The sequence below is a fragment of the Pseudonaja textilis genome, chromosome 15 (assembly GCF_049901715.1).
Source record: "Pseudonaja textilis isolate UNSWEBS1 chromosome 15, rPseTex1.2, whole genome shotgun sequence".
Taxonomy (NCBI): domain Eukaryota; kingdom Metazoa; phylum Chordata; class Lepidosauria; order Squamata; family Elapidae; genus Pseudonaja; species Pseudonaja textilis.
The window spans coordinates 10,391,715-10,461,551 of NC_142004.1; the positions used below are offsets into that span (position 1 = coordinate 10,391,715).

The 69,837-nt window shown below is 45.0% G+C and overlaps 2 protein-coding genes across 3 annotated transcripts; one reads left to right on the plus strand and one right to left on the minus strand.

Annotated features, from left to right (window-relative positions):
• Positions 1-8,874: 8,874 nt before the first annotated feature.
• AACS (acetoacetyl-CoA synthetase) lies at positions 8,875-55,212 on the minus strand. Of its 2 annotated transcripts, XM_026716200.2 has the most exons (19): positions 54,993-55,212; positions 49,546-49,649; positions 47,395-47,515; positions 44,389-44,502; positions 40,602-40,699; positions 37,892-38,006; positions 36,751-36,832; positions 32,768-32,915; positions 31,501-31,581; positions 26,622-26,746; positions 25,615-25,679; positions 24,143-24,265; positions 22,468-22,581; positions 21,416-21,541; positions 19,299-19,368; positions 16,458-16,516; positions 13,253-13,455; positions 11,271-11,435; positions 8,875-10,134 (listed from the first exon to the last, which is right to left on the minus strand). In XM_026716200.2, exons 1-18 carry the CDS (start codon positions 55,108-55,110, stop codon positions 11,298-11,300), a joined length of 2,004 nt encoding a protein of 667 aa, XP_026571985.1. In that variant the 5' UTR covers positions 55,111-55,212; the 3' UTR covers positions 8,875-10,134; positions 11,271-11,297. The 2 variants fall into 2 exon arrangements, with proteins under 2 accessions (XP_026571985.1, XP_087769603.1); XM_087913477.1 differs by having other exon boundaries at positions 8,875-11,435; positions 54,993-55,211.
• A 5,631-nt stretch (positions 55,213-60,843) lies between these two features.
• Positions 60,844-67,640, plus strand: BRI3BP (BRI3 binding protein). Its single transcript, XM_026716191.2, has 3 exons — positions 60,844-61,106; positions 63,828-63,930; positions 66,203-67,640. The coding sequence occupies exons 1-3, from the start codon at positions 60,903-60,905 to the stop codon at positions 66,616-66,618; spliced, it is 723 nt and encodes a 240-aa protein (XP_026571976.1). The 5' UTR covers positions 60,844-60,902; the 3' UTR covers positions 66,619-67,640.
• The last annotated feature ends 2,197 nt before the right edge of the window (positions 67,641-69,837 follow it).

The following is a 69,837-nucleotide window of genomic DNA, read 5'->3' on the forward strand; positions in this document are numbered from 1 at the left end:
ATCTTGATCCCATGACCATTTTGGCTCCACGGGGTCGTAAGTAGAGGACAACCTGGAACCCATTCTCTTCCATCGGGATTCCTTCAGCTCGCCCTATGGATGTTCCCTCAACTGCTCTTTACGTTCTTCTTCTTCTTCTTCTTCTTCTTCTTCTTCTTCCTCTTCTTCTTCTTCTTCTTCTCCTTCTCCTTCTCCTTCTCCTTCTCCTTCTCCTTCTTCTTCTTCTTCCTCTTCCTCTTCCTCTTCCTCTTCCCCCTCCCCTCCTCCTCCTTCCTTCTTCTTCTTCTTCTTCCCCCTCCTCCTTCCTGCTTCCTCCTCCTCCTCCTCCTCCTCCTCTTCTTCTTCTTCTTCTTCTTCTTCTTCTTCTTTGAATAAAAGAAATGGGAATAGCAGTGTTTAATTTTTAATGAAGGGGTGGGAGATTTCCCTCAAGGGAGTCTATTTTTATATTCAGCTGGGAAATTAGTAAAATAAGGGTGTTCAGTTCTTCTCAGGGAGACATTCTCCAGGCATTTCCATTGTTGATTCTATTGTTCTCTGTTCTCTGCTTTCCTTGGAGGGATTTTTTTATTATTTTTATTATTATTTAAAAAAATAACTGGAAGAGCTACAATGGGTTATTTCTGGGATTCCACTGTCAGAGGTTCATCGCCCTAAGAGCGAGCTAACAGTCAGTCTGGTTTTCTGCTTGACAATTTATTAAACTAATTGAACAATCGCAGAATGGAAGGAACACTAATAATGAAGTTTATAATTACCTCTCCGGAAAGGTGCCCGAGAACAGGAGGAAAGAAAGAAAGAAATCCTAAGAATGGAGTCCATAGTGGTTTGAAATCAAATCCCTTTTCAACTTCGCCACGTAGGCCTAGATGGTGTTTGGCAGGGTGAATTCGACACGCATCTTGCTTAACGTCCAACTTTGAAATCAGTAACACTGAAACGCTGTCACTTTACCAGGTGATGCAGTTCCAGCCTATATTACACCGGCACAATTACAGGTGTTCTGGTTCGCTGGCAGCCTGTGCAGGTGGCGGTGGAATCGGACAGTGGGGAAGAACGGGGACCAGTCAGGGAGTCTGGAGAAGACTTGGACGAGGGTCCTGCATCCGATGCAGAGATGGGGCCAGGACCATCAGGCAGCAGCGAGGCAGAGGAACAAGGGGAACCTGTTCCCAGTGCGCATGTGTACAGTGGCCTTGCTTAGCTGCGTAAACTTTGAGCTCAATTGTGGTCATAAGTCGAGGAGAATGCCATTGTAACTTTGAATGGTCACTCCACACAAGCAAAGTACCAGCAAAGAAGGGAAAAAAACTCCAGAGAGGAAGTCTAGTCCTGCCAAGAATGTAATAAGGGTTAATGGAGAGGCAGTTTCTATAAGCAACACCAGAATGTTTCCTTCCTGCCTTCCTTACAGGATTAGGCCAGTAATTTCCTCTCACAACCGGTTCTCCGAACTGCTTAGAATGTTAATAACCAGTTCTAGCAAATAGGTGCAAACTGGTAGAATCCCACCCCAGTCAGAAATATTCCCTCAACTCCCAGCCATTTCCAATTTTTGCACTCACTCCAGCTGTTCAGCAATTCAAGCATCCACCATCCACAAATGTTCCCAGAGGGTGATCACTGAACATTGTCCATGCTGATGGAATCACTCACAAAGTTTTGACAAGCCAATTTATCAGTTGTGTAGCTGCTATCACATTTTTGCCTCCAGGACCAAGAGATAGGAGGCACCTGCTTGGCTGGGTTTTAAATGCAACACTGTACCATTGGTTGATTCTCAAAATAGAAGAGCAACTGAAAAGTGGTTGGGACGGAACAGAACAGAATAACAAGAGTTGGAAGGGACCTTGTGGGTCATCTAGTCCAACCCCCCCCATCCAAGCAGGAGACCCTACATCATTTCTGACAGATAGCAGTCCAGTCTCTCCGGGGATGAAGCTCCCACAACTTCTGAAGGCAACTTCTTTTCCATTGTTGATTGTTCTCGCTGTCAGGAAATTCCTCCTTATTTCCAGGTTGAATCTCTCCTTGTTCAGTTTCCATCCATTGTTCCTTGTCTGGCCTTCTGGTGCTTTGGGAAATAGCCTGACCCCCCTCTGTGGCACCCCTCAAATATTGGAAGACTGTTCTCTTGTCTCCCTTGGTCCTTCTCATACCTAGACTAGCCATGCCCAGTTCCTGCAATGTTTTAATCTCCAAGCCTTTGATCATCTTAGATAGATACAGATTAACAGAGTGGGAAGGGACCTTATAGGTCATCTAGCCAAACACCCCCTCTCAAGCAGGAGACCCCACACCATTTCTGACAGATGGCAGTCCAGTCTCTTCTTGAAAGCTTCCAGGGATGAAGCTCCCACAACTTCCAAAGGCAACTTCTGTTCCATCGGTTGATTGTTCTGTCAGATAATGAGCTGATGGCTCATGAAGGGTGAGGGTCCCTCCATAGATCTGTTTGATCCAGCGCAAAGCACTGTGGATCCTCATTCATTTCAACTCCTGGGATTTCCATGTTACGACTGTTGGGGAGCAACTATCCCAGTCAGGAGGAGGGATCAAGCAGGGAATTAGTCTGGAGTCATTACGTGAACACAAGAGGTAAAAGGCCTGACCTAACAGAATAACAGAGCTAAGGGACCTTGGAGGACTGCTAGTCCAAACTCTATGGCCCTCTATGGCCAGCAGGAAACCTTATAGTTACAGTTTTTGTTAACCATGTTTTGGACTTGATTCTCTGCAGCCAAAGGCTGATCCTAAATTCCAAGCAAATGGTTGTCCAACCCTTTCTTAAAAAGTTCCAGCGTTGGAACATTTACAACTTCTGGAGGCAAGTTGCTCCACTGATTAATTGTTTCAACTGTCAGGAAATTCCTCCTTAGTTCTAAGTTGCTTCTCTCCTTGATTAGTTTCCATCCGTTGCTTCTTGTCCTGCCCTTGAGTGCTTTGGAGAATAGCTTGACCACCGTCTTCTCGAGGGCAGCGCCTGAGGTTCACCTCCCCTGAACGCCTCTTAGCCTGATCCATTCTTTCCCAGGCGAGTCCTGGGGTGATTCCTGTAACATAGACATGAAGCAATAAAGTAGCTAGTCGTTCCAGACAAGCTACCCACTTGTCTGGAATGGTATAGGGTCTCCTGCTTGGGCTAGAAGACCTCCAAGGTCCCTTCCAGCTCTATTCTGATTATAACCCCACCTGCGTGGGCCTGGTTGTTCGTGCCTGACCCGTATCAAAACAGGCAGTCCACTCCTAATCTTTTCTTCCATGGACTCTCCCACTCCTTTCTATATTGCCATCTCCGGTCTCAGTGAGATCATGTCAACGGGCCATCACTCCCTCCCAGGTTTATAAATTAAAGCTTAACCAGGCAGGCCCTGTGGAAATTTCAATTAAGACCCTCCGCTCCCCCAAGCTTAGCCATTCCATGCACTGAGTGCGAATCGATTCTTCTCCCCTTAAACCTAATCACAGGCTACCAGCCTGCAGAGATGAGAAAGACCCTCCATCAATACAGATTTCAAGACCACAGGTGGCAATCAATACAGGCCATCATCTGGCAGGCCGGGGGAGAGCGGGGGTCTCCTTTGTCCTCTCTGGGCTCCCCCCGCCTCTTCTCCTGCTCTTAAATCAACCTGCCATCGCAAGAGTTGTGTCTTTAAAAGCAGGGAGAGCCGTTTAGGAAGGGTTGTGGGTTGTGTGCAGTTGTGGGTGTCCCTGGGGGGGGGGGCTCGACAACCCCAAGAACAGAGCTATTGCCAACAGCCGCGGTGGTGCAGTGGTTAGAGTGCAGTACTGCAGGCTACTTCTGCTGACTGCCGGCTGCCTGCAATTTGGCAGCTCGGATCTCACCAGGTTGACTCAGCCTTCCATCCTTCCAAGGTGGGTGAAATGAGGACCCAGATTGTTGGGGGCCAGAAGCTGACTCTGTAAACCGCTTAGAAAGGGCTGTAAAAGCACTGTGAAGCAGTTTATAAGTCTAAGTGCTATTGCCCTTCCTTCCTTCCTTCCTTCCTTCCTTCCTCCTTTTCCTTCCATGCTGCACAGTGGTTAGAATCCAGTATTGCAGACTAATTCTGCCCACTGCCAACAGTTTGAATCTCACCAGGCTCAAGGTTTTGACTCAGCCTTCTGTCCTTCCGAGGTGGGTAAAATGAGGATCCAGATTGTTAGGGGAAATAGGCTGACTGTGTAAACTGCTTAGAGAGAGCTATAAAACACCGTGAAGTGGTATATATGTTTAAGTGTTATTATCCTTCCTTCCTCCTTTTCCTTCCATGTTGCAGTGGTTAGAAGTCAGCATTGCAGGCTAATTCTGCCCACTACCAACAGTTCAATCCTGACCAGCTCAAGTTGACTCAGCCTTCCATCCTTCCGAGTAAAATGGGGACCCAGATTGTTGGGGGCAACAGGCTGACTCTGTAAACTGCTTAGAGAGGGCTGTAAACCACTGTAAAGTAGTATTCTATTCTAAACCTAATCTTATTCTATTCTATTAATTCTAATCTTATTCTATTCTAATTCTAATCTTATTCTAGTCTTCTATTCTTATTTTAAGTCTTCTGTGACAATGTGGTTTATTCAGTAAAATTTCATACTATTGGGGAAAAAATAATGTCCCGGGAGTTTCTTTTTCTGGATTTGCCAACTGGACAGTAGAGTTCACTGCTGAATTTTGTTCCATTTTCCCCAATCTGAACCACACCTTAAATATGTAAAGAACATTTCTTCTAGCTCAGCCCTGCCTTTTAAAGACATGCAACCACCGTGAGATGCTGCCTGCTCTGTCCACGTTGGCTTGCCCACACGTGACCCCCCCCATGCCAGATAATTGTGAAGTCTCTCCTGCCCACATAGTTAAGCATCTGTAATCCGTCCATAGTATCTTAACACCTCCCTTGCACCCCCGGGACAGGACAGTGACACCCTCCTGGGAGCGCAAAGCATGAAATAAGACTTGGAAGATCTCTGACAAATAGGTCCTGGGTTTGCATTGATGGATTAGCCTCCTCTAAGCAGCTCTCTCTGGGTAGTTTCGTCTTCTACATTAATTCACGAAATGTCAGCTTTCAAAATACATCTTGCTTGGCACAAAAAAAGTTAAAAACACGAAGAGAGACGGCTGCGCAGCTTTTCAAGTGGCTGTGTTTAAAAAACTGGCACAGAAAAAGCAAAACCCACATTTTAAAAATAAAATAAAATGCTTTTGTGTTAAAAAAAAAAAAAAAACCAAACAATTGCGTGGCCCGTTCAGTTTCCCTGTTTAGGTAAAGAAATATCTCAAACAGAAGGAGATACAGGTTGCCTAGGAGTTTTTCAAAGTGATTTTAACACCGCAAGCAGAAGGGTTGAAGGTGACCTTGAGGTGATAAAATAGGGAGGTATTTATGGCAGGCGATCTGCAATGCTTCAGATGGTCACTTCTTTTCAAGTGTGGATGCTTTGAGGACTTCTCTTTCCAAGGAAAAAAGTTGGCAAGTATAACTTAAAGATGTTTTATGATGCTTCTCCTCCTCTTTCGATCCAATTGTGGGATTTTTTTTTTTTGTTTCAGCCCAAATTTGTAGGGCTAGAAAGAACGGCGGCCCAGAACTTCAGGCAAACTCTTTTCAAGCCTGAGTAGGAATCCCAGTAGTCCTCGACTTACAACAGTTCATTTAGTGACCGTTTGAAGTTACAATGGCACTGGGAAAAGGGACTTAGGAACGGTGTTTGAGTCACTTAACCGTCGTGGCAAGGAAGTTTGTAAACTGGGTCAAAACACGTTTCGCTTAGCGACTGAAATTTGGGGCTCAATTGTGGTCATAAGATGAGGACTACCTGTAGTGGATCTGGATTTAGTTCCATCTGTACACTAAGCCAACAACAGCCGGCTTCCATGTTTCACGTTTCCTTCACAAAACCCGGACAGCAGGAACCTCAGATAACTGGAAAAGAATATTCTTGCGTGCAATCAACATACAGACAGCCTGGGTCATATCGCATATGGTGGAAACGTAGAAAAACCCAGGAGTTTTGGCACATAATCCAGAGGTGGCTTAAAGGGATGGTAAAGCCATGATGGAGAACCTGTGGCACGCAAAGCCATTTGTGTGGGCACACAAGCCCCAGTCAAACTTAACCTGCACTACTCATGCTTGCGCCTCCCAGCTGATTTTTAGCCCGTTTGAGGCTGTTTCATCCTCCCGGAAACTCAAGGGAAGCCTCTGTAGCCTCCAGAGGCTGGAAAAATGGCCTTCTGGAAATACCAGAAGTGCCAAAACGGGCCCATTTTCAGCCTCCCAAGGCTGCAAAGGCTTCCCTCGAGCCCCCGGAGGGAGAAAACAGCCTCAAACAGACCGGAAATCAGTTGGGAGGTGCAGGCCTGCACAGTGCAGGTAAGGGGGAGGGGCGGGCGCATGTGCAGGGGCGCATTGCATTGTGGGTATACCCGTACGCACATGCGCTTTTGAGACACAACAAAAAGGTTTGCTATCACTGTGGTAGGGCATAAAGTGGAATATAAACTGGGATTTTTCTTACTCGGAATTATAACAGAAAAATATAATAAAGAGGTGATTTATTTAATAATATATGCGATCACAACAGCAAGGTTGGCCTTTGCTCAAAAGTGGAAAGATAAAGAAATTCCCAATGAAAGCGAAGTAACGAAAAAAAAGAAAGAAATGGACTTGCGCTGAGATGGATATATTAACTTTGGAAATGAAAAATAAAGACGAGACAGAATATTAGAAAGTATGGGATAAATTTTATCAATTGTGGGGGGAGGAAAAAGGAAGGATCCAGAAACAAGCCAGCAGGGTTGGCAGAACAAATGATTAGAAATAGAAAATAATGTATAAATGTATATAAAACATGTATTCCGGTGGTAGGATTCAAAATTTTTTACTACCGGTTCTTTGGGTGTGGCTTTGTGGGCGTGGCTTTTTTGTGTGGCAGGGGAAGGATACTGCAAAATCCCGCCCCCATCCCACTAACCTGCTTTCCAGCTCTGTTCTCCTCTGCAGGGCAACCAAATAAGACCCAGACGATCAGCTGGGACTCAGGAGGCAGAGAAGAGATGGGGTTGGCAGGGCCAGCCACAGAGGTATTTGCTGGTTCTCCAAACTACTCAGAATATCCGCTACCGGTTCTCTAGAACTAGTCAGAACCGGCTGAATACCACTTCTGAGATCTTCTATGGCATATATCTGACAAACAGGGTTGTCGGGAGGATTACACCACGTCCAATGTTTTTAACAACTTATTCAATAAAAATATATTTTTTTAAAAAAAAAAAACATACAGGCAGCCCGGCAGCGGTGGAATTCAAAATATTTCACCACCAGTTCTGTGGGCACGCGCACGCACCTAACACACAGTTTGCGTGTGCGTGGACCATTCTAAAACAGGCAGTTTTAAGCAGGAAAACTTAACGTCAGCGCTGGTGAGTAAGACAGCTGAGGTACGGCAATCCGCGCCTATCAGCTGAGCTACAAATATAGGGCAGGAAAGGGCGGGCATGGGTGTGTAGGGCCAAGTGTTGATTAGCGCTACCGGACAGCTAGAACCGGTGCGAACCAGCAGCATACCCCACTTGCAGCCCCGGTTCCACACCTTCAATCATGGCCAAAATTCATAGCTCCTGGGTAGGCGAAGGTCCTTTCTGAACCCGCAAAGTCAGGGATGAGTATTTGCACAAGCAGCTTGGGACTTCACGCCATCCCTGAGGTGGGCCACCGACAAATGTTCTGAAAGACTCACCTAGGGGCTAGCCGAGGGAAATTTGCTAGAGGCTGTTTTGCATAGCTGATGCTTTCCATTTGCTCCCTGATCACGTCCAGCAAGATGTTGATTAGCTCCTGACTGGAATTTAAACAAGGTCTCCGAGCCCCAAACTATGCCAAAATCAGTGCGCTCTCCAAATCTCAACGGCTGCCATGTTGTTCTCAGCCATGTCTTCAGTGCATGGGGAGGGCGGCGGGGGGGACGAATCTTATTTCTATAAACGTGCTAACTGCTCATTTACAGCCCACCCTGCTGAGAAAAAGGGGAAGGGAGAGAGAGGCAGTAGCAATGTTGTGCTTGTCACTGTTTGCCCTTGTTCTGTAAAAAGAAAGAAAGAAAGAAAGAAAGAAGAGAGAGAGAGAGAGAGAGAGAGAGAGAGAGAGAGAGAGAGAGAGAGAAAGAAAGAAAGAAAGAAAGAAAGAAAGAAAGAAAAGAAGAAGAAGAAGAAGAAAAGAAAGAAAGAAAGAAAGAAAGAAAGAAAGAAAGAAAGAAAGAAAGGGAGAAGGAGAAGGAAAGAAGGAGAAGGAGGGAGAAAAGGAAGGGAGGGAGGAGGAGGAGGAGGAGGAGAGGAGGAGGAGAAAAAGGGGAAGGGAAGAACAGAAAGAACAGAGAAAGAAAGACAGAGAATTTTGATCACATAATTATGGGAACGCTGCAACAGTTATTAAGCGTGAGAAACTGTTTTAAGTCACTTTCTTTCAGTGCCATTGTAACTTCAGTCACTAAATGAACTGCTGTACGTCAAGGACTCCCTATAAAAAATCTACAACGGCACTAAATCCATAGCGTTCATAAAAATATTCAGACAAACAAGTTCCTTGCATTACGTTTTCTGCACCGTTTCTCACCAACCATCCATCTATTAAGCCGAGGCACCGTTTGATAGGATGTTCTTGTAATTCTATGATCTTGGTACCTGAATGCAGAGTCCAGGTACCGACGCAAAAAAACAAAACAGGTGAGAATTTAGTGTTTTATTAAGTTTCAATCCAGTAAAACATTAGACAGCATCCTCAATATCTTGATTTTTTTTTCTTAAAAAAAGGAAATAAAATTTGCCCGCCATTCATTCAATTCCCCTCCCCCATTTTCCCCCATTCCTTTTTTTTTAAATATACCTAGAACTTCCTTTAGAAATGTGTAATTAATTGGCCTATTTCCATAGGCTTGTAACCATTTTTTAGGGGAAGAAAACGCTTGTTGACAAACCAAGTCAGCTATAGAGCACCCCGACCACATTTTTAGTCCTTTTTATGCCCTTAAAAAATTCATTTAAAAATAATAATAATAATAATAATAAAGGAATAAACAGTTTTTATATATATATATATATATATATATTAGCCACAAGCCTCAAACCACGAGGCTTCCTTTTCAGGTAAGTCAGAACTCACCTTCTAGAATTCTCCCTCCACCCAATATTTGTGTTTACACCCACTTTTAAACAAGCCCATTGCACAATCGCTTTCTCACACTTGGACGAGAAAGGATAGGGCCTCCCTTATCCAAGAACTGCTGGACTCCAAACTCCTACCTGGCAGGTGTGGAGGCTGGGTCTGCTCCATCTCACTGCACCATATGGATCAGAGTCCTTATTCCTGACCTCAAAGTGAATTCTTCTGGATTTTTTTCCTCCAGGCGGTTTAAGTGCAATTGTTGTATTGGTTCCATAGGACATCAACAAGCAACATGTTGTTTTTGTCAGTGCCTTTGGAACTCCTGGCCACATAGAGGAAACCGTTTTAAAGGATCCTTGGCTAATGAAGTATCCTCAATTAGAAGCAAAATAAACTGAGCTCAAAATTCCTACCTGTTGAAAAGATGTGACTCTAAAAACAAGGATCTCAGTCATGGAAGATCTACAATTGCCTTGTAAATACCTAAGCATTTGTGTCTTTCAACCTTTGCAACTGCCTGGACTCCAGTTCCCAGAATTCCCCAGCCAGCAGGAGTGCAGACACTTTAATGTTGCCACAGGCTTCCTCAAACTTTAAAAACTTAAAAACTTTTGCTTTTAATTCTATGCTTGGGGGTGTTTTTTCCTCCCTCCTCTGACCCTTCACCAAAACCTAAAACCTGCACCAAAAGTGCCATTGGATTGGATTTAAAAACATCCCACAGACCCATGAAAGTCCAAGGATCTCCAACCTTAGCCAACATTTAAGACTTCTGGACTTCAACTCCCAGAATTCCCCAGCCAGCTTTGGCTGAGGAATTTCTGGGAGTTGAAGTTGCACAAGTCTTAAAGTTGCCAAGGTTGGAAATCCCTGGATTAGATGGTCCCATGAAAAGGAACACCAGCCCAGGATCACCAACCCAAAAAAACTTCTTTTCATCTTTCTGCAAAATTGGAGTCCTTTTTACAACGGTGACCTGAAAAATAAAGATTTGGGTTTTTGTTTTGTTTTTTAAAAAAGTTAAATAAAAAGTGCATCTATCTCTTCTCTCTCTCTCTCTCTCTTTCTTTTAACAAAAAAAAAAGTAAAACGAATGTTCCCTCGCACTAGCAAACTTTTCTCAAGTGGAAAAGTTGGTTGGCAGGGTTAAGGATTCCGGGCGGGAACGACACATTATTTAAAAGCTTGTTTTTCCCAAGATGGCGGTGTACTCTGATCTTCCTACCAATGTTCTATCTCAGTGTTGGCGAACCTTTTGGGCACTGAGTACCGAAATGGGAGTGTGCGTGACACACAGGGGAGCACCAAAAACCAGAAGAGCAGCTCCCCGGCACGCACGCATGGGAGCACTGAGCTTCTGGTTTCCGGCATGCGCCTGAGTACCAGCCACCTGGTCTTCCTATTTAGCTTCCCGGTGCGCGCATGTGCGCCGGAGAGCTGCTCTTCCGGTTTCCAGCACTCCCGCGTTCCTGGCATACATGCACCCACAAAGACCAGCTGACCAGCGTGCATGCCTGTGCTGGAACCCAGAAAAACAACAGGTGGCAGCTGGCGTGCCCAGAGAGATGGTTCTGCATGCCAATTCTGGCACACAGGCCATAGGTTCACCATCACGTCTCTACCTCAACCGAGAAGGTAACTCTTCAAGCTTCCTGCAACCCCACAAAAGTGAGAGAAAGCAACTAAATGGCTCTTCCAGAGGTTCCTTCTCACCACTGAGAAACATCTGCCCAACTCATCTTTGCTTTTCAAACAATAACGACATTTCAACCATCCTTTAGCACCTAAGTTGGGAAGATTTCTGCCCCAAAGAGTTCAGATTCCTATCTGTTTTTTTCTGAGCTGGAAGAAAAGCAAGAGGGAGATCCCTCCCAATCCATGCCAATTAAATTGAAGCCCTTGTCGCTTCCCGAAAGCACTCGGATAAATCAGATTATTATTTTTTGTTTCCTTATCCCCCGTCTGGAAAGAAGGTCGCTCGAGTCGGTTTCTTTTATGGATATCATCCATATACGTATTATATACACCGGATATAATCTGACACGCACACACGCACGCACACGCGCACGCACACAGAGGCACGCAAACACACATAGAGACACACTCACACACCAAGAGACGGGAAGAGACGAGGTGCCTTCAAAAATCCTGCAGCTCAGGAATATTACGGTAGAGATCGAGCGCCTCCGGGTTCGAAAATATATCCCGCTTGGCCACTTCCTTGCCAGCGATGACCTGTTTAACGGCCACTTCCACCTTCTTCCCATTCATGGTGTACTGAGGGAGGAGGAAGACGTGGGGAAGAAAGCAGAAGGAAGAAGGTCACCGAAAGGGTCCGTGGCACGGTTGGGTTTCAGGTTGGCCTGGAAAGGCCGCCTGTAAAAAATGCCCTGTAGCTTGATCAGGTTAGTGATCTACATCCCCTTCATTCATCTCCCCCTTCCTATTTCTCTTCTTTTCTTCTTTCCTCTTTTCCTTCCTTCTTTCATTCCCCTTCCCTTCTCTCCTTTCCTTCCTTTTCTCTCATTTCTCCTTCTTCCTTCCTTCCTCTCACCTCCCTCCCTTCTTCCTTCAACATATTTTTCCTGCAGCTTATGATGGCGTTTCACGAGTGATCCACTTAAGCTTGAAGAAAAAAACATAATGAACACCTAGGAAGGATGCGGAGAAAAATAGTCTGCAACTGTACAGTTTCAGTTATAAAACTGGCCTTTTTGTTCAAGACTACTTTGTGCATTTTATTCCTCTTTTGATTCAGCGAAACAGAGCCAACTTGAAAGGCAGCTGCATTTGGATGTATCCAAAGGCTAAAATCATTCACCCCGAAGTCCCTTCATTTGGCACCGCTAAGAACTATCCAAGAGTTTCCCCGAGAATGGTTTATAAAACTGCTACTGTTGTATTTATCAGGGATTTACTATTCTTTCCTTACAGGAGGAACAAGTAAGTCTTATTGAACATGAAAGGCCCATATGGATGTTGCTAAGCAACATGGATAAACTATTTATAGCTTTCCAATCTGAGTTTACAAAAATAAAAAGATGCCTAAGCATGTGTGGGCACCGGAAAAATAATTGCTTTAGTTGACTGTCATTCCAAAGTGGTTCTTTCTTTTTTCTTTCTTTCTTTCTTTCTTCTTTCTTTCTTTCTTTCTTTCTTTCTTTCTTTCTTTCTTTTCTTTCTCTTTCTCCCTTCCTTTTCTTTCTTCCATCTTTCTTTTTCCTATTCCGTGTGGGCATTGGAAAAATAATTGCTTTAGTTGATTGTCTTCAAAGTGGTGTCTTTCTTTCTTTCTTTCTTTCTTTCTTTCTTTCTTTCTTTCTTTCTTTTTCTTTCCTTTCTTCCATTCTTTCTCTTTCTCCCTTCCTTTCTCTCCTTCCTTCCATCCTTTCTTTTTTCCTATTCCGTGTGGGCATTGGAAAAATAATTGCTTTAGTTGATTGTCATTCCAAAGTGGTGTCTTTCTTTCTTTCTTTCTTTCTTTCTTTCTTTCTTTCTTTCTTTCTTTCTTTCTTTCTTTCTTTCCCTTTCTTCTCTTCTTCTCTTTCTCCCTTTCCTTTTTCTTCCTTCCATCCTTTCTTTTTCCATTCTTGTGGGCATTGGAAAATAATTGTAGTTGATTGTCATTCCAAAGTGGTGTCTTCTTTCTTTCTTTCTTTCTCCTTCCTTCCATCCTTCTTCTCTCCTTCCTTCCATCCTTTCTTTTTCCTATTCCGTGTGGGCATTGGAAAAATAATTGCTTTAGTTGATTGTCATTCCAAAGTGGTGTCTTTCTTTCTTTCTTTCTTTCTTTCTTTCTTTCTTTCTTTCTTTCTTTTTCTTTCTTTCTTTCTTTCCCTTTCTTTTTTCTTTCCTTTCTTCCATTCTTTCTCTTTCTCCCTTCCTTCCTCTCCTTCCTTCCATCCTTTCTTTTTTCCTATTCCTTCCTTCCTTCCAGCCATCCTTTTTGCCTATTCCTTCCTTCCTTCCTCTATTCCTTCCTTCCATCCATTCTTTCGTTTTTCCTATTCCTTCCATCCATCCATCCTTTCTTTTTTTCCCCCTTCCTTCCTTCCTTCCTTCTGAGGAGAGAACAGAAAAAGTTAAGAACATACCGGAATCCCTCCCGTTTCCAGAATAAGACTGGGCACGTGACGAGCCGAAAGGGCCGCCCGAATCGCTTCCCTGATGCGCTTCACCAAATCGGGACTGAACTCGTGGTTGGTGCCCATCTTCAAGAAGAGGACCACTCTTTCCTCACCGTGCTTGTTGTACTGTGGGACACAGAGGCTGTCAGAGACTTCCTCGAACGCTTCCACTGAAGGAGAAACGAGATGGTGGGTGAAGCATCTGAAACCCAGGAACCCTGGCAAATAATTCTGAAAACTTTCGAGCCCAGAGGTTCTGACCCAGCTCCCCAAACATAACAAACCCTCTAAAGTAAACTCAGATTCCTTTATTGAGAATGCCGACAGCCCTGGCAAAAAGTTTATCTCTCACCGCAGGCTAACAAATCCAACTGGCAGGGAGATGAATAGTTGTTTACCACATCTATTCATCTCCTCCCCCTGCCTTTTATCCCCAGAGCTAGGGTGGGTCTTCGCTAGCAATGGTGGAGCTTCCGTCCCAAGGACCAGCCCATAGATTTCCACTGCTCTCCTCTCCTCTGCCTTCTGCGCATCCGTGCGTCAGGCACTGGACCCGGCTGTTCCTCCTCTTTCCTCCTCAGCCACCTCCAGATCTGAGGGCTGTTGACTCTCCATCTGAGGGCTGACGGACGGCCCAGGCTCCACCTCTGCCTCTCTCTGACAGCTCCATTCCCTCTTCCCCCATGGGAGCTCTCACGTTGCCTTGATGCTGACTCCTGACTCCCACGCCTCCTCCTTTTCTAATTCGGCTGCTGGAGGAGCTAGCGGACAACAGGTTGTAAGTATGGTGTTCCTCAACTTGGTGTTCTGAAGACCTCGTCACACTGGAGAAGCCCATCTGTTTTGTGCACGAAGGTTGAAAAAGTCCACCTCGCGGTGTATCATGAATGGTCTTCTCCAACATGATGTTCTCTAGAATTTAGGGAATTGCATGCCAAATGAACACTGAAATTGAGGAAACCCATCCATCTTGGGAGCATCCAATGGAGTCTCTTTTCCAATCTGCTGTTTTCCAAAATCTTAGGGATTGGATGCTCTCAGCCGTGGTTGTAAAATCGGATCTGGTCATTTGCCAACTCAATTTATGACCGCAATGACTTAGAAATAGAAATTTCATTCACAATTGTGGTCGTTAAGTCAAGGACTACTTTTAAAAAATTAGAGTGGATAGGGAAAAAAAGAAGCACTATTTTCCTTGGAAAAATGCTGGAATATTTGGAGAAGGTTCACAGGACTGAGCCAATATATAAGAGAGCTGGAAGAGGGGAGGAGGTTAAGCTATACCATGTTGGTTCAGATTTCCTTGAAAAGCCAGTTTCCATGAGTATCTTCATTTGGATAGATAAGAAAGAAAGAGAGAGAGAGAGAGAGAAAGAAAGAGAGAGAGAGAGAGAAAGAAAGAGAGAGAGAGAGAGAGAAAGAGAGAGAGAGAGGAAGGAAGGAAGGAAGGAAGGAAGGAAGGAAGGAAGGAAGGAAGGAAGGAAGGAAGGAAGGAAGGTAGATATAAGTTAAGATAAAATAGATAGATAGACAGACAGACAGATAAGATAGGTAGTTAGATATAAGTTACGATTAGATAGATAGATAGATAAGGTAGGTAGGTAGATATAAGATAAGATAAGATAAGATAAAATAAGATAAGATAAGATAGGTAATTAGATATAAGTTAAGATAAGATAGATAAGATAGGTAGGTAGATATAAGATAGGATAGGATAGGATAGGATAAGATAAGATAAGATAGATAGATGGATAAAATAGATTAGATAGATATCAGAATCAATGTGGTACAGCTTAACCTCCTCTCCTCAGGGGGAGTCTTTTTTTTGGGGGAGACAAAAGGCTGCTTTAGGAAAATAAAAAGAGGGGAAAATAACCCAGAAGAGTGGGTTTGGGAGTGGGGAGAAAGGCCTTTGAAATCGCTCCCACAGAGGGGGGAATTCAAGCCAAACAGTGCTTCGATTCACTTGCCCGCGATCCATCCCAGCGTGCTGACAACCTCTTTGTGCCCACCCAAGAGTTATGGCTGCCATGCGCTGCGAAAGGATGATGCCCAGAGGACAGTGGTCCTGTGTGGCTCCCTCTTCCCTGGGGACAGCTCAGTACCGCTGGGGGGAGGGGGGAGGCTTCCCCCAGATATTTGGAGGGCCTTGAAAATGGAGGATGCAGCAGCCATTGCAATGACGCCGTTCAGACAAGGAAACCTGCAGGGCTCTCCAGCGCGGTTAAAAGCCGTGGCAGCGTCCATAAAAGCTTGTAAGAGCCATGGTGGCGCAGTGGTTAGAATGCAGTACTGCAGGCTATGTCTGCTGACTGCCTGCAATTTGGCAGTTTGAATCTCACCAGGTTCAAGGTTGACTTAGCCTTCCATCCTTCCAAGGTGGGTAAAACGAGGACCCAGATTACTGAGAGAAATATGTTGACTCTGCAAACTGCTTAGAGAAGGCTGTAAAGCACTGTAAAGCGGTATATTAAGTCTGAGGGCTATTGCTACTGTCCTTCCCTTCCCTTCCCTTCCTTCCTTGTGCCAACTGTTCAATCCTGACTGTCTCAAGGTTGATTCAGCCTTCCATCCTTCTGAGGTGGGTAAAATGAGGACCCAGATTGTTGGGGGCTGATTCTGTAAACTGCTTAGAGAGGGCTGTAAAGTGGTATATTAAGTCTTAAAGGCTATTGCTATTGCCCTTCCTTCCTTCCTTCCTTCCTTCCTTCCTTCCTTCCTTCCTTCCTTCCTTCCTTCCTTCCTTCCTCCCTTCCCTTCCCTTCCCTTCCCTTCCCTTCCCTTCTCCTTTCCTTCTATGGGGTGCAGTAGTTAGAATGCATCGGGCAAACTCTGCCCGCTGCCAACAATTCAATCCTGACCGGCTCAAGGTTGACTCAGCCTTCCAACCTTCCGAGGTGGGTAAAATGGGGACCTAGATTATTGGGGTGACTCTGTAAACCGCTTAGAGAGGGCTGCAAAGTACTGTGAAGCAGTTTATAAGTCTAAGTGCTATTGCTATTTTAAGTCCATGCCCACAGCACCCTCAGCCAAGACCTAACATGACTGGAGGAGGAATTCTGGGAGTTGAAGTCCACAAGTCTTCAAGCTGTCAAGTTGGAAGACCCCGGATATAAATAAATAATCCTGTTTCCTAACCTTGAAGGGCTGACAGAAACCAAATTCCGCTTACCAATGTTATAGATCTCTGAACTGCCAAACCGCACTCCGCTCGGATTCAGCGTGCCGTCACTGGAAAAACAGAGATGAGCAGAAAAGAAATCATTAAAGTATCTCAAAATGGCAATGCTGGATACCATCCTTCTTGCTTTGCCAACATGCTCATCGGGTTAAATGTGCCCCCACCCCAAGCCCCCAATCCTTAGGGAAGGATTTCATCGAAATGTCTTTGGAATATCAGTAGCTCGGGTTCGTAGTTATATTCTCGGTTTTGAGCTCCGAGCTTCAGCAATATGGTTGCAAACGTGTCGCCCCGTACGAGATGTCATCTGTGCGGCTTGAGTTGTGCTCATCTGTCAGAGCACAGTCCTTTAAATCCCTGTGGTGACCCAAAGAGGCGTGGCACAAAGGCAACACAGTCAGATAATCAGTAGGAGTCATTTTATTAGCTCCAATTTTACTCCCAATGTCCTGATTACCTTCTGGCTGGAGAAAAACTCTCCTAGGATCAGCCTTTGGCTGCAGAGAATCAAGTCCAAAACATGGTCAACAAAAACTGTAACTATAAGTCCAATCAAGGCAAAATGAGGTAATCAGGCTGGCAGGGCAGGAGCAAGAATTCTAGACATGAAGGCACGGCAATAACTCAACATGCTTGGGAAGACGCCAGGAACACAGATAAGCAAAGTCAACACAAGATAAACTCATGTTTGTTCCCAGCAGCTGCCGCACTCAGCATTCAGTTTTGATAAACTTTCATTCCCAGCTGGCTAATGAAGGGAATCAGGGCCCTTTCCTCCCCCGTAAGCCATGCAACCCACGTTGCTCTCTCCTCTGTTCCTCCCTGCATGCCCTAGGATGAAGAGGGAGCGGGCCTGGGTCTTCCTCTGGACTTCCTCTCCCTTGTTCTACCTCTTCCCTGCTCTGCCCAGCTGGACTTTGCCCTTCCCCCGTTTCCTCCACAGCCAACGGAGCCACGCTCCCACTCCCTGTCAGCTATTCGTCTTTCTCCTTGGATTCAGACTCCGACAGGGCATGACAATCCCTTTTTATGAGACGCAAACTAGCTTGCATGTTCTTTGGGTATTTCTGAGTCATGGTTTGATTTTGGACTGTTTTGGACCGATAGCGTCTCCTTGAATGGGGAGGACACGTTTGCAACCGAATCACCAAGCTCGGAGCTCAAACCCACAATATAAAGATTTCATTGCCTTTTGACTTACGACCACAATTGGGGCCAAAGTCGAAATCCATTATCCTGGGGGGTGGGGAAAATATATCACAAACCAGTCATGGGGTCACAGGACTTTGCCACCGGTCATAAATGTGAGCCTTTTGCCAAAGGGCCAAAAACGTGATCGTGTGACCAGGGGAGGTGACATTTTACGATGGTCAGAAGGGCTTTAGGGCAGGAGGCTCCAACACCTTAGCAACTTTAAACTGGCTGGGGAATTCTGGGAGTTGAAGTTCTCCAGACTTAAAGTTGCCAAGCTTGGAGACCCCTGCTTTACGGGCCACAAGGCAGCCTTTCTGAGGTCTACATAACTCCAAAAGGTCATTAAGCAGCCGTTTGTAAGTCGAGGAATACCTGTATTTTTTTCAGGTTGACCACCCTTAGACCTCTGGTTTATACAGGCACTCCTCGACGTCCGACCACAACTGAGCCCAAAATGTGTGGTTTGTTAAGTGAGGCATTTGTTAAATGAGTTTTGCCCCCATTTTATGACCTTTCTTGCCATCGTGGTTAAGCGAATCCCTGCAGTGGTTAGTTAACACGTTTGTTAAGTGAATCTGGCAACCCCGTTTGTTGGGTCACAAAAAGTAATCGCAGGACCCTGGGACTCTGCAAACCGTCGCAAATATGAGTCAGTTTTCAAGCATCCGAATTTTGATATAAATTGTGACCATAGGGTTGTTAACTGTGAAAATGTATCCTAAGTCTGTTTTTTCAATGCCATTGTAAATTCAAACAAACTGTTGTAAGTCGAAGGCTACCTGTACAGGTTTCCACCAGAAGCAAGCTCCTAGTCAGCAGCCTTCTCTAGATATTCTCTTGATCAGTGGTGGCTAACCTTTTTGGGCTCCTGTGCCAAAAATTGTGCATGCTTGCACGCTCGCACTCGTATGCCAGCACCCAGAAGACAATGCGTGCCCCTCATGCCCCGACACATGTGGGTGCAATCCCCACCCACCCACTCACCTACCGCCGCCCCTTTACCTGCACTATGCCTCACAGCTGATTTTTGGCTGATTTGAGGCCTTTTTCGGCCTCATAAAGGCTTGAGGAAGGCTTCTGCAGGTTTCTGCAGGCCGAAAACTAGCCTCGTTTCATCACTTCCCGTTTTTCCGAAAATACCGGAAGTGATGAAACGGGGTTAGTTTTCGGCCTGCAGAAGCCTGCAGAAGCCTTCCTCAAGCCTCTGGGAGGCCGAAAAGGCCTCAAACCTGCCAAAAATCAGCTGTGAGGCATAGTGCACATGTGCAGTGAGGTAAGCTTGCCTGCACTTGCGTGCCAGCACAAATGCCTCTGCGTGCCACCTGTGGCACATGTGCCATAGGTTCGCCACCACGGCTCTAGATATTCCGAGTTTCATTACAAAAACGGAAAGCTGATCAAAGAAAGAGAAGGATCGATAGATCTCCTCTGGCCACAATGTCCCAAATTGCAAATCAGACTCCCCCCGCCAACCCCAAACTGCCAGGAATTAAACCTGGAACTTTCTGCGGGTAAAGAAGGACTCCCGTCTCTGCTCTACAACGGATCCCTTGATCCTTTTCATCCTTCCTTCAGCCAATCGGGACCCAGACAGGCGTTTTTCCAATGGGTGACCACACCTCTTAGTAACAAGCTCACCTGCGGCCTAACATGACGATCCCACCCGTCTGGGGGTTAATCTTGCAGTAGTCTCCGTGGGCCCAAACACCTGTCCAGGAAAAACCCACAAAGAGGTCATTCAAATCTTCACAAAAAAAAACCATTATTTGTTTTTTAAAGCGCCACCGTGTCGCAATCTTGCAGCCTTTGGAAGAATTGCACAACTCGGGTTGTGCATTGTCTAGTCTAGATTAAAAGAAGGACTGGGGGAGACATGATAGCAGTCTTCCGGTATCTCAGGGGCCGCCCCGAAGATGAGGGAGTGTAGCTATCCTCCAAAGCCCCTGATGGCAGGACAAGAAGCAATGGGTGGAAACTAATCCAGGAGAGAAGCAACCTGGAATTTCCTGGCGGTGAGAAGAATTAATCGGTGGAACAACATCCCTCCAGAGGCCGTGAATGCTTCAACGTTGGACGTTTTTAAGAAGAGATTGGATAACTATTTGTCTGAAATGACATAGGATCTCCTGCTTGAGCAGGGGGCTGGACTAGAAGACCTCCAAGGTCCCTTCCAACTCCTTCCTTCCTTCCTTCCTTCCTTTCCTTCCTTCCTTCCTTCCTTCCTTCCTTCCTTCCTTCCTTCCTTCCTTCCTTCCTTCCTTCCTTCCTTCCTTTCTTCCTTCCTTCCTTCCTTCCTTTTCTTTCTTCCTTCCTTCCTTCCTTCCTTCCTTCCTTCCTTCCTTCCTTCCTTCCTTCTTTCTTCCTTCCTTCCTTCCTTCCTTTTCTTTCTTCCTTCCTGTCTTAAATGGTATAGGGTTTCCTTCCTAAGCAGGGGCTGGACTAGAAGACCTCCAATGTCCCTTCCAACTCTGTTATTCTATTCTATTCTTATGTCGGAAGAGACTAAAGAAGACGATGCTGACAATGTTGTCAGAAAAATCTGCCTTCCCCAGACACACACACACACACACACACACACACACGAGACTTCCCCACCTTTGCCCTTTAGAGGTTTGCGAACGGGGGCGACACCGTCGCAGCTCAGGTTGTGCGTGTCGGAAGAGACTAACGAGGAGAGTTGTGATATCTGACGGGCGGCACCACCGGAGCCTCGGCAGCTGCCGGCCTCTCTTTCTCTCTCTCTTTTTTTTTTTGCATTGCAAACTAAAACCCAGTTGGAAACCAGAAGCCAGGAAAGGTGTTGAAAGAGGGGAAAGAATGACACCCAAAATACTGTCCTCTTTTGCTGGCAGAGCAAAAGGAAATCAGAAAGTCAAATCGAGGCAAGGATCCAGAGGCCGGACCTATTAGATTGGCAAATCCCTAAGCAAATATTGGTCCTCACGGCAATTCTGGGTGCGTGTGTTCAAATATTAGTTTACTGTAAAGGCGCTAGGAAGGCTGGAAAGCGAACACACACATATATATATACACACACACACACACACACAGTCCCAGTTTGAAGGTCTTGTCGAGATTCTCCGTCATCCAAGTCATGGTTCTCCTGAAGTTCCTTTTTTTCAGGAGACAACTGGACTTCTTTTTGTCTTCTTTTGAAGATGTTTCGCTTCACATCCAAGAAGCTTCTTCGGCTCTAACAGGATGGTGGAAGAAAATGGAAGGATTTATTTGCTGGTCATTTGCATCCTTTTTAGAGGGTTGTTGAGGCCACTTGGAGGTTTATCTGTGTCCTCTGGGTCACCGGAGTGGTGCTCCTGGTTCCTGTAGTCTGCAATATTTTTGTTGTTGTTGTTTTTCTCTGGAAATCTATTCCTACTAGCGCTAAACCTCTGAGTGGCCTCAACGACCCTTAAAAGGATGCAAATGACTAGCTGTCTGCAAGGAGTATCAATCCTTCCGTTCCTCACCATCCAGTCAGAAGGCTCCACACTCATTTGCACCACTCAGGTGACTCTGAGGACCCAGACACACCTCCAAGTGGCCTCAACGTCTCTCTAGAAGGATGCAAATGACCAGCTGTCTGCAAGGAGCATCAATCCTTCCGTTCCCCACCATCCTGTCAGAGCTGAAGAAGCTTCTTGGAGGAGAAGCGAAACGTCTTTCAAGAAAAACAAGAAAATCCAGGTGCCCCCTGGGGAAAAAAAAAGCACCTCTGGGAGTCTCAGTTTGAAGGGTACAGGTGTCTCACCACATACCTGAAAATCTGGAAAAATACGCCTTTCGGTATTTGTTGCCGTTTTCATCGTTCCAAAAATGTGTGGGTTGGCAAGGCATAGGTTTGGTGCAAACCAGCTCACCGCTTTCTCCCCAAACAGGTTCCCCTGGTTGAAAAAAAAAATACAATCAAATAAAAGGGTTATTGCCCCCTCCTCCTGGTTCAAGTATTGTTTCACTGTTTACACAGTGAAAGCTTAGTGTCAGCTCTGCTGATTGGACACCTGATTCCGTTTCTCGGCTGACAATGGGCAGAGGTTACTTCCTCGACGTGGGTAGTCCTGCCCCTCCTCAATCCAATTTACCAATTTAGGTGACCAATAGAAGGGAATATTTGTAGCTCAGGGTTGAACTGTGGGGTCTTTGGTGCTCTCTGAGTTTGGTGGTTTTCTTGCAGACGTTTCATGACCCAACTACGTAACATCATCAGTGCTAGAAGGAAATAGGGTTTCTGGAATGGAGAAAAGGGAGGAGGAGGAGGAGGAGGAGGAGGAGGAGGAGGAGGAGGAGGAGGAGGAGGAGGAGGAGGAGGAGGACTGTTGGATCCTGAGTTTGGTGTTTTTCTTGCCGATGTTTCATGACCCAAGTACATAACATCATCAGTGCTAGAAAGGTTTGCTCTCTATTTATATATAGACAACTGGCTTGTCCTGTTAGTATTGATGGGGCTGTTGTTTTCTACTTGGTGGTCACTTGATTACGCTTTGGTTGACCGAGTTGGTAGTTGCTTGATTGGCGGTATTGTACTGGGGTATAAAGCAGAGAGCAAATCCCACTCCCTTCTAGCACTGATGATGTCGCCTGCCTGGGTCATGAAACGTCTGCAAGAAAACAGAGGAAGAGAAGAAGTGAAGGCCACCAAACAGGTCCCGCTCCTGTGGACAAACCTTCTCCATCAGGACAGGAGAAAATTCCCAGTTTGAGAAACGACCTTCAGATGTTCCAAATAATTTGTTCCACTTTTCACTGCTCCGATTTGGAAGAAACCATCCGAGAGAAGTCCAGGAAGGTGAGTTGGGTCTAACAGACCTACCTTGTTCATTCCATGCTTCTACCGCCATTGCAAGATTCCGTGCCTGGATCTCGCCTTTGTAAACTGGGATGGTCACATTATGACCCATAAAACACGAAATTATATCGGTGCCTCCTAAAATGAGAGGGGTCAGAGAGAGAAAGAGAGAGGGAGAAATAAAGAAAAAGAGGGAGAAAGAGAAAGAGGGAGAGAAAGAGAGGGATAGAAAGAGGGAGAGGGAGAGGGAGAGGGAGAGGGAGAGAGAGAGAGAGAGAGAGAGAGAGAGAAAATTTTGTCAGGACAGTTCACCAAAAGATCAAGATTCCTACGTCCAATAAGCAAATTTTGTGTATAATTAGAAAAAAAATTAGACTGTGAGGACTTTTTTTATCCAATGTATTTTATTAAAATGCTTATGGAGTAAAAAAAATCTATTTTTTAGTTTTCTATTTAAGATACACTCGTAATTTAGTTTATTCAGCATGAAAGGGAGCTTAGTTATGTGAGTGCATGTATTCTGCAATATTTACTTTTAAGGGGGGCGGGCGGGTAAACTCATTCCATGAATCCAAGCTCTGCAAGCTGAGATAACATGCCCTGCATGGACGCCTTCACGCCATTTCACAGTAACGCGAGATGAATCATAAAACACCGCTCAGGAATATTCCTTTATCCCCTTGTTTTGCAAATCTGTGCACGCTGAAGAGAAATGCATCTGTGCCACCAGGCTCTAAGCGTGAGGAGGAGAAGCAAGCAGTAAAAAAACGAAAGGGAGGCCTTCTAAGGAACTTATAAATGTAATATTAAAGGGCACCTGTCATTTCAGATCCATCGTGGCAGCGCCTGTTAGTGGGCATCCACTCACCTGCTGCCTGCCACGTCCCTCACCTTGTGTCCCTGGCGCATCACCAGCCATCCCATTAAAAGCAATGGGACTGTCGGTGAGTCAACAGCGGGTCAGAGGAGGAGCTGCTGCAGGACAGAGATGACAGTGGCTGTCATGACCCTGGCGGAGACGGACTCCGAGGGAGAGGAGAAACAGCCGACAGGGAGGGGACGTGTGGCTCCGGAGGTTGTGGAGGAGGCTGGGGAAGGGCAGAGGCCGGCTGAGCAGTCAGAGGAGGACCCAGGCCCATCCCCTCTCCATCCTAGGGCACGCAGGGAGGAGAGGATAAGGGAGAGACGTGGTCTACTGGGGAGGAGAGGGCCTTGATCCTCTTCATGGGCTGCAGCTGTGACAACTGAATAAGAGGACGGACATGCGTACGGGCCAGTGCTGGAAACAAAGCGTGGAAATATCTCTAGTTTGTGGTTCCTCTCTGAGTTTGGCGTCCTTCCCAGTGTGTGTTCTGTTACCTGTGGACGTCCTCCAGCCCTTATCTTGCCTGGTTGTGTTGCTTTTTTCCTTCTTGTTAACTGTTTGTGTGGGAGTTTTTTTTGTCTTCCGTCAAGGATATTTGGAACTTGGAAGCAACGTGAAGGAATAAAAGGGGCTTCACCTTTTTTCTGTGACTGTGTTTGTTTTGTATACCATCCTGGGTCATCACAGTGGCTCTTTAAAAATTACAATTTAAATCAAGTGGGTTTAAATCAAGCCTTTTGACTCGTGATTTAAATCGTGATTTAAACTGACTTGATTTAAATCAAATCCACCCTGCTTGTACCTGCACAAGTCTCGCACATGGCTTTCTGGTACCTGAAATGGAGCCCAGGAGGACAGTGCTCTTGATGTGCTTGTAGACATACTCATAACTTTGAGGCTTGAGAGGCGACCCGGTGGACAAGATGGTGTGGAGGGTTTGAAGATTGTGGGTTTCACCTTGAGGAGAAAACACCAACGGCGTAAATCCAGGTTCATCCTCCCTCCCCCCATTACAACAGTGTTGTGAGGCTTGGAGAACAGCACACTATCTGTTCTGATCGAGGCTTCCCCCAAAAGCATTAAGCAGACTCTTTCTCCTGGCAAAACCCCTTTTATTAAACGAAGGTGAATTTCTTGCATTCACCTTCAGCCAAAGGCCTGGCAAACAGTCTTTCAAGGGTGCGATTAGGAGCACAGACCTTATCTAGCCTGGAGAGCTGCCAAGTAACTATTTCCAAACCCAGTGCTGACAAGGAAGGACTCGGCACAGAGATGCTGAGATGCACAGGCAGATCTTCACACCGCTGCAATGAATGAACTGTTTCCTGCAAAAGCCCCCTCCCCTTTTGCTCCTCTTTTAATCCCTATGGGAGGGGCCATTCACTGTCTACCTGTGGTCTTACTCCCACGTCGACCCTGAGTTCGTAATGGTTCTTTTCTTTTTGGCAGCTCTGCGCATGCGCAGGCTAGGAACCGGCTCCAGAAGCTCCTCCGCCTCAATGCTGTCCGAGCCCAAGGGCAGCTGATGACTGCCAGCCTGCCCTGGCCCCATCTCTGCCTCTGAAGCAGAGCCCTGCTCCGAGCCTTCCTCAGCCTCCATGTTCCTCCCCAACCTCCTCACTATCTGCTGCCAGCTCCGCTAGTCGTCAGCAAACCACAACACCATAGAACCAGTTGTGGTGGGGCTGATCTGGCACAGCTGGGGCTTCCAAGCATTGAAGTCAACAACTTTTGATGGACTCCCAGATTCAACCAGGCCAAGTAGAATCAACCACCATGGGGAAATTCTAAACTCAGGCCAGTAGACTAAAGGAACACGAGAGGTCTCATGCCCAAAACATTTCAAAAGAAGCTCACATGGTGCCCACTTTACTCAAAATGTCTCACCACCTCTTCAAGGGGTCCACAAATGTTTCAATCCGTGGCTTACAAGATGGTGAGAACGTCGCCATGACATTCCACCATGTCAAGTCCAGCCATGCCAAAGCCAGAGCTCATGTTTAAGTGCATGTCTCATTGTCTTGAGACTTGCTGATTGGTGTTCTATTCATGCAGCTAAGATCTTGGCTTGCGATGAGGTAGCAACTCCTTGGAAATATTATGGGATGGAATGAGAGATGGGCAGGAAGGAACTAGGCTCCAAAATTGAAGGGAAACAAGAAAAGGGTGACCAGGTTCAGTCACTTTGGCCATAACATGGTGGTTATCTGGGTGGTTATGGACCACGTGTGAATTAAGCCAAACCATGGTTGAACAAACCACAGTTTTGTCTGATGCAAAACCCCAACAGGTGTCTTAATACTTACATGGCTTCAGATTCTTCTCTTCAAGCACTGCCAACCACTTGGCACCCGTCCCAAGGATGGTAATCCTGTGGCCAGAGAAAAACAATCCTTGTTTATGGTTGCTAATCTCAGCCATGAGTTTCTTCAAGGAATCTCAGGAAATTAATTTCTACTGCCAAGTGAAGGATTTGCAGAGGGGAACACAAACTTTTTAAAAAGTTTGAAAAGCTTACACGCACACACAGCCTGGTTTTCTCTCATCAAGATGTCCCACCAAGGTCCTCCCAAGATCCCAGTTAACTTTTTCCAAACATCTACAAGCTACACAGAGAAAGAAAACTTTGTGTAGTTTCCTATACAAGGGGTAGATCAGGACACGTGACCACCATGTAAAAAAATTTGCAACAAATCAAGGAAGGTTCGCCTCCCTCACAAAGCAAGCCTGATTCTGCTTCTCAAAGCTACTTCTCAAAACTCCAGCTGAGCAAGAGATCTTCTCATTATCTAGGAGGACTTCCTCAATAGGAGGTTAAGGTATTGGGATTTAAGAGCTGACTAGATGTAAAGCTGATGCAATATAAGGCTGATGCAATGAAGATGAATCAACATGGGTATTGCCCTTTTAAGACTAAGAGTGGGTCCACAGATGTATTTACCTCTTTAATAGGTGTCTATATAAAGGCAGCCATTAGAGGGCATTTTCTCTCTCCTTGTGTCTGGTAATCATTGCAAGTTCTCTGTGTAGAGTTAAGATTGATTGCTTGTCAGGTATTTTGCCTACCACATATATTTCTGTATATGTCTTGTATATAAAACACTGTTAAATGTCTAAACCTCTGTGTGCTGCGTATGGCTCCTGGGTTTTTTCGTAATAGTCATCACACTGCAAACACTCTTACAAGTTCCTTGTCATCTTCTGAAGCCTCATCAACTTTGTTTATCAATACCTTGAGAGACCAAACCCTCTGAAAACACACCAGGGTCCACCATAAGACACTTGGCCAAGGTGGGGCTGGTGGTTTACGTACCCTAATCGATCCACCAAGTCCCACAAGACATTGGGCGAAGGAACCAGGGGGGAGCCGTCGTACAGGACCACAGAGGCTCCCACCGCGAGAGCAGACACCAGCCAGTTCCACATCATCCAACCGGTCTAGGGTGGAAAGAGGACAATTAACTTACGTAGATCTGTTTGTCAAGAAGGTCACAAAAGGGGATCATGTGACCCTGGGACACCTCAGCTGACATAAGTACATGCCAAGCATCCAAATGTAGATGTCAGCCTTGGATGCCATTTTTTACTTGGAAGCTTCGAGGCTGCCACATTCAGTGCCTGGGAATTGGGGAGGGGGTAGGGGTGGGATCCGACTGGCGTAACAACTGGTTTGGGGGAGCGCACACATGCATGTCAAACGTGCACCGCACAAACATGCGCACTATCAGCTCCGGCAAGCATTTACCTTCTCCAACTGACAACTGGCACTCGGCTGTGCTGCACAAAGCAGCTGAGGAGGAAAACGCGGGCCGCTAAAGGAATGAATCAGCATGGGTATTGCCCTTTTAAGACTAAGAGTGGGTCCACAGATGTATTTACCTCTTTAACAGGTGTCTATATAAAGGCAGCCATTAGAGGGCATTTTCTCTCTCCTTGTGTCTGGTATTCATTGCAAGTTCTCTGTTTATTTATTTAATTTATAGAGCCTGGGCGGGAGGGCCAAACAGCAGACCAAAACCTCGTCCCACAAACCAGTTCAATGTCTGCTGCTCTTTGGAGCTACTAGTTCTATAGAACCGGACCGAAATATTAGGATCCCACCTCTGGGGGCGGAGGGGATTTCACAGAGTGGTAGAAGATTAGACACAACAACATTCTTTCTCAGAGAGTCAAGGGCATGCTGCCCTGCACCTGAAGGGGGGTGACTGGAGGGATGTCTCCAGTTGGGGTGAGGATTTGATTGGACCATGTGATGGATTGACAGGCGCAGGGGATGGATCTTGGATTTCTCTTTTGGGAAGGGAAAATCCGGAACTCTCCGATTGGGGTTTTCCCAGATGTGCCAACAGATGTGCTAATAAAGTGGAACTTTGAGGAAATGCTTGTCTCGGAGTTTGTTTATTTATTTAATTTATATTGCCACCTATTCGCCCCTGGTGACTCGAAGCAGCTTACAGAATGTAAAACCATGTTCAAAATTTAAAAAAAACAATAAAAACTAATAAAAACAAATCAAATAAATTAATAAAGTACAATAGAACAAAACCTGAAAAAAATACATAAATAAATAAATTATCCCCCAATTCCCACCCCCTGCCCTGACAACAGCATATCACACGAGCCATTTGATGGGCTCCATCCCGCTCTGGGTTCCCCAGGCGGCTTGCTGGCAGAACTTTCTTGGGGTTGGAGCTGGTTAGTTGGAACGCTGACAGTAGATTAGGTCAAAAAAGCTGTTGATTTTTCGTCTGTTTTTAGACCTGCAAAGAAACGTGGGGGGTTTTTTTTGCACATCTCTGAGACACCCCCACGCAAAGCAAGGTGCCATCAGCCGAGCACAACCTACGGCTCATAGGCTCCGCATGATGTCATTTCTCAAGTCACTTGCAAAGCGGTGCCCCCTCCTCCCCGCTTCCGCCCCCAGGCCCAAGAACCAGCCTTTCCAGAATATTCCAGAAAATATCCTCTGGAAAGCTTCCATGCTATTCTCTATACAGGCAGGTGAGTTCCAGAGGTGGTATTCAGCCGGTTCTGACAGGTTGTGGAGAACCGGTAGTGGAAATGTTGAATAGTTCGGAAAACCAGATGCCACCTCTGACTGGCCCCACCAACCCCATCTATTCTCTGCCTCCCGTTAAATCCCAGCTGATCGGCTGGGTCTCCTTTGGTTGCCCTGCACAGGAGAATGGAACTGGAAAGCAGGTCAATGGGGTGGGGAGGAAGTGGGGATTTTGCAGTAACCTTCTCCTGCCACGCCCACCAAGCCACGCCCACAGAACTGGTAGTAAAACAATTGGAATCCCACCACTGGAAGGAAGACAGGAACGAAAGGAGAAGGAAGAGAGGAACAGAAGGGAAAGGAAGAGAGAAACAAAAGGGGAAGAAGGAGAGGAAGGAAGAGAGGAACAAAGGGAAGGAATCAGAGGTTCTGGAGAACCGGAAGCGGAAATTTTGAGTAGTTCAGAGAACCGGCAAATCCCACTTCTGGCTGGCCCCACCCCCATCTATTCTCTGCCTCCTGAGTCCCAGCTGATTGGCTGGGTCTTCTTTGGTTGCCCTGCCCAGGAGAACAGAGCTGGAAAGCAGGTTAGTGGGGTGGGGAGGGAATGGGATTTTGCAGTATCCTTCCTCCTGGCCACGCCCACCAAGCCAGGCCCACAGAACCTGTAGTAAAAAATGTTGAATCCCACCACTGATAAGCTGAGAATTTTAGGTGTTAAAATGTACTTGGAAAACTCAGATCAAGCTTATCGGTGAGGGGAGACAGTCATTACTGGTAGTCCTTGGGTCAACGTTCCAGAAAACCCCAACTCCAATTAAAAACTCAGAGACAAGCATCTTCTCAAAGGTTCCTTTTATTAGAGTAGTAAACTGGCCCTTCTGGGAAATCCCGAATCTGAAAGTTCTGGGTTTCCCCGCAATAAGTAAAAAACTACAAATCCACCCCCTGCACCCATCATCGCATCCCATGTCCCAATCTCCATCTGTCCCAACTTGAGACGTCCTCTCACCCAGGTGCAGAAATGACATGACCTTGACTTCGAAGAAGAATGCTATTAGGTCTAACCACATACGTTCCAAGAAATTCTTCCCCCTCCCATTTTCCCAGGCTCAAGAATGTGGCAGCGTGGAAGCGCCAGGTGCTAATATGGCTTCCAAAGCTGACCTTGACTTACAACCGCCACTGAGCCCCAAATTTTTGTTGCTAAGTGAGACCTTGGTGAAATGAGCTTTCCACAACCTTTCTTGCCACCGTTGTTCAACGAACCACTGCAGTTGTTAGTAACAGAATCATTGAGTGAATCAGGCTTTCCTTGTTGACTTTGCTTGTCAGAAGGTCGCAAAAAGGGGATCACTGCCACTGTCAAAAGTACATGCCAGTTGCCAAGCATTTTGATCACCTGACCGCAGGAAGGCTCCAAGTGTAAAAACAATTCGTACGTCACCTTTTTCATCCTGTTATAACTAATGAACAGCTCTTATGTCGAGAACTCTTGTCCTTTTTTTAAAGTATCCACATGCAGTCTTGAACTTATGACCAGTTCATTTAGTGACCATTTTACATGATGTGTGCAGAAAAAAGGGATTTACAACCGGTCCTCGCCCTTACGACAATTCAAGTGTCCCTGCAGTCACATGACCAAAAAATCCAGGCATTTGGCAACTGTCACATATTTACGACTGTCGCAACATCCAGAAGTCACATGATCACCCTCTGAGCTACCAACAAAGTCAAGGGGATTTGCTTAACAACAGAATGATTCGCTTAATACCACTGTGATTCACTTAATGACTGTGGCAAAAAAAAAATCATACAATTGAGCACGACTCAGTGTCAGACATTCCAGTCCTGTGTTCATAAGTGCTTTATAAAATGCTAGTAAGGCCACACCTGGAATACTGCTAGTTTGGTCACCATACTAAAAAAAGAGGTTGAGACTTTGGAAAAAGTTCAGAGAAGAGCAACGAAGATGATCAGACAGACAGACTGACTCACTACTGGACAGTCACTTGTCTGAGATTGTATAGGATATGCTTGAGCAGGGAGCTGGACTAGAAGACCTCCAGGGCCCCTTCCAGCTCTATTCTATTGCATTGTATATTCACTCATAGAATACTCACTTTTAAGACCGTCCACCGATAAACAAACTCTGCCACTTTAAACCAAAAACACTGTGAAGCTTCTGCCACCTGCAGGTAAGCCAATTGGGAAAATAAAACCACAACAACGCGAAAACATTTCCAAGATTGGGCTTATTTATCCGCAGAGGGGCTTATCCGCAAGTATATGCAGTAAATTGATTTTAATCTGCGTTTAATCTTGGGCTAATCCAGTCTGGTCTCCTTGGAGGGTGAGGGAGGATTCCCTTGAAGATAGGAACGTGCACAGATAGTGCATCTCAAAAGGATGCCCTGTTTGAAGACTTTCAACAATTTAATATTTGTTTTTACCGAAAGAAAAAGGCAACATAAACAACCATCTGCAGATGAGGCAAAAGAGACAATCAACCAGCCCAAAAAGAGAATAAAAAGACTCCAGCGCTTCTCCGCCAGCAGTCAGCATCCCAGATCAAGCATAGATTAACTCCAAGGTTAACTTCAGACCAACAATCAAGGAAACAATCCTCCTGTCAAAATAGACAACAGCAAACAGCCCAACCAAATAATCTTTAAGATCACCCACCTTCATGGGGCAAGCCACTAGAACAGGGGTCCCCAAACTTGGCAACTTTTAAGACTTGTGGACTTCAACTCCCAGAATTCTTAAAGTTGTCAAGTTTGGAGGCCTCTGCACTAGAATATAAACTGACAGCAAACAGCACTCCTTACTAACACTGATGATGTTACCTAGTTGGGTCATGAAACATCTGCAAGAAAACAAGCAAGCTGAGAGTACCGCGAATCTTATAGTCCTCCTTCTCTTCTTTTCCTTCTCCGCCACTCCACAGACCCCATTCCCTCCTAGCACTGATGATGTTACCTAGTAGAGTAATGAAATGTCTGCAAGAAAATCACCAAGTCCTCTTCCTCTCAACAAAACCCATCCCTTCTAGCACTGATGATGTTACCTCGTAGGGTCATGAAAGGTCTGCAAGACAACAAGCAAGCTCAGAGAGCACCAAGGACCTCCTCATGTCAGCCCCCAAGCTATGAATATTCTCCTTTATTAAAGAAAAGAAAAAATCACTTGCCGTGGTATAGTATATGATGACGTCATTACTGCTCATGTTCCCGTGAAGGATATGTTCTTTCAGGTGCTGAATCAAAGTCCCCTGCAGGGATGACAAATAATAATAATAATAATAATAATAATAATAAGAAGAAGAAGAAGAAGAAGAAGAAGAAGAAGAAGAAGAAGAAGAAGAAGAAGAAGAAGAAGAAGAAGAAGAAGAAGAAGAAGAAGAAGAAGAAGAAGAAGAAGAAGAAGAACGAGGAGGACGAAGATGCAGGAAAGAGCTTAAATTGCATTAGAAAACTAAAATGAAAATTTAGTTTAATTTACATTTGAATTAGCAAAACGGAACCAAGCACTCAAATAACTATATTGCACACTGAATATTTCACAATGATTTCAGAGCATTAAGCTCTCTCACAGTCTAGCCTAGGTGCACGGGGCTGAAATTCTGAAATGGCCACAAAATGGTACGAATGTGGATAGAGAAATCAAATGGATCCCTTTGAGGTTTCAATCCAGGGCAAAACCACTTATTTTATTCGTTTTCATCCCATCTTCATTGTTTCTAGAAAGAACTCGAGGCAGCGGATATATCCCATATTCTAACTTCCTTCTCCTATTTTCCACACAGCAACAATCCCACCGGCCAGCCACCCAGCTGGCTTTCATTGCTAAGGTGGGACTAGAATTCTCTGTCTCCTGGTGATTGGCCCAAAGTCACCCAGCTGGCTTTATTACATGCCTAAGGTGGCGCTAGAACTCACCCTCTTCCGATGATTGTCCCAAAGTCACCCAGTTGGTTTCCCTTCCTAAAGCAGGATTAGAACTCAACATTTCCCCAACTAACGTATTTCAAAACATAATTTGCAACTTGACATGCAATTCTTTCAATTTCTTAAATCTTACGAAAGTGACCACACCTCTCTATCACGTGTGTTAAATTATATCACCGTGCGTTTCTCCCATACTCCAAATATCCATACGTTCCATCCTCCTCCTTCCTCATTTAACGACCCCATAATCCTTTGCAGGATGGAGTCAGGGCAACTCAACGGAGCTAGCAGAGTGTTTGAATGGCCGGATGACTTTCCTGTTGCCAATGCGGAGTTTTGTTTGGCAGAGCATCGTGCCCAGAGAGAGAGAAACATCCGCCTCTACCTAGGATTGAACCCACAGCCTCCTGATTGTGAGTCGAGAGCTCTACCTCTAGGCCACCGTGCCACTCCTAACAGCCCTGCATTCCATGCCGTGCATGAAATCATAAATAAACAAGGGACACTCACCCCTGCAGAGTGCACCATGCATTTCGGGGCGCCCGTTGTGCCTGAGGAGTACATGATGAAAAGTGGGTGGCTGAAGGGGAGCTGCTCAAACTCCAGCTGAGGCACGTGGTCTCCCTTGCCTGTTCCAAGAAAGTCTTCTAAAAACACGCTGAGCGGAAAAAGGAAGGAAAGGGGTTGAAAATCAGAATTCCATATGACTTAAGATTTTTCTATAATCCATTAATGGTATTGATTAGCCCTCGGTCCATATCAAAGGGCAGAGTTCCAGAAATACAAATTATTACTAAAATCTGATAAAAGCAAATTTAACACGGAATTGCATAAAATACAATTTAAAGTGAAATTGGAATAACATAGTCTAAAATGAAATTGGAATAAAATACAAGAATTTAAGATTTAGATAAAATATTTTTTTCCCAACATTTTTTTATTACAGTCTACATATAACAATATATTAACAGTGTGGCATCGATATATCATACATCTCTCATTGCATTATATTCATATTAATTCATGCTTCTTCAATATGTATTTTCAACCTTACTCTCTCCAAATGCCTATCACCATATCAATTAAACATACCTAATAATTCCATTATTCAAATTTTCTCCCCGTTTTCATTTTACTTTTTTAAATAAAAAATTCTCATTTGGCAAGCAGTGTGGTTCCAGGTTTCACATCTCAATACAAACATGGCCATAGTTACCTATTCATTTTATTTGCTTAATTTCATATTGCATCATCCTTGTCATTATTAAATATTAAGCTTATCTTATCCAATCCCAATTCATGTTCTCATATCTTATTTTACAATATTATCTAAAATTCTCATCACAATTCTATGTTCATTTATTCAATTCCAAATCCTAATATATCTCCTTCCATTTTTCTTAGTATATTCTCATATCTTATTTTACAATGTTATCTAAAATTCTCATCTCCTTTCTATTATCATTTCTCATATTATTATTTTTTTCCTGTCACATTTGTCATTTTATCAATCCTTATCTGTAAATATAGTTGTCCCCTCTAGTTAATAATTCAAGCTAACCACTTTCATTCTTCCTTAATATCTCCCTATTTGTATAAAACAGATTTTTCTCAGATTCTGCATTATATTTTCTCTATGAATCATCTATCCATTACAAAATACGATTTTCAACATATTCTTATACATCCCAACATATTACCTTGCGGAATCCCCTTCCTTATCCCTTTTTTTTTCACCCATTATCTCTCACTCTTTGAACAATGTACCTTCTTTTCATCCTTGTTTGTTTCCTATTCATCTTTATTTTCTGATCCTTTCTCTTAATTCCCTTTTCCCCCATTCTTATTGCCCTTTTCTCATTCCAGTTATTAAACTTTTCTGTCTCCCTCTTTTGATTTTTCCTTTGCACTTCCTTTTCGTTCTTTTCCCTTCTCTCTTTAACCATTTTCCGAACCATTCTCCCTTTTATCATCCCATCAGACCACAAATTTTTAATTCTAATTCCTTTCCGCCCCCGCTTAAATAATTGTTGTTCGTTTTGTTCTTCTAAGTTGGCTTCTTCTTTATAGAACTCCTCCCCCTCTGGTTTATTATATTCTTGTGTATGCTGAGTCATCACTTCTAATTTCTGTAATACATAATTACACATTTCAAGTTTGATTCTTATCACGTCCCTTGTATCTTGCATATTCAAACTTATGTCGTGAGTCCAGTCTTATATCGACAAGTAGCTCCTCCATTATATCTTCTTTTTTCTTTTTCTTTCCTCTTCCTTAATAGTTGAAATCCTCTTCTTTAATAGATATATTCAATCCCAGAGTCCAGTAGTATCTTATTTCAGCCAATATCTTTTGAGTTTATTTTCAACAATTCATACTCTTGAGTCTTTATTCCAAATCTTCTAATTGGCCTCCCAACTGTTTCCCAAATTACCGGGTGGTTCTATGACAATAATAAAGTTCCTTTTATTTTCTTTCAAGTTCCAAGATCGAAACTCTCAAAAAGACCAGACGCTCGTTTTAAAATGGACTAAAGTTTTCCTGTGCCATCAGGTGGCGCTCTTGAGTCTTTTTCTTTTTAACTTTCTTTATTGAATATAATATTTTTATTAAGTTCGCTAATTTCAGTCATTAGCTATTCTTTTCAACACACTCAATTCCAGCATTTAGTTATGCCCTTTAAGTGCCCACAGTTCAATATATGTCCAGTTTAATTTTTAATCCTTTGTTGTGTTAATGTATTTTCCTTTAAACTTCTCCAAATCAGTCCAATAGAATAATCAAATCCAAATGTAAACACCAATTTCTTTCTCACTTTCTCTGATCACCGCTTCTACACGCTTTCCTCCAAAATAGCCCTTTAATTTGATACCAGGGTACCTCAAAAGCGATGTCCTTTGCCTGGGTCACACTCTGCTTGCTACTTCTCTCTCCAGCACAAAACTTAGTTTCCCGAAGTGTTCTTTGTCTTCATGGTGGCCATTTTAAGACCACAGCGGCAACTTGCCTTTGGGAGGGATTTTCCTGTTAGGGAAGGGAGGTGCAGCTCCCCTCAACCTTCCAGGCGATCTCCCCCTTCTTCACCACCCCACCAGTGCGGCTCCGGTTCCGATTGGGACCCTCCAGCAAGTGAGCTCGGGCGAAACCACACTCGATCACTGATTCGCACTGACTCCGACGAGGAACAAACCAGAAGTCCAAGATTTAGATAAAATATGATAAAATTATATTATATTAAGATGTTTCTATGCAACCGTCGGCACGCCAAACCAGGGTCAACCTAGGGAACTAAGAGACTCCCAAGCTAACACAGGAAGTCCTCCACTTACGACCACATTGGAGCCCCCAATTGATGCCAAGTGAGACATTTGTTAAAAGTCAGTTTTGCCCCATTTTACAACCTTCCTGGCCACTGTTGTTAAGTGGAATCTCTGCGGTTAATTTACTCACACCGTTGTTAAGTGAATCTGGCTTCCCGATGTACTTTGCTCATCGGAAGGTCAGAAAAATTGGATCCCATGACCTTGGGACACAGCCGCGGCCATAAATACAAGTCATTTGCCAAGCGTTTTGATCATGTTGTAAGTGTGAGAAACGGTGAGAATGCTGCAATGGTCGTTAAGTGTGAGAAACGGTCATATGTCATTTTTTTTTCCACCGCCGTTATGAATTCAAATGGTCATAAACAAACTGTACAGATAGTCCTCCACTTGCAACCATGTTTTTAGTGAGCGCTCAAACATATGACGGCACTGAAAAAGGTGACTTTGAGACCGGTCCTCGTACTTACGACCGTCACAGCATCTCCTGGGTATTTGGCAACCAGTGTGTTTTGCAGCATCCCCAGAGTCACGTGATCTCCATACCTGTCATGCCCCTGTCGGAGTCTGACTCCGAGGGAGAGGAGGAACAGCCGACACAGAGTGGAAATGTGGCTCTGGAAGTTGTGGAGGAGGCTGGGCAGTCAGAGGAAGACCCAGGCCCATCCCGTCTCCATCCTAGGGCATGCAAGGAGGAGAGGATAAGGGAGAGGTGTGAATGGTGTGGTCTATGGGGGAGGAAAGGGCCTTGATCCCCTTCATGGGCTGCAGCTGTGAGAACTGGTTAAAAGGACGGACATGCGTATCGGCCAGTGCTGAAAACAAAGCGTAGAAATATCTCTCGTTTGTTGTTCCTCTCTGAGTTTGGCATCCTTCCCAGTGTGTTCCGATATCTGTGGATCTCTTCAAGCCTTTATCTTGCCTGGTTCCCTTAATTGCTTCAGTGTGGTTTGTCTTGTTTTTGCTCTTTATAATTTATAGGCATTTTTACTTTAAACAACATTTCCTCCTTTCCGTAACTGCTTGTGGGGGGAGTGTTTTTTTGTCTCTAGTCAAGGATATTTGGAGCTTGGAAGCAAAGTGAAGGAATAAAAGGGACTTCACCTGTTTTTGTGACTGTGTTTATTTTGCATCCCACCCTGGGTCATCACAATACCCTTCAAAACTTAGTACCTGTTTGGGATTCTGGAAATATCTATGGACTCTCTTGAAGATACATAGGGGATGACAACGACTTTTCTCAGATCCGGAAGTCCTAAAAGGCGGGAAAAAAGGATCAGAAATGCAAAGATTATCAAATAGCAACAGTACTTAAGATTTATATGATGCTTCACAGTGCTTTGCAGCCCTCTCTAAGCAGTTTACAGGGCCAGCCTCTTGCCCCCAACAATCTGGGTCAGGATCGAACGGACAACAGTGGGCAGAGTTAGCCTGCAATGCTACCTTGTAACCAGTGCACAAGCATGGATGGTTGGATGGGAGGGAAGGAGGGAGGGAAGGAGAGAGGAAGGAAGGAACGAGGAATAGCAGTAGCATTTAGACTTATACACTGCTTCCTAGTGCTCTAAGCGGTTTACAGAGTCAGCTTCTTGCCCCGCAAAATCTGGGTCCTCATTTTACCCACCTTGGAAGGATGCAAGGCTGAGTCAACCTTGAGCCGCTCAGATTCGAACTGTTGGCAGTTGGCAGAGTTAGCCTGCAATACTGCATCCTAATCATTGTGCGAAGGAAGGAAGGAAGGAAGGAAGGAAGGAAGGAAGGAAGGAAGGAAGGAAGGAAGGAAGGAAGGAAGGAAGGCAATAACACTAGCAATAACCCGTAGATATTTACAGCCCCCTTTAAGTGGTTCACAGAATCAGCCTGTTGTTCCCAACAATCTGAGGCCTCGGAAAGATGGAAAGCAGAGCCAGTCAGGATTGAACTGCTGACAGTCGACAGAGTTAGCCTGCAATGCTGCATATTCTAACCACTGCACACTATGGATGGATGGAGATAGGAAGGAAGGAAGGAAGGAAAAAGAAAGGAAGGAAGGAAAAAAAGAAGGAAGGAAGGCTAGCAATAGCACTTAAACTTATACACCGCTTCACTGAGCTTTGCAGCCCTCTCTAAGCTGTTTACAAGTCATCCTCCTGCCCCCAACAACCTGGCTTGGCAGAATTAGCTGCAGTCCTGCACTCTTAACTCCCTGCGCCACCAGGTCTCCTTCTGTTGCATTTTTTTAATGTTGCATTCAGACACACAAGGGAGAGAAATCCTTTCCAAGCCTGGGAGAGAGAGAGAGAGAGAGAGAGAGAAAAGGGGGCAGCCAATTTACCTTTGACGACACTCTGAAGCTTTTCCAGGTGGTTGTGGCGTTTCCCGTTGTAGATGACGGCTTCGACGGAGAAGATTAGCTTGGGTTGAATTTGGGAGAACCGATCCAGGACGCCCTGTGGGGTAGGGAGATGGTAAGGGGGAAGCAGGCATTAGCAGAAAATTCGACAAACTTGGACAAACAGGGTTGGCTTTTATTTATAGTCCTCGACTTGCAACCATTTGAAGCTGCAACAGCCCCGGAAAAAGTGACTTTATGTCCGTTTTTCACACTTAAGAGTGAATGTGATTGCCCATAATATCATTGGTTACCCTCTCCCCTCTCTGGAAGAGCTTTATAGCCCCCGCTGCCTCAAGAAAGTTCAAAACACCATCCTCAAAGATCCATCTCATCCTGGGCACCCTTTTTTTTTTGAACTATTACCATCTGGCAGACGGTACAGAATAATAAAAACAAGGACAAATAGGCTGGAAAATAGCTTCTATCCCAGGGCAGTAGCTCTTCTGAATTCTACTGTATAGTGCAGTGTTGGTGCGGGGTCAGGCATTTTCAATTCCGTGTGTGGAGTGTGAAAGTTGTGTGTTCACCAATTCAGCATAGGAAGAACTTTTAAAATGCCAACTCAAAAATATTTCTCGGATCTTTTAGAGTTGTCAGCAGAAAGGGAATGGGGAAAAGCAGCGCCTTCCTTAAATGCTTTAGGTAATTTTGAAGCTTCTGGCATGCAAGATTATTACTGGAGAGGATGATTGATGACTCTTGGCTACGGATGTGTCCCATTGGAGAATATGCATGGGGGGGGTGACCAGGTTCAAGGGTGAAATGAATGATGTGTCTCAGAGTCAGCTACACCCAGGTAGCACCGACATGTTTCACTCCTAATAAATCTTCTTTAAACTTTGAAAGATGCGGCCAGAGACTCATGATTTAAAAGGGGATAGATGCTGGAGCTCTGACATAAAATTAAATTCAGCTCTTATCTTAATTTCAGGTCCAATGCCCTAAACACACACACACACACACACACACACACACACACACACACACACAAAATGTGATTATAACCATCAGGTCCATTTCTCTCTCTCCTAAAAGCTGAATCTTTGGCTAAAAAACAGTGGCGCATAACTACCCTCTTCTGGTGATGCCATAAAAGTCAACTCTGAAGTCGAACAGGTTGTCCTCATTTTGCGAATTTCCACTGCTAAGCAACGCAGACATTAAGTGAATCACAACTGATTTTGCAACTTTTGCCATGGTCCTTAAGTAAATCTCACCGTCCAATGATTTTGCCTATCGGAAGACAGCGAGGAAGGTTGCAAATATCCACAGCCCTTAGACTCATATACTGCTTCACAGTGCTTTTACAGCCCTCTCTAAGCGGTTTACAGAGTCAGCCTCTTGTCCCCAACAATCTGGGTCCTCATTTTACCCACCTCAGAAGAATGGAAGGCTGAGTCAATCTTGAGCCGGTCAGAATCGAACTGTTGGCAGTGGGCAGAGTTAGCCTGCAATACTGCATTCTAACCAACGTGCACGGAGGGAGGGAGGGAGGCAGGAAGGAAGGAAGGAAGGAAGGACAATAGCAATAACAGACTTCACCACTTCATAGTGCATTACAACCCCCTCTAAGCGGTTTACGGAGCCAGCCTATTGCCTCCATCAATCTGGGTCCTCATTTTACCCACCTCGGAAGGGTGGAAGGCTGAGTCAACCTTGAGCCTGGTGAGAACTGAACTGCTGGCAGCCAGCAGAGTCAGCCTGCAATACTGCATTCTAACCACTGTGCACAATGGGTGGGTAGGTGGTTGGAAGGAAGGCAGGAAGGCAGGAATGGAAATACCACTTGCAATAGCCCTTAGACTTCTATACTGCTTCACAGTGTTTTCCGGCCCCTCTCTAAGCGGTTTACAGAGTCATCCTATTTGCCCCCAACAATCTGGGTCCTCATTTTACTGACCTTGGAAGGAAGGAAGGCTGAGTCAACCTTGAGCTGGTCAGGATCAAACTCCTGGCAGTGAGCAGAATTAGTCTGCAATACTGCATTCTAACTACTGCACACCAAGGAAAGAAGGGAAGGAGGGAGGGAGGGAGAAAGGAGAGAAAGAGAGGGAGGGAGGGAGGGAGGGAAGGGAAGGAAAGAAAGAAGGGGGAGAGAAAGGAAGGAAGGAGAGGGAGGGAAGGAAAGAGAGGAGAGGGGGGGGAGGGAAGGAAGGAAAATAGCACTTTCAATGGCCCTTAGACTTACATACTGCTTCACGGTGCTTTACAGCCTTCTCTGGCCAGTTTACACAGTCAGTCTCTTGCCCCCAACAATCTGGGTCCTCATTTTACTGACCTCAGAAGGATGGAAAGCTGAGTCAACCTTGAGCCTGATGAAAATCAAACTGCTGGCAGCCGGCAGAGTTGGACTGCGCCACCACCGCTACTCTAACCATCACATCACACACACACACACACACACACACACAGACCCTGCAACTAATTGTAAATATCTGCCAGTTGCCAAGTGTCCAAATTTTGATCACGTGTTATTGAGGTGGCAAGTTACTTTTTTTCAGCATCTCTGTAACTTCCAACATCCGTAAGTCAAGGACTACCAGCATTGCTTTGCCCAAAAGGAATTCACCCTTCCTTCGAGGCTGCAAATGTAACCGGTGGGGGGGGGTGATTTGGGAACCAGGTGCTTAAGTGAGGGGAGGTCACTCACGTTGATGCCAAAATCCGGCGACGTCGCACTCCAGATGGCCCCGATGCTGGCAGCAGCCAGCATAGCCTCCACCGCGTGGATACCATTGGGCAGGTAACCTGGAACGGTTGCGGAAATGAAAGAGGAAGGAGAGGAAGGATGGATCTTAGCTTAATTCACCAAGTGATCAAGAAAATAAAAGCCAACTTCGTATAAAGAGAGCAATATAAAATGTTTTACAGATGGCATCTTCCTCCAAATACATTGGCCCAAATTAGTAAAAGTATACCACTGTTGGAAATGTTACATGGAGATAGGCACCTATTATCATATGTGATAGATAATGTATAAAAGCAAAAAAAATACTGGTGGAAAATAAAGGTTTGGATAGAAGAGATGGTTAACCAGAAAGCAGAGTTCAGACCAGAAACTTTCTTACTGGGAATTATTAATGAGAAATACTGTAAAGGAACAATATATTTAATGATACATATAATAACAGCTGCGAGATTGGCGTATGCCCAAAACTGGAAGAATGAAGATACCCCTATAGAAAGTGAAATAATAAGGAAAATACTAGTCTGTCCAGAGATGGACAGACTAACTAAAGAAATCAAAGATAAGAGACAGAGTATTGTGAAGTCTGGGGTAAAATTGGTTGGAGTCAAGGAAAAAGAAACGAAGGGTTGATGCTTTATAGAAATGAAAGTTAAAGTTTTGTAAACCAAAGAGGATGCAATATAATGGACAAATATGAGATGATACGAATGCATGAGTATAAAAAAACGGTTGTAGATATTTATATAATTGTATATAAACGCATATAGAAATAATATGCAGCTAGCGCTATACTAATAACAAAAGGGAAAAAGGAAATTAACTATTATGTGTATCTCTATACGCTTAGTAAAAGCCAGATCAGATCAGATCATCCAAAGCCACCCAAACTATCCGTGCTGCCTGCAAGGTGTATATTGCACCATCGCTCCTTCCTGCAGACTCCCCCAACAGGTAACACAACCCAGGTAAATTGCAACAAAGGCAAAGAGGTTTGTGCAATCCCAAACTGAGCCTGGGAAGAGGAAGGAGAAGCCCCACGTCCTCCCCTTCTCCTTTAAAAAGCCCACCAACTCAACAAGGAAGAACCTGTGCGCAGGAGGTCCCCCAAAATCCTGGAAAATTGTTAGGGGCAGGCTGGAGCCCTCGAAGGAGAACCAGGAATGGTTGCAGTCACCCAGCCCCCTCAAATTGGTCTTTCGGGCTTGGTGGCACATTTTGAAACCCGATGGGAAACCTGAACTTCACCTATTTAGTAAGCCAAAGAGACAGTTCTCAGATCAGGCCTGGCTGGTTCGGGCCACAAAGCTCAGTTGTGTAAGTCATCAAGAGGAGCTTGACAATCCTGCTCAACCAAGACCAGGAAAACCACGCTAGGGTTTACAGATAACCCTCAACCTACGAACACAATCGGGACCAGCATTTCCAGCGCTCAGCAAAAGGTTAAGGGAGTCACGTCTGATTTTATGACTTTTTAACTCAAGGCCAAGCCAATCATTGCCATTGTTAAGCCACTCAGGTGGTCATTAAGTGAATTCAGGTTCCATTAAGCCAAGGGTCCCCAAACTTGGCAACTTTTAAGACTTGTGGACTTTCAACTCCCAGAATTCGACAGCCAGCTATGCTGGCTGGAGAATTCTGGGAGTTGGAAGTCCTCTAGTCTTAAAAGTTGCCAAGTTTGGAGACCTCTGCATTAAGCGAATAATATGGTCATTGAGTGAATCCACTGATTTTGTTTGTCAGAAACCGGCAGGGCAGTTCACAAATGGAAGATCATACGACCCCAGATTGCTGCAACCGTCGTTAAGTGTGAACCTGTTAAATAAGAGCTAACAGTGTGTGGCGGTAGCCAAAAAATTAATCCTAAATTGCATTAACAGGGGGATACAATCGAGAGCAAGGGAGGTACTAATCCCACTCTACAAAGCCTTAGTAAGATCACATCTAGAGTACCGCATTCAGCTTTGGCCACCACATTATAAAAAACTCTAGAAAGAGGACAGAGAAGAGCAACCAAGATTATTAGGGGACTAGAGAGGTTAAAACATTCATACGATGAATGGTTGCAGGAACTGGGCCTGGCTAGTCTAGGGAAGAGAAGGACCAGGGGAGACAGGATAGCAGTCTTCGAATATTTGAGGGGCTGCCACAGAGAGGAGGGGGTTGAGCTATTTTCCAAGGCACCCAAAGGCCAGACAAGGAACAATGGATGGAAACTGATCAAAGAGATTCAACCTGGAAATAAGGAGAAATTTTCTGATAGAACAATCAACCCACGAACAGAAGTTGCCTTTGGAAGTTGTAGGAGCTTCATCACTGGAAGCTTTCAAGAAGAGACTGGACTGCCATCTATCAAAAATGGTGTAGGGTATGAAATTGTAAACAGGACAGATAAAACGATAAGTATAATGACCATGAAGATATGTAAATATTGAAAAGAAATTAAAAAAAAGCCCGAGGGAGGTATTTGAGAAAAAGCAAATAGAGAATATATATAGTAGTGATAAGATAAGAACTCGCCATCCCCGTTACTCAAGACCTCCACAAAGGGAAAAACCCAACACCATCTGATGCAAGAGGTGTCAGTGGCTGCATTGCAACACGAGGAACAGTGGAGCAACGGACTCAGTGACACAACCGCAGGTTAACCGCAAGATATCAGCTGCCCATCTTGACCTTAGAGGGCAGAAGAGGTCAAACGGAGACCTGTGATTTGTGTAAGAGGTAAGGAGGTGCGCTGGACAGCAATAGGGCAGGCCATTCCCCCCCCCCCCCGCGGGGTCCTTGCTGGTTTTCTAGAAGGCATTTCGCTACCCAACTAGGTAACATCATCAGTGCTACGAGGGTGTGGGATTTGTGGAGTGGTGGAGGAGGAGGACTGTAGGGTCTTCATTGCTTCCTGAGTTTGGTGGTTTCCTTGCAGATGTTTCGCTACAAACTGGATAACATCGTCAACGTGTTGGTTACCTAGTTTGGTCATGAAACATCCTCCTCTTCTCCCGCTCCAGTCCACAACCCACCTCCCTTCCAGCACTGATGGTGTTACCCAGTTGGGTCATGAAACGCCTGCAAGAAAACAACCAAAGTCAAAGAGCACCAAGGACCCCATAGTCCTCCTTCTCCCCCTCTCTCCACAAACCCCACTCCCTTCTAGCACTGATGGTGTTACCTAGTTGGGTCATGAAATGTCTGTGAGAAAACCACCCAGCTCAGAGACCACCAAGGACCATAGAGTAGTCGTAGTAATCCTCCTCCTCATCCTCCTCCTCCTCCCAAAACCCACCCCTTCTAACACGGATGATGTCCACCAGTGTGGTCAATGAAGCATCTGCAAGAAAACCACCCCAACGCAGAGACCACCAAGGACCATTCAGCTCTGATCTACAAAGATCCTCTTCTTCTCATTTCCTTCCTCTTCCTTCTTCCGTTCTGGACACCCGGAAAGCCCCCAGCTCCACCTGAAGCCCAAACACACATCCCTGAGACCCTTTCAAAAGTTATCAATGTGTGACCCAAACACACACCCCCCCCACACACACTCTCTCCTTCCAGAAGGTTCAGCAAAGTGTCCCACGTTTCGTTTATAATTTCAATGATCCATCTGTTTTTCTTCTCCCGTCTTGGCAAGGCTTGGGCTTAAAAGTCACCCAACCTGTCTATCATGCTCCGTTGCGTTTCCTGCAGAGCTTCTTAAAGCCGGCAAAGATCTGACGTTTTGCACATCCTGGTTGAGAGGAGAAGGTGGACTCACCCACAACCCGGTCTCCAGGATGCACCCCCAATTTCCTCATGGCCGCAGCGTAGAAAGCCACGCGGTGCCTCAGGTCTTCAAAAGTCACTTTTTCGATCTCTTCCTTGCCTTCCCCTGAGGGAACAAGACCAGGTCCAGTTTCAAAACAAAATATCCTGTTTCCCCCCAAAATATGACCTACCCTGAAAGTAAATCCTAGCTTGATTTTTTTTTTTGCACGAGCTCAATATAAGCCCTACCTCCCAAAATAAGCCCTACTTAAGGTCCTGCCCACTCCAGAGTGAAGGGGTGAAAATTAAGCTGGGGTGGGGATTAGGGGACAGAGCTGCCCTACTACTTACCTTTGGACACCTGCCTTACTGGCCCTTTTCTTCTGCAGCCAGTAAGGCTGGTAAGGCCTCTGGAGCTGATAACAAAGCTCTGGATCGATCCTGAACGCTGCAGGGGCCTTCAGGAAAACTTTGCCAGCCGCAGAAGAAGTTCCTGAAGGCCTCTGACAGCGAAAAGGAGGCCGGGAGCGACGCATGGAAGTGAAGTTAGTGAATGGAGGACATCCCCCGAAAATAAGACCTGGTGCCTTTTTTTGGTGGCAAAAAAAATACATAAGACAGGGTCTTATTTGGGGGGAAACATGGTAATACTCTGTTTCTCAGAAAACAATTCTGAGTCTTATTTCCTTTTAGACTTGAAAGTAAGTACTTGGGCTTACGTTTGAGGCGGTCTTACTTTTTGGAGGTGCAGCAGGCCAGACTCGGTGAGCTGGACGCGGCATGGCCTCCATTCCGAACCTTCACAGCATTCAAAATGGCGGCCTTTTTGTCGAGAACAGGGAGGAAAATGGAGGAGGGGGAATTTTCCTGCCTGCCACTCCTTCCCTCAGTCTGTGCTGAGCTTGAGGAATGGATGGCAGGAAGGGGGAAAAAAACCCTTCCCATTTTCCTCCCGTTCTCATCAAAAAAGAGGGAAAAAGCAAACTGGCCAGGAAGCAGCCCAACAAGCAGAAGCACTGGGCCTGGAAAGGGAAAGGCAAAAGCGGCATTTGCGCTGCCACATGGGGGCCAGCAGGCTGCAGCCAACAGTGCCCCTGCCACGCCCACGCCACCACTCATGCAGGCCATGCTGATCCCCCCGGCTTATTTTCAGGGTAGGGTAATATTAGGCCCACCCCCAAAAATTAGGGTTGGGCTTATTATTGGGGTGGGTCACGTTTTCGGAGAAACACGGTATAGAAACACAGGAGCCTCTGTGGCTCAGTGGTTAGAGTGCAGTACTGCAAGCTACTTCTGCTGACTGCCAGCTGCCTACAATTTAGCAGATCGAATCCCACCAGGCTCCAGGTTGACTCAGCCTTCCATCCCTTCCGAGGTGGGTCAAATGAGGACTCAGATTGTTGGGGGCAAGAGGCTGACTCTGTAAACCGCTTAAGAGAGGGCTGTAAACCACTGTGAAGCGGTATATAAGTATAAGTGCTATTGCTATTCCTCTTCCTTTCTCCTTCCTCCTTCCCTCCCTCCCTCCCCTGATGTGCAGTGGTTAGAATGCAGTATTTCAGGCAAACTCTGTCCACTGCAAGCAGTTTGATTCTGAACCAGCTCGTTGACTCAGCCTTCCGTCCTTCCGAGGTGGGTAAAATGAGGAGCCAGACTGTTGGGGGCAAGAGGCTGACTCTCATAAACTGCTTAAAGAGAGTGCTGTAAAGCACTATAAAGCGGCATATAAGTCTAAGTGCTGTTGCTATGTTAACGTCTGAAGAAATTAGCAGGCTCGAAGGCTGGATGCACAGACCCACAACCTTCTACGCAGGCACCCCAAAATCGCCACTTCTTTCTTTTCAATCCCAGCTGCTCCTTGTGAGAAAGAGAGAGTCCCAACCTTCACACCTTCAAATTTAATCCAGGGTGGGTTGTTTTGTTTTGTTTTCCTTTCCCCAAATTCCCAAAATAATTACCAGGGCAAGAACAGGCAATGTTCCCCCATTGTTCTCGCGCCGTCATTACTAAGTCAAACACAGCACAACTTGCCAAAACAGTTCTCTGGCTGAAGGAGAGGGAGGCAGAGAGGTAGGTCTCACTGGGGCTTAAAAGCGGTTTTTTTTAGCAGCCTGGAGAAGATCCAGGTGAGCCAAGGAGCCAAATGCAAGATGCGTGGACAGCACAGTACACGTCTGCAGCAGTAGTTTAAAGGGGTGGCCTATGAAAGTTTGGGGCCATTATGGTGTGGGGGAGAAGTGCCCTGGCCTCCTGCAACTCCAGCCACCGAGGGAGAGAGGAGAGGGGGAATCAGGACCAAACACAACAAGGAGAGGTTTTTTTTCAGAGGCAGGAAGTATTCCTGCACTCTCCAAGGATTGGAGCCCTTGGATTGGGTGGAAGAATGCTTAAGGCAGATTTTTTTTTTTATTTTTTTTAAAGGAGGCAGGGATGGGAGACTACAAGGTAATCCATCCTGTAAACCGGAGTAGGTTCCTAAAAGAGAACATTGGAAAAATTACTCCTGCATGACTGCTAATAATGATGAAAGATAGAGGGAGGGAGGAGGGAGGGAGGGAGGGAGATAGAAAGAGAAAGGGAGAAATAGAGAGGGAGAGAGAGAAAGAGAGGGAGAGGGGGAGAGGAAGAAAGTGTGAGGGAACGAGGGAGAGAGAAATAAAAAGAGGGAGGGTGAGAGATGAGAGAAAGAGAGGAGGGAGAAAGAGAAAGAGAGGAGGGAGAAATAGAGAGGGAATGAGGGAGAGAGAAATAGAGAGAGGGAGGGTGAGAGAGGGAGAGAAAGAGAGGAGGGAGAAAAGAGAGGAGGGAGAAATAGAGAGGGAATGAGGGAGAGAGAAATAGAGAGAGGGAGGGTGAGAGAGGGAGAGAAAGAAAGGGGGAGAGAGAGAAGGAAAGAGAGAGAATGGAGGGAGAGAGAGAAAGGAAGAGGAAGGGAAGGAGAGAAGGAGGGAGAGACACAGAGAGATGTGAACAGTCGTAGATCCGGCAATTATGAAGATTCGCATGGGGGACTCACGTGTGGCATAGAGGGCGATTTTATCGTTCTCCTCGTGCTTCAGAAGGTTTTCGGCATAGTTTAAACGGCTGCCTTTAAACCATTCGGGAACATCCACGATGCTCTTGGAGGGATCGATCACCTGGTGGGAACACATCCAGCATCCTTAACAGAAGACTTTGCAGCCACGTAGGGCACAAAGGAACAGTGTTATGAGGGTCTCTCTCTCTCTCTGTCCCTCCTCACCATCTGGGGGGCTCCATTAAGTCCAGTTAGATGGATGTGTTCCCCCCCTTGGAGAAAAACAGGACCAGACTGGGTTACTACTGGGATGGGGCACCACCAGGAAATCCAATCGGATGGGCCCATTTAAAAAAAGTTCCTTTGGAAGAAGGCGCTGCTTGCCTTCTGCTAAGAAAACTACAGGGAGTCCTCAAACTTATGACCGTTTAGAGACCGTTCGAAGTTCTGACAGGAGTAAAAAGAGTGGAGTTTTCAAAAACGAGGAGTTTTCCAGTTCTTATTGGCAGTCGTAAGTTAAGGACTACCCGTGGAGAGCCTTCCATTTTTACCTGACCTTAAAAGATGCTAATTAAGATCCAAACTCTTCATTTTATGAGCGGGAGGCTTTTAGGAAATCCCCAGATCAGATCAAAAGTCGAAAGACCTCCTGGATGAAGGCCATGCCAGACCAACTCTTCCACGCATGGCCGAGAAGACAAGCTACGTCCACCAACTTCAGCAGAGCTTGGACTCAAAAGTCAACTCTGCAATGACCTTGTTGGGGATCTACAGAACTTGTCCCAACTTGTCCCAAAGATGCTTTCTTTTTCAGGAGGCAACTGGACTTTCTTGTTTTTTGTTTTGAAGATGTTTTGCTTCTCATCCAAGAAGCTTCTTCGGCTCTGACCGGATGGCGGGCAAGGATTTATATTCCTTGCAGACAGCTGGTTATTTGCATCCTTTTAGAGGGTCATTGAGGCCACTTTATCTGTCACCCAAGTAGTGCAAATGGTTCCTGTAGTCTGCAATTTTATTTTTTCCCCTCTCTCAAAATCCATTCTATTCCCACACCACTCAAAGGGTGTTCATCCCAAATTGTGTAGCTAAGAATCGACATAAACAGTCATAAGTTTGAGGACTCCCTGTAGTTTTCTTGAAGAAAACTTGAAGAAGGAAGGAAGGAGAGAGGGAGATGTGGAAGGAGGGAAGGATGGATGGATGGATGGATGGAAGGAAGATGTGAGAGGAAGAAAGGAAGGCAAGCAATGCCTTCTTCCAAAGGAATCTTTTTTTAAACGGGCCCTGGTGGATTTCCTGGTGGTGCCCCATCCCAGTATTAACCCAGTCTAATCCTGTAGAGATTCTCAGTCATCCAGATCATAGTTGTCTCAAAGGTGCTTTTTTCAGGTAAACCCTCCAGGTGGCCCCAACGACCCTCTAAAAGGATGCAAATGACCAGCTTGTCCGCAAGGAATATAAATCCTTCCATTCCCCCATCATCCTGACAGAGCTGAAGAAGCTTCTTGGATGAGAAGAGAAACATCTTCAAAGAAAAAAACGGAAAGCCCAGCTGCCTCTTGAAAAAGCATCCTTGGAACAACCATGACCTGGGATGACAGACAATCCCTACCGACTTTCTCCCGCGGAGAAATAGTTTAAAAAGGCCAGGAAAGAGGAGATATTGACTTGCCAAATGATAGATAGCAATGGCCCCGTCAACTTTCGCTCACCCAAGCTGGAGAAGAAGACCTAGAATGAGGTGGAAAGTCACACCCACCATCTTCTGCGTGATTCAGTCCCCAATTAATCTGAATAATCCAGTGATCAAAAAAACAGCTGTGTCCCAATATCTCCGCGGTTGCCGCAAAGAACAGGGACTCAAGCTCTTTTTCAAAGCACCCAAAGGCAGGACAGGAAGCAAAGGGTGGAAATTAATCCAGGACAGAAGCAACCTGGGATTAAGGAGAAATTTCCTAACAAGGGAGAACAATTAATCGGTGGAACAGATTGTCTACAGAAGTTGTGGGCGTTCCATCCCGGGAGGTTTTTAAGAAGAGACTGGACAGCCAGCCACTTGTCTGGAAGGGTATAGGGTCTCCTGCCTGAGCAGGGGGTTGGACTAGAAGACCTCCAAGGTCCCTTCCAACTCTTGTCACCCTGCCAGCTTACCTCATCATAAAGCCGAGAAAAGACAATCCCGCTGAATTTCCAAAACTCTGCCCAGAAATCCGAATAATGCTGTACAGACCAGTGGTACAACTCGCTGTAGTTGGCTGGAAGCAAAAACAAGAAACCCCCATTAAAAAACCCCTCTCTTTAATTATGGTCCCTATAGAAAAAACCAATCGGCTAGTTGCTTTAACTGGCAAGAGTTTAAACCTGAGTTTTAAACTCCTTCCCTCCTTTTTTTTTTTTCTCAAAAGAAAGCAAATGAAGCTGTTCACAAATCGAACGTGTTTTTTTTTTTACAAGTTTTTACTCTCCATCTGCTCACGCGCAGCATCGGATGCAGAAGCCACCTGTCAGGCCTGGGGGGAAAAAAATAAAATAAAATAAAATAAAATTATTGGTTGCCTATTTCCTTCTCGGGAACAAACAGCCAGCTCCCTTCTCTCTCTCTCTCTTTCTCAAGCACCTGTAATGCAAAGCCCAATCAAAATCAGACAAATAATTTCTGTGTTTTGGCTAATACATCAAAGGAAGGAAGCAAAAAAAAAAAACCCCAAAACCCTCTGGTGCTATTTTTCTCTTCGTGATTTAGCGGACAAATGATGGCTCCATCTTGGCTTCTGGTGGGGGAGAGCCCCAGGCAAACAAACCAGATCTCTGAAATTGCTAGAGCAAACAGAAATCGCTTCTGGTTATTTGCTCTCCTTTTTATTTCCCTGGGAGAATAAGCAGGAAGAGATGCGTAAATGAGAAAGAAAAAATAAAAAAGAATGGAGGGAAGGGGAAGAGGATTATTTACAGAAGGGAAATTCTAAGTAACTATCACACGGTGCCAAGGGTACCAGAAGGCACCCCAATTCTACTCCTCTTCCCCTTAAAAGTTAATACAGTTAGTTCTCGACTTATGACGATTGAGCCCAATGCTTCTGTTGTTAAAGACAGCTGACTTTTCCCCCACCTGTTGTGGTTAGCCGGCAGCAGGTGCGGACGGCCGAGGAGAGCGAGGACTCAGGATGAGGGGCCAGGACCATCAGGGAGTGGACTGCTGCCTTCAGAGATTGTGGGGGCTGGCAGCGGCGATGAGGAGGTTCCCGAGGAGCCTGTGCCAAGCGCGCGTGCATGCAGGGTTGTTTGTAGGAAAGAGCAGCTGCAGCAGCACAGGTGACTCAGGAGTAAGGCTGCAAGAGTGCCCCTCCTTCAAGAAGATAAAAGCCAGCTTTGAAACGAACGTACTTTGCAGAAGGCAAAGACGTTTTGAAACTCCAGCCTCGTGGACATTCCAGTATCCTGAGTTTGTATTTGAAGATTCTTGTATTGCAAAGTATTTCTTGTCTGTTATCTTTTGGCAAGTCTCGCACAGTTTGGCAAGGCTTGTGCTTATCACAGTTCATTATTTTGCAGAAGCATTAACAGGTTTCTGTTCCATTTGTTGGAAAAAGGTGTGGGTCAGAGCACGACCTTCCTTGCCATAGTTGTTAAGTGAATCACTGAAATTATTAAGTTACCATGTTTCCCTGAAAATAAGACTCTGTCTTATTTTTTTTTGCCACCCAAAAAAGGCACCAGGTCTTATTTTGGGGGGGATGTCCTCCACTGACTAACCTCACTTGCGCGCATCGCCCCCGGCCACCTTTTTGCTGTCAGAGGCCTTCAGGAGCTTCTTCTAGGTCCAGCAAGGCTTTCCTAGAGGCCTCTGCAGCCGATAATAGAGCTCAGGATCGATCCAGAACTTTGTTATCAGCTCCAGAGCCTTCAGGAAAACCTTGCCAGCCTGCCAGCTTCAGAAGGAATCGGCCGGCAAGGCAGGTGTCGGGGTGTGCGAGGCCTGGCTGCAACTGTCCAAAGGTAAGTAGTCGGGCAGCTTCACCCTCCACCCACACCCTAGCTTAATTTTTACCAGTGCACTCTGGAGTGGGAGGGTCTTAATTAGGGCTTATTAGGGGGTAGGGCTTATATTGGGCGCATGTGTAAAAAAATGAAGCTAGGATTTACTTTCAGGGTAGGTTGTATTTTTGGGAAAACACGAGTAGTAACACAATCTGAAAATAACATTTAACACAGCATAGTACTTAAGCAAAATGGTTTGGTTGAAATCGGCATATGTGGGACTGATTGGGGTAGAAGACTCTAGGGGCGATACTGAAACATAATTTTATCGTTATTTTATTTATCTATACATGAAATTATTGTATTCTTTTGCAATTTCGTTTTAAAATGTCTTTTATTCCAATTCCATTTTAATTTTTTTTTTTAATCAGATTTTAGTAATAATTTGTGTCCGGAGCTCTGCACTTGGATATGGCCCAAGGGCTAATGAATAAAGTAAAGTAAGTAGTAACTCAATTGTTCAGTGAATCTGGCTTCCTCACTGATTCTGCTTGGCAAAAGGTGGCAAAAGGGGATCACGTCATCCCTGGGCAACCGTCGTAAGTATGAGTCAGTTGCCAAGCGCCTGAATTTTCATCATGTGACCGTGGGAATGCTGTAACGGTCATAAGTGTGGAAAAGGTGACCTTTTTCTTTTAATGCTGTTGTAACTCCAAATGGGCACTACATGAACGGTTGTAAGTTCAGGAGTTCCTGTATCTCAGGTTTTACCAAATCTGTCATTTATTTTTCCAGGTCTCTGAACATAGAATTGGTTTGCGCTAGCAGCGTTGTTTACTTGAAGAAGAGAAGCGGGCAAAACAAAGTTGCTTTGAAACTAAACCCAGGGATGATACCTAATTTATTTTCCATCCTATCCCCCCTCCGTTTCACAAACCCACACCCACAATCACACCTGCAAACTCCAGCATCAGCTGAGCAAAAAATGTGAAAAGGAGGGCAACAGCTTTCATCAAATGCTTTTGCACATATTTTTTTTGGGGGGGTGGGGGAAAGATAACAACAATCTCTTTTAAGTTTGCAAAAAGAATCACAGGGGACCTTGGCTTAAAATTCCCCTTCCCCATCTATCCAAAGACACGCCGCATTTATTTTTCACATCAAGAATCAAGAGAGAAAACAATTGCCTGGTTATTCTTCCACGGGTAAATAGGAGGCCCAGATTTAAATATACAACAGCATTGCAAGACACAACGGATCAAATGTGTTGTGTATCCGCACACGCGTTGACACTTTAGGGCCCAAAGCAGGAAAGTCGTAATGTCCCAAGTGGCCGGAACTATAAGACCTATAGCACCTCTTCCCACGGGAGATGTCCTCGATTTACGACAATTGAGCCCCAAATTTTTATTGCTATGGTTAAGTGAGTTTTACATGGTGGTTAAGTGAACCCAGTGACTTTTGCTAGTCAGAAGATTGCAAAGAGGATAGCATGACACACACACACACACACACACACACACACACACACACACCTGGACACTGCAGCCCTCATAAACATGAGTCAGTGGCCAAACATTGGATTTTGAAGGGGATGATGCGACGGTCGTAAGTCTGAAAAATGGTCATTAATCAGGGTTTTTTTTCATTGCCGTTCTTACTTCGGTCACAAAATGAACTGTTGTAAGTCAAGCACTACCTGTAGTTCAAAATCTCCTCGGTAGCTGTCTTATTCCTGCTCATTGCAAAAATTAGCAACCTAAAAACTGGGGCGGGGGGAGAGAGAGAGAAAACAGCTTCCATCCCAGGGCAGCAAACTCTATTTAATTCTCCTGTATTGTGCAATATTCATGCAATATCAAGGCTCTTCAATTCAATTGTATAGAATGTGAAGGATGTGCGTTTGTGTTTTATTTTCATAGTCATAATGTACACTGAAGATGGCATTTAATTTTGTTGCACGAGGTGCAATTAACAATAAGGTAAACTAAACTAAAATCATCCCCCCCACCCCTTGGAAGAAACGAGAAACCTTATTCAATGTTCCTTTTTTACAGCCTACTGGGCACATGGAAACGCACAACCTGCCCTCTTTGGGGGAAATCAACACACACACACACACACACACACACACACACACACACACACACACACGACAGCATTCACACAATGCATTCCCCCCCCCCTCTCTTTTCTACAGGATGAGATAGAGAGGAAAGGCAAAGGGGAAGAGAAACCAGGCAGCTGATTTAAAGCTACGTTGAACTACAGCTGAAAGATGGTTCCAAGCCCAATGCAAAATGCTGATTTGTACAAGCCTTGAGGACTAGAGGTCCAGTTTCTTGAAATAATTTAAAAAAGGAAAAGAAAAGAAAAAGCCCAGATTTGCTCTGGAAGATGATCCAGTTCCTCGTGAGTCAGGGCTGAAATATGGTTGCACGGTTACATTCTGGGATCCTATTGGTTGCAAGGCCAAAAAAGGGGTGGGTGGGTTTCAGGCTGTATCACCCCCCCACACACACACACAACGGAGGCCTCGAGTTCCCATTTATTTTATTATAGGTTTATTGAATTTGGACGACACCGGTCTCCTCGACAAGGCAACTCCAGGCATCTCACCTGTTATAAAAGCCTTAAGGGGGGCCCCTCTCTGCTGGCAAGCACACCTGAAGACCCTTTGTTCACAGGTAACCCTGCCGGCTTGCAAATTATGTCCAAGCTTGTCGTTCCTGGGATTTGCATAAAGTTTTCGATCTTGCATCAGCCAAGCTGAAGACAAGTCATCGGAAGGATAAATAGGTGACAGGATGCAGAATGGCTGGGCATGTGCAACGCACCCGACAGGTTCATTCAAAATTTGTGTTAGATAAGCGAGATGAACTGGAGGAGGGGAGAAGAGTAGTGGGGGGAGGGGACTGGACCAGCTCCAACTTTTGGGGCAGTGAGACTACATCCTCTCCCCATGGGTTCATTCACAAACCAGATCACACACCACAGTGCCCTGCAGCGCCATTGAAGCTCCACTTATCATGCCTTATCAGCCTCTGCTGCTCCAAGGTAGACTCCATCCCTCTCTGGAGGCTCCACTTATCATACCCCATCATCCTCTGCTGCTCCAAGGTAGGCTCCTTCCTCCTCTGGAGGCTCCACTTATCAAGATTCATTGCTTCCCCCGCTTCCAAAATGCATTTAAACAATATAATAAAAGCACGATCCCTTTAGGGCAATCCAGCTTTCCCTCCCGCTGGAAAAGCCAGGCGCCTCTCCCAGCAGAGGCAACCCCCAGATCCAATAACACACACACACACACACACACACACACACACACACACACACTGCAATCCTCATCAACCCAGAGAAGAAGGCAAGGTTAACAAAGGATGCTGGCATCTCATTTGCGGATGGCGCCAGGTTGCCGATCCAAGCAGCGCACTCCGGCTCTCTTTGCAATTGCGGGGCGCCCCGCGCAACCTACCTTGCAGGGCCGTTGTGGGAGAAGCGGTTCTGCCTCCTGGGAGGGAACTGGGGGGGCAACGGGAAAGGGAACCAACCCGGCGAATGGACGGACGGAGCGTCGCTTTCTTTGCCCGGCTTCCCCGCAGGGCGGGGGGGGGACTCACCTAAGCGGATGCCGTAAGCCGCGGTGACCGCCGCCCTGAAGCGGTCCATGCTGGTGTTGCGCTTGGAGTCCGGCTCCCACATCCGCTGCGCTTCCATGATCTCCAGCTCCCCAGACATCGTCGACAAACTGAGCACAGCCCCGGCTTCGCCTCCGCTGCCCGCTTCACTCTACGGAGCCCCACCACTTCGCCGGTCCGAGCAGGACTGCGGGGCTCCGCCTCCTGCCGGCTCCTTTTATAGGACGCGTCACCTCTTCGATATCCTCTTCCCCAGCCGGTGAACTTCCGCCAATCCCAAAAAATAGTGCGCGGAGCGAAAGGCCGATCTTTGTAAGGGGAACGAGCGTGAACAACGTGGGCTGCAAGTAAAATAATAATACAATAATGCAATAGTAATATTGTAACAAAATATAAAATAAAATAATATAAAATATAAAATAAAATATAAAATATAAAATAAATATAAAATAAAATAATATAAAATATAAAATAAATAATATAATATAAAATAATATATAATATATATATATAATGTATAATATATAATGTAAAATGTAAAATGCAAAATGCAAAATGCAATACACAATACACAAAATATAAAAAATAAAATAAAATAAATATAAAATATAAAATATAAAATAAATATAAAATAAAAAGACCATTTAAAGACCACTCAAAGCTACAGCGGCGCTGGAAAAGGTGACTTACGACCACTTTTTTCACACTTGACGTTGCGGAATCCCCATGGTCACGCAGTCCAACCGACTCATATTTACTACAACCGCAGCTTCCTGGGGTCACGTGATCCCCTTTTGCGACCAGCATAATCCACCGGGAACCCTGATTCACTCAACAACAGTGTGACGTATGCGACGTTGAAAAGTGGAATTGAAACTCACTGAATGACCTTCTCACTTAGCAACAGCAACGTCGAGCTCCATTGTGGTCGTAAGTCAAGGACATTTTTTTGGACTTTTACTGCTGACAAATGGGCGTGGTGGTGGAAATGAGTTGGTGATTTGATGATTAATAGTTGAATATGGGAGGAAGGGGATTCTGTAAGGCCAACCCTCAAAGAGAGACAATGTTAGTTTGTAACTGCTATAAAGGCGATCTGACAGTTTCTTTAAATATCTTTTTCTATCCGTATTATATCTTGCACATATATATCTATTACCTTTCATTGTCCTTAACTTTTTTTAATATATAATTGTTCAGGTTTATCTTTTATCCGTGTAAAACTCTGCAATAAAAATTATCGATTTAGGAATATGTAGATTTTGACTTTCCTCTAATTGCGAGTCATGTTTTTTATTCTATTATTGTATAATTCTATTTGTTTAATTATTATTATTATATTTTATTCTATTAACCTTCTCATCCTCCCTAGTACCTATTTCTTCCCACTTTTGACTATTTCCATGTAGCTTGTATCTTTACAATCTATATTGCTTTATTTGTTTTCCTAGTATGTTTTGATTGCGTATTAGTAACCTATGTATGATTTGATTGCTTATAGTAACCTAGGACTATCATTAAGTGTTGTATCTTACGATTCTTGATGAATGTATTTTATTTTTTTCTTATGTATTCTGAGAGCAGATGCACCAAAGACAAATTCCTTGTGTGTCCAATCACACTTGGCCAATAAAGAATTCTATTCTATTCTATTCTATTCCTTATTCTATTCTATTCTTCATTCTATTCTATTCTATTTTTATGACAACTCTGCGAGGTAGGCTAGGTTGAAGAATAGAGGTAGAATTAGGTGAATCAGGAAGCTTCCAGGACACCAAATTACTGTGAAATTTAAAATACAAGTAGCCCTCGACGTAAAACAATTCATTTAGTGACCATTCAAAGTTGCAACGGCACTGGAAAAAATGACTTCAGACTTTGTTCACACTTATGACCGTTGCAACATCCCCATGGTCACATGATCAAAATTCAGACACTTGGCAACTGACTCATACTTATGACCGTTGCAGGAGTCATGCAATCCCCTTTTGCAATTTTCTGACAAGTCAAACGGGGAAGCCAGATTCACTTAACAAACCATGTTGCTAACTTAACAGCTGCAGTGATTCACTTAACAACTGAGGCGAGAGAGGTCATAAAATGGGGCAAAACTCACTTTAAGAATGTTTCACTTAGCAACATAAATGTTGGGCTCAATTGTGGTTGTAAATCGAGGACTACCTGCATGTATGTATGCATGCATACATGCATGCATACATACATAAATATAAACAAAGCAACACACTCAAACCCAGATTCTATGCAAGAAAACCCTCAATCCAATAAATCTGCCTTAAACTAAATTATGTTTACCCATTAATACATTTGCTATAATGAAATGTTCAGGGAGGGGGGGAAAACCTTAAGATTTAAAAATAAAATACATTACATTTTCTTTCTTAATTTTTCAATTTGTTCAGATTTATCTTTTAGGCTGGTAAGTCGCCTTGTGGCGAAAGAAACAGCCCACCAATGCCATCAATAAATTAATAAACACAAATCTGCCGTTAAAAAAAAATTAGTTTAAAAAGAAAAAGCATCGCACTCAAATAAACCCAAATTCTGTACAAAACAAAAAACAAAATAAAACAGAAATCCAACCCTGGATTGTATTTTAAAAGAAAACAATAAATCAAGTTTTAAACTTTGTTCTATTTATTTCATACATGCGATGTAATGTGATGTACAGAAATTAAGAATTAAATGCAAATGTGTAGAAACCCAGATAAGGCTCAAAAACGCCAAATTGGGGTTCAAACCACCCCAGAGCTGGCACCTTTGGAGGCAGAGGGCGGAGGGATCCGTGGCATCAGCGCACCACAACGAGATGCGGCTCCCCCATTGGTGGATCTGGCTCTGGCCCCACATCAGCCCAGAGTCTCCAGCATGGACCATCCAGCAAGCAATGAGAGGGCTGGGGCCCTCCTCAACCAATCAGGAGGAGAGGTTGTGCTGGCACTCACACCGCGAAAGGCCAATGGGTGCCAGAGCTGCGGAGAGGCGTGCCCAATCCGAGCTCGGCTTTCATGGTATGGGGGTGGGGGGAAAGGATCAAGGAAGTTCATTGATTGGATTGGATTTGCACACTCAGCAGTGGGGAAGAGGGGGGTTTGGGGAATTGTGATTGATTTTGGTTTGCACACCCAGCTATAAGAGAAGAGGAGGATTTGGGAAAGTAGTTTATTTTGATTTGCACACCCAGCTATAGGGAAGAGGATGATTTGGGAAATTGATTTATTTTGGTTTGCACACTCAGCTATAAGGGAAGAGGATGATTTGGGAAATTGATTCATTTTGGTTTGCACACCCAGCTATAAGGGAAGAGGATGATTTGGGAAATTGATTTATTTTGGTTTGCACACCCAGCTATAAGGGAAGAGGATGATTTGGGAAATTGATTTATTTTGGTTTGCACACTCAGCTATAAGGGAAGAGGATGATTTGGGAAATTGATTTATTTTGGCTTGCACACTCAGCTATAAGGGAAGAGGATGATTTGGGAAATTGATTTATTTTGGTTTGCACACTCAGCTATAAGGGAAGAGGATGATTTGGGAAATTGATTTATTTTGGTTTGCACACTCAGCTATAAGGGAAGAGGATGATTTGGGAAATTGATTTATTTTGGTTTGCACACCCAGCTATAGGGAAGAGGATGATTTGGGAAATTGATTTATTTTGGTTTGCACACTCAGCTACAAGGGAAGAGGATGATTTGGGAAATTGATTTATTTTGGTTTGCACACCCAGCTATAGGGAAGAGGATGATTTGGGAAATTGATTTATTTTGGTTTGCACACTCAGCTATAAGGGAAGAGGATGATTTGGGAAATTGATTTATTTTGGTTTGCACACTCAGCTATAAGGGAAGAGGATGATTTGGGAAATTGATTTACTTTGGTTTGCACACCCAGCTATAAGGGAAGAGGATGATTTGGGAAATTGATTTATTTTGGTTTGCACACCCAGCTATAGGGAAGAGGAGGATTTGGGAAAGTAATTTATTTTGGTTTGCACACTCAGCTATAAGGGAAGAGGAGGAGTTGGGAAATGGTTTATTTTGATTTGCACAGCCAGGCTTGGGGAGCAGAATTTGGGAAATTCTTGGCCGGCCCTGAGGCTAAAAAAAGAGAGACCTTCAGTCAACAAGGAGTTGTTGCAATCCTTGGCCACGGAGTTCATGATGGGGTGAGCAGATGGGCAAACCCAAAGCAGAGGGTGGATAGGTCAGGATCCCCTTTGAACCTGAGTAGCCTCCATATTTTGAAAGTCACTAAAAAAAGAAAAGTTGGATGGGTGGATTTGGAAAGTGGGCAGAGGTGGGGCAGAAACAAGGCAATGTTGGCTCAGCGGAAGAGTTGAGTAGGCCACTAAAGTTGCTGACTAGCCTTGGATCACCTCCTGGCTCAAATTTACACAATTACACACAATTACTTCACAGATCTAAGGCGGGGTTTCTCAACCTTGGCAGCTTGAAGATGGGTGAATAGACAGGGAATTCTGGGAATCAAAATCGTCTTCCAGTTGCCAAGGTTGAGATGCTGGTTTAAGGAGGGAAAACTTTCATCTTTGCACCGATTGTGGTTTGGTCAGTGATAGGTTAAGTAAAATCTCCAGCAGAATTCTTCCCTCCCCTTCCTGATGGCGGTTATAAACCAAGATGACCATTAACCTAGTTGTTTTGCCTAGGGTGGGTTGAAGAAGGAAGGAAGGAGGGAGAGAGGGAGATGTGGAAGGATGGATGGAAGGAAGGAAGGAAGGAAGGAAGGAAGGAAGGAAGGAAGGAAGGTGTGAGAGGAAGAAAGGAAGGAAGAGAGATGTGGGAAAAAGGAAGGGAGGAAGATGTGGGAGATCTGGGAAGAAGGAAGGAACGAAGGGAAATGTGGGAGGAAGGAAGGAAGGAAGATGTGGGAAGAAGGAAGGAAGGTGTAAGAGGAAGAAAGGAAGATAAATAGATGTGGGAAGAAGGGGGAAGCAAGCAAGGAAGGGAGGAAGATATGAGAGGAAGGAAGGAAGAGAGATATGGAAGGAGGGAGGGAGGGAGATATGGGAAGAAGGAAGGAAGGAAGGAAGATGTGGAAGGAAAATGTGAGAGGAAGAAAAGTAGATAGATGTGGGAAGAAGGGAGGAAGCAAGCAAGGGAGGGAGGAAGATGTGAGAGGAAGGAAGGAAGAGAGATATGGAAGGACGGAGGGAGGGAGGAAGGGAGATCTGGGAAGAAGGAAGGAAGGAAGGAAGGAAGGAAGATGTGAGAGGAAGAAAAGAAGATAGATGTGGGGAGAAGAAGGGAGGAAGATGTGAGAGGAAGGAAGAGAGATATGGAAGGAGGGAGGGAGGGAGGAAGGAAGGGAGATGTGGGAGATATGGGAAGAAGGAAGGAAGGAAAATTCAAATTTGAAAATTAAGATAAACCTGGATGAAATGAGGGGTGACAATCAGACAATACTGACAATAAATTGATAACTCCCTTTTGAAAGGACCCTCGGAACTCATTTCTGCAGACCTTTTTTTTTTTTTTTTCATTTTTCTCCCTTCTGCTTTTCCTTTCCTTCTTTCTCTCCCTCTTTCTCTCGCTTTCCCGTCTTCCCCTTGGAGGGAATGCAACATTCCCCCCCTTTTTAACACCCCCATTCCCCAAACACCCCCGAGCAGCCTGGCTCAGGCCCGGCAACCCGGAGCGCGCCAGGAGCGCAAAGAGCGCAGCCAAACCCCGGCCGCCTCGGCTTTTCCCTCGCCGCGGAGCTGCGCCGGAGCCTCCTCGGCCGCGAGAGAGCGCTGCCCGGCCGGGCGAGAGCGGCCGAGCCCCAGGCGGGGCGGGGAAAGCGGGAGTTGTGGGTGGGGGGAAACCGCGAGCCGAGCGCGCCCGGCTAAAGCGCACGAGCGAGGAGCGCCATGGCGAGCTGGGCTCGGGGCGCGCTGGTGCTATTGGTGCTGGTGCTGGTGCCGCTGCTGCTGCTGCTGGCCGGGCCCGGGGCGAGCGGGGCTCGGGGGTCCCGGAGCGCCGACAAGCAGAACAGCTTCCGGAGGGCAGCCAGCGGCGTCTACCAGGGCGCCAGCGGCCTCCTGGGCGAGGAGAACGTGCGCGCCCTGCAGAAGGTGAGCGGCGCCCGGAGGGTCGGAGCAAAGAAGGGAGAGAAAGTGAGGAGGGCGGGAGAGAGTAGAGGAGGGGTCTGAGGCTCTGGCCCCGTGGGGACAGGGGTTGAGAAGGGGGTCCCCGACTTTGGCGGGGGGCGGCCAGGAGGGAGATTGGAGAGGTCCCCGCTGGCCCACTGGAGAGGTGACCTGGTAGGTGGGATGGAGAGGACCAAAGATAGTGGCGGGTGGGTGGGGGTCCTGATTGACCCGATGGGGGGTGCCCACAAGGTGACCTGATGGTGTTGGAGGGCACGATGCTGGGGGTGAGGATGAAGATGGTGGGGGCTTCTGAGAACATGGTGGTGAGGATGACCAGAGAGGTTGGGGGTCCTGGTTGACTTGTGGGGGAAAGGTGTCCACAAGGTGATCTGAAGGTGTGTGGGGGAAAGTGAACATAGTATAGGTTCCTTCAGTCGGGTAGACCAAAGATGTCCTGTCCCAAAGGTGCTTTTTTTCAGGAGACAACTGGACTTTCTTGTTTGTTTTTGAAAGACATTTTGCTTCTCATCCAAGAAGCTTCTTCAACTCTGACGGGATGGTGGGGAACGGAAGGATTTATATTCCTTGCAGACAGCTGGTCATTTGCATCCTTTGAGAGGGTCATTGAGGCCACTTGGAGGTATATCTGTGTCCTCAAGGTCACCTGAATGGGGCTCCTGCTTTTTTGTAGCCTGCAATTTTTCTCTGGAAATCCATTCCTACTCCCACTTCATCCAAAGGATGTTCATCCCAAATTGGACTTTTTTCTTTTGAAGACATTTCGCTTCTTATCCAAGAAGCTTTTTCAACTCTGACGGGATGGTGGGGAATGGAAGGATTTATACTGCTTGCAGACAGCTGGTCATTTGCATCCTTTGAGAGTGTCATTGAGGCCACTTGGAATTTTATGTGTCCTCAGGGTCATCTGAGTAGTGCAAATGCCCCCTGTACTCTGGACTTTTCCCTATGAAAATCCATTCACACTCCCGCACCATCCCAAGCGTGTTCAGCTACAATTTGGGACATCCATGACCTGGATGACTGAGGATCTACAGATGTTGGGTTGGCCCAGTTGGGGGGGACCCACAAGGTGACCCACATGGTGGTGTGGATGGTGTTAGTGATGATGGTTAGGTTGGTGGTGAGAATGTTGGGATGAGCTTGCCGGAAAGTGAACTTGGTCATAAGGATGACTGGGAAGGTTCAGTGTCTTGGTTGGCCCACTTGGCGTGCCCCACTGGAATGTTGAACTGATGATGGTGGGGTTGGTCATGAAAGTGAACCTGGTCATGGTGGTGACAACCGGAGATGTTCGGTGCTCTGGTTGGCCCCGTTGATGTGCCCACTGGAAAGGTGACCTGAAGATAATGTTGGGAAAGGCATCGGAGAAATGGGAGAAGATGTGCTGCTCGTTCAACCAGAAGCAGATGGACCTCAATGATCTCCATCTCAGCACCTCCTCGATGGCATGTTATGAGTCACTCGAGGCTGCTCAAAACAAGAAGGCCCTAATAAGAAGGGAGATTAATCAATAATATTATCCAGTAAATGTCGTGAGGAGATGGCTGAGATGAAATTCTGTCATGGGGAATTCTGTCAGGGTCGAGGAGAAGGTCGTTATAGTTGTAGCAAGGAAGGCTTGGTTTCCCAAAGGTGCTTTTTTCAAGAGACAACTGGACTTTCTTGGTTTTTTTCTTTTTCTTTTGAAGACGTTTCGCTTCTCATCCAAGAAGCTTCTTCAGCTCTGATGGGATAGTGGGGAACGGAAGGATTTATATTCCTTGCAGACAGCTGGTCATTTGCATCCTTTTAGAGAGTCCTTGAGGCCACCTGGAGATTTACGTGTGTCCTTAGGGTCAACTGAGTGGTGCTCCTGGTTCCTGTAGTCTGCAATTTTCGGACACAGGACACAGATAAACCTCCAAGTGGCCTCAACGACCCTCCAAAAGGATGCAAATGACCAGCTGTCTGCAAGGAGTATAAATCCTTCCATTCCCCACCATCCCATCAGAACTGAAGAAGCTTCTTGGGTGAGAAGTGAAACGCCTTCAAAAGAAAAAACAAGAAAGTCCAGTTGCCTCCTTAAAAAGCATCTTTGGGACAACCAGGACCTGGAGGACAGAGAATCTCCACAGACTGTTAAGACTTGGTTTCTTTCTCTTGGATGTCCTTCTGGGCCTGTCCATGTTCCCTCTTGCACCCGAGACTTTCTGTGAGTGAACTGTGGCACTTTTCCTTCCCTTTTGGAAGGAGAAGACTACCCAAAACCAAAGAAAGACCAGAGAATTCAAGAGATCTTTTTCGGCTTAACCTTCATTGGCCAAACATTCTTTCCCGGATCTTTTTTTCCTTCCTGGCAATCGGTTTTTTGCCGCTTCACAGCTCCTCAACCGTTGGGAGCACATGACAGGAACTTCTCCCTCGGCACGTACGGCTTCAAAATCCAGTGTATGATTCATAAATACCTTCCTGCGGCATCCTTTAGTCGCTTTCTCTTTTAATTGTGGGGGCAAGGCAAGTCCAGCCTATGGGTAGATCCCTGGCTGGCTAAGGAATTCTGGGAGTTGAAGTCCACAAGTCTTAAATGTTGCTAAGGTTGGAGACCCCTGCTTTAGAGGAATGGATTGCTTTAGTGCTTTTAAGTGCTTAAAGCACTTAAAATTTATAGGATGCGAAGAGTCTTTTTATGTTTTGCCTTTCCAGTTTTTCTCGAGACTGACGGAGCGATTTGTATACGGAGTGGACCTTCTCGTAGATACATTCTGGAGAATATGGACAGATCTTCTAGATGTCCTCGGAATTGATGGTAGGTGGGCAAAAGAGTAGTTGGGGGCGGTTCTTGTGTTTCCCGAGCTTACTTGGATTTTATTTCTTTTTATTTGATTATTGAATTTATGTGCCATCTACCTAACTGGCAAGAACTTAGGACAACTTGATTGTCACTTTGAATGTACACTGATCGGCAGACATTAAAATGAAATTTCGTTGCATGCAGTTCTCAAAGAGTCTCCACCTGTAATATGCACTACATAAATATGACAAAATGTTTTCCCAAAAATATGACCTATCCTGAAAGTAAGTCCTAGCTTGATTTTTACATGTGTGCTCAGTATAGATATGCCCTGCTACTTACCTTACCAGTTGTAGCCAGGCCTCACACACCCCGACACCTGCCTTGCCGGCACATTTCTTCTGCCGCCAGCAAGGCTGGCAAGGCTTTCCTGAAGGCCTCTGTAGCTGATAACAAAGCTCTGGATCGATCCGGAGTTATCGGCTGCAGAGGCCTTCAGAAAAGCCTTGCCGGCTACAGAAGAAGAAGTTCCTGAAGGCCCCTGACAGTGAAAAGGAGGCCGGGGCCGACGCATGCAAGTGAGGTTAGTCAGTGGATGACATCCCCCCCGAAAATAAGACCTGGTGCCTTTTTTGGTGGCAAAACTATATATAAGACAGGGACTTATTTGGGGGAAAACACTGGTAAATAAATACAAAATGATGCATATATCCACATATATTATATGACATGGAGAAACAACACAGTTTAGTTTATCTCTCCAATTTATTACATGAACATGGCGAGAGAAACGAATCTTGCGAGTTTGCCAGATGGATGGCTGATGGCAGGAAAACTTGGTTCTTTTATCATTTATGGACTTCAACTCCCAGAATTCCTGAGTGTGCCATAAAAGGTTCCCTATCCCTGGCCTACTGGTTTTTTAGTTGTGGGGGGAAATCAATTTTTGACTTGAATGGGACTGTTTAATATACAAATGTAGGACATATTTGTAGCCCCACATATTTGTCCTACATTTGTATATTAAACAGTCCCATTCAAGTCAAAAATTGATTTCCCCCCACAACTGAAAAACCAGTAGGCCAGGGATGGGGAACCTTTTATGGCACACTCAGGAATTCTGGGAGTTGAAGTCCATAAGTGATAAACGAGCCAAGTTTCCCTACCCCTGGCCTAGGGTAGTGGTGGCTAACCTTTTTGGGTTTCCATTGCTAATCGAAGCCCTTCCAAAGCGACTTGCATCTGATTTTACGATCTTTGATTTAAGCAAACCAAACTTAAGTGTGGTTATTAAGTAAATGATGTTGGTTGTAAAGCGAATCCGACTTCTCCACCCTTTGCTTGTCGGAAGCCAACTGGGAAGGTCATAAATAGCAATCAGGTGACACCCGACATGCTGGGATAAATACACAACCATTACCAAGCACCCAAATTTTGATCTGGGGACTCTGCGACAGTCATCGGTATGAGGATCGCTTGCAAGTCGCTTTTTCAGGGCCGTTGTAATTTCAAACCATTGCTAAATGAATGGTTGTAAGTTGAGGACTACCTTTTTATTTTCTTTTAATCCCTTCCATTGGGGTGGAATCAGGCCGATTGAATGGAGCTGAGCGTTTACAGTCCGGATGCCTTTCCTGACGCCTACACAGTGCTCACAGCAGACAATTTTTACTTATTGCGCCCAGAAAGAGAAATACCTGCCATAGAACCAAACTTGCAATCTCCTGATTATGAGCTCCACCTCTGGGCCACCATGCCGCTCACATTAAGGACTACCTATATCATCATCATCATCGTTGATGATTAATGATCCCATAATCCCTTGCACGGTGGAGTTTGTGCAACTGAATAAAGTTAGTGACCACACCTCTCTATCCTATGTGTTAAATTATATCACCATGTATTTCCCCCATACTCCTAATATCCATGCGTTCCCTCATGATCATCTTCATTTACTTGTGGGGTGGAGTGAGAGCAACTGAACTGAGCTAGCTGAGTATTTACTGGCCAGATGTCCTTCCTGTTGCCAGTGCGGAGTTTTGTTCAGGAGATGTATTCTCATTGTGCCCAGAGAGAGAAATATCTGCCTCTACCTAGAATCAACCTCATAGCCTCCTGATTGTGAGGCGAGAGCTCCACCTCTAGGCCACCATGCCGGTCACATTAAGGACTACCTATAATACAGCCTTAAAATCCAACGAATGATTTTTGTTTTCATTTGTCGCTTGTTTTCCTACCTCAGCGGAGTGAGCATTGATGTTTTGTGCGTTGATTTCTTTTTTTCCAGGATCCAACCTGACCCATTATTTCAGCCACACCGCCCTCGCCAATAATCCCGCCCGGGCCCTTTTGCTGATCGGCGCCATCTTGTTGGCTTATTGGTTCGTGTCTCTTCTCCTCGGATTCTTCTTCTATCTCTTGCACGTCCTGTGCGGGCGTTTCTTCTGGATCATCCGGATTGTCCTCTTCGCTCTTTCCTGCGTCTACATCCTCCAGAAGTACGAGAGCGAACCTGAACACGCCGTCCTTCCCCTCTGCTTCGTGGTCGCCGTTTACTTCATGACGGGTCCCGTAAGCTTCTACTGGAGGAGGAACAGCCACAACACCTTGGAGGAGAAGATTGACCACCTCGAAAGCCAGATCAGGCTTCTGAACATCCGCCTGTCCCGCGTGATCGAGAATCTGGACCGAGGAGGCGACTAGCGGGAAAGTCACCCTCCGGATGGGAGAACGGATGATCGCCACGTCTCCACGACGAGGTGGACTTTGGGGTAAAGGACGTGTGCGCCATCCAGCCGTTTATCTTTGCGCATAGCTTATCCATCCATACCCTGAACGAAACATGAATGAACTCATAAGATAGATTAGCTATATGTTCAGAGATGTTTGCCACGAGTAGAATTTTATCTGCTGTTTTCCAAGCATTTGAAACATCTTTTTTATAAAAAAAAAAGAAAAAAATATTAGGGAGGGAGATTTGATAAAGGCCAATGGAGTCATTCGTCTCAAAACGAGGAAATTCTCTATAAACCTTATGCCCGTTTTTACCTCTGGAAAGAAGGAAGGAAGCACGAATTCAACCTGAGAGAAACAGTTGTGAGGATCGGGTTTTTTTGTTCCTATTTTCCATCTTGCCTTCAGGGATAGTTTCATTTTGTGCCTGGTTTTGTTTTGTTTTTTCACATAATTGCAAAGGAAAAAATAAATTATTTGAGTCCGATCCGAATATGGTTCACCCTGAAATTTTGAAAGCAAGATGTTGCGTCTTTCGGATGTCGACCAAGAGCATCAAAACTGCTTCTGTATTTTTTTTTTCCTCCCATCAATTTCATTAAAAACAGGCCCCTTTTTAGCCTACACACACACACACACACACACACACACAAAACAGTCCACCTTCTTATAAAATAGTTGAGCTCTTCCTGCTGAATTCTTTTGGCTGTCCATGTTGGCTCGATGTCTTTGGTGCAACTTAAGCAAAAGACCTTGAGGAAGAAACTGGGTGTCAGTCAGATAATATTAGCTGGGCTGCATAACGGCAGAAGAAAAGCTGGCTTTTCAGAATGGAAGTCACATTTCTATCAAAATTACGCGTTGCCTGAAAAAAAAGAGAAAGGCAGAAATAACCCCAAGCAGCCTCAGTTTGACTCATTTTTAAAACACCGCAACCACGATCGGTGACAGATTTTAAAAGCGATGCCAAAAGAAAAGAAAAGAAAAGAAAAGCTGGGATATCATACGGGAATCTATTAGCATTAACGTGGCAATAAATTCCATAAAATCGTCAACTTCAGAAGGATCCGTGCTTCATTTATTGAAAAAAAAATTTTTTTAATCACAATGGATAATATGGAGAGGGGTGATTGTGTTCAGTCCTTTAAAAAGCGGAGTGGCTAATTTGGTTTGCCACGAAAAAAAATTGCCCAAGTGACCATTTGAAGTTCATGGTGTAAATGGTACCTGCAAAGGCGTAAACTATCAGGGCCAAGTTTCAAAGAATTAACTTTTTTCCCGCACGTGTTTCTAACCTCAAAAAACACGTAACTCCTTTTTTGCTTGAAGACCTATTCCGTTCATTTTCCTGAGAAAAACTGGAAGCTGTGGGAAGAGTTAGCAGCTCCTGGCCTTGTGATCCCCCTTTTTTTGGGTGCCTGTGGAAATGACATTATAGACTTGTCAAAGCTTGTGAGTTAGTAAGTGTCTCCTTCCTTCCAGGAAAAAAACAACAACATTTTTTCAAGGTTGCCACTGAGTCCCAATCGTTCCTGAAGGAAGATCCTCCAGAAAACACAAAACTACCGCTTTTCTTCAGCGATTGAATTCTTCAAATAAAAGAACAAAGATTCGCGATTTTTATTCTTGCAGAATAACGAAAAGGCTACTGGAATTGAGAGAATGTTGGTTAAAATGAAACTCCCTCCTTTAAATCGGCTTCTCATTAGTGGCGATGCAGGAGCTAGTAAAAATATATAGATGTATATGTATAAATAGATTTGATATACACAGCATTTTGTTTTGTATAAGGTTATAGTTTAAAAGAATATTATATATATATATATATATATATATATATATATATATATATATATATATATATATATATATATATATATACACACACACACACACACACACACACATATATATATGTTTTCTTAAGTTTTCACAGGTATTTATATGTATGGTATTCAGCTTTTTTGGGTATTTTCCCACGTCATTATAGTTGTGCTTTTAAAGTTGTAGCAACGTTTTGGCAGAATCTCATCTGCCAAAATCAGGCTTCTGTATTGTGTTCTCACAATATTGACTCACAGACGAACACAATACAGAAGCCTGATGATGGCAGATGAGATTCGGCCAAAACATTGCTACAACTTTAAAAGCACAACTATAATGACGGGAAAATACCTGAATAAAGCTGAATACCATATACATACATGCAGTATGTATATATATGTGTATATATACAGATATATACATATATATATATATATATATATATATATATATATATATATATATATATATATATATATATACATACATGCATACATACATCACACACACACACACACACACACACACACATACATACATACATACATACATACATACATACATACATATTGCCCCTGCTGCCTTGGTGCAGATTTGGCTAAATAAAATTATCTTTTATTTAAATTAAACAGGAGCACAAACTATTGTACTTGAAATAGATTCTTCTTGCCATTTCCTTGCAGAGTTTTGAAAGTGACGGTGACCTTAACTTATTTTTTTTCCTCTTATTCTATAAAAATACAAATGTGGATGGATTTTTATTGCTTTATTTTTCTTCTTGCTACCGTTCACTTCTCCTGTGGATAGTACCGTAGAGATATTTCTTTTTCACCTTTGCTCATCTAGAGACCTAGAAAATACCCTGCTTTATAGAAAATGGGTGTTGGTAGTCTATTTATTCAACATGTAAGTTAATGGAAAAGCATGAAGCATTGCAGTCAATTATTGATGGCTGTAGTTGGCCATGTGCAGTAGTAAAGTGTTTAATTTGATTTGTCATTCAGGGAAGCAGAGGTGAAATGTTCAAACTAACCAGCTGTGATTCTCTTTTTACAAACCTTAGTTTCTGAATTGGTACCAGTCCCCCACCCGCTTCGTCCCCCCCCCCCAGGCTGAATTAAGGTTGGATTTGCACTGTTGTTAATTCCTAACAGTTTGGAAAAACAGTTTTGCAATGCATGCCAGCTTACTGTTAACTACCTCTGCAAATATTTTTTTCTCCCCTTTCATCAGCCAATCTTGGTTCATTCTAACTTGGATTGTCCTTCAGATCCTAGGTATAATTCTGGTTGGAACTACCCATGGAGATACTGGTGGAAGGAAAATATTGGATGCCAAAGCAGGCCAAAGAAAGCTTTGCATTCC

Coding starts and splice junctions, on each gene's coding strand:
- AACS (XM_026716200.2), bottom strand. CDS start 55,110: ATGTCTGGGGAGCTGGAGATCATGGAAGCGCAGCGGATGTGGGAGCCG. Junction 49,650..54,992: donor GGCTTACGGCATCCGCTTAG/GTGAGTCCCCCC, acceptor TTTTGCTTCCAG/CCAACTACAGCGAGTTGTAC. Junction 21,542..22,467: donor AGAAGCATGGAATGAACAAG/GTAGGTCTGTTA, acceptor TTTTTCAACCAG/GGGAACCTGTTTGGGGAGAA.
- BRI3BP (XM_026716191.2), top strand. CDS start 60,903: ATGGCGAGCTGGGCTCGGGGCGCGCTGGTGCTATTGGTGCTGGTGCTG. Junction 61,107..63,827: donor ACGTGCGCGCCCTGCAGAAG/GTGAGCGGCGCC, acceptor TTGCCTTTCCAG/TTTTTCTCGAGACTGACGGA. Junction 63,931..66,202: donor AGATGTCCTCGGAATTGATG/GTAGGTGGGCAA, acceptor CTTTTTTTCCAG/GATCCAACCTGACCCATTAT.